The sequence below is a fragment of the Lucilia cuprina genome, chromosome 6, assembly GCF_022045245.1.
Source record: "Lucilia cuprina isolate Lc7/37 chromosome 6, ASM2204524v1, whole genome shotgun sequence".
In the NCBI taxonomy this organism is placed as follows: domain Eukaryota; kingdom Metazoa; phylum Arthropoda; class Insecta; order Diptera; family Calliphoridae; genus Lucilia; species Lucilia cuprina.
In genome coordinates, this window is record NC_060954.1 from 22,194,016 (window position 1) to 22,266,104 (window position 72,089).

Here is a 72,089-nt window from a genome sequence, read left to right on the forward strand (position 1 = left end):
CTGCCTATCTTTTGTCCTCGAATTTCTCTTTGACACGATCTGTTATGATTATGTTTTTGATATGAACATTATTTGAAACTTCCATTATCGTTGAATCTGTTGATATATAAGTGTCAATGAAATTAATTTCTGCTGGGAAAGTACTTTCATCATTTTCGTTGAATAATGGTGCATTATCCATCCAATATATGCCATGAACATGCGGAGATCTCTTTGTTGAAATTCTATTCTCCAATAGAATTTGACGACTTTATGTTCACCAAATATACCTCCAGCACTTTTAAAATATTTAAAAAGATGCCGTATTCTTTGGTTGAAGTATCGTGAATGTGTTATTGGATCAAGTCGTATTAAATTATATTTTTCCTGCGTGGTAAGATTCTTCCATTCTCCAATAGAATTTGACGACTTTATGTTCACCAAATATACCTCCAGCACTTTTAAAATATTTAAAAAGATGCCGTATTCTTTGGTTGAAGTATCGTGAACATGTTATTGGATCAAGTCGTATTAAATTATATTTTTTCCTGCGTGGTAAGGTTCTTCCTCAGTAATTACTCTATTTTGCACTACTTTTGCTAAAATAACTAGCAGTTCAGGCCATGTTGGTTAGGTCCCACTCTATTTCTCAAACATGTAGATATGCTATTTTTTATACGTGATAATTCCAACTTTTTATATGAATATAATATTTTGTCTACACGTGCACCTTCTTCCATAAAAATATTTCCATATCAAAATCTTTTGTTTACTGTTGTATACGTAAAATACAATATTGAACTTTTTAAATCTGAAACTAAAAGAGATTACAAAAAATTAAGTAAGTAAAAAAAATTTACTAAGAATTATTTAGAACTTTTTTATTCAAGAGCTTAAAATTTGAAATAAAAATTTCGAATAAGAAAACAAATTTCATGCTTTAATCTATTTCTTTTTAGAATAGTTTATTTCAAATGTACAGCTCCGAAAAAAGTACTAAATAAACAACGCTTTATAACCACGATCGGCAACTCCTATACACAGTTGTTCAATTCACAATCGATGTTGTAGCGTTGTATGCGTTGCATGTCAGCAGCTGCTACAATAGTCATAACAATGTTGTTGGTATTTTCTATGCAAAAGTTCTATACAACACTTACGACAATTTTTCATATGCTTTCGAATGTTGTAAGAAAATTCAGTGTTGTCAATTGTTTATTTCAGTATATAAATAAAAAATTCAATAGATTTTGGCATAACAAACGATAAAGTGGTAACACAGAAATTACAAACAAACAGCTGTTTACCAAAACAAAAATAAAATTTTATTAAAAACTGTTTATTTATTAGTTTAAAATTTGGAATAATAAAAATAATAGAATTTTAAATAAAAATTAAAAAATTAATTTGGTTTATTTTGCTCGTTTAATTAGTTAATATTATTTTTTTACTTTTGACATTGTTTGTTTAGATTTTTTTTTTTTTATTGTGAACATAAACTTATGACAAAAATCTGTTCACAATCACTGCTGCTACAATATACAACTTGTTGTAAAAATACGAAATACAGAGAAATCAAAACAATTTGTTATGGAAATATTTAATAATATGCAAAATATGCTATAAAAATGTTGGAAATATGCAAATTTAAAGCAAAATATACAATTTATGCATTTATAACAAAATATGCAACAACAAATCTATGCCACTTTGTAGCAAATTCTTTGATTCGAATAGAAAACTAGTTAAAAGTTATTTTGAGTTACTGGTTACAAACATGCATTTGCATAGAAATCCTTGCCCTGATGTCGGAAAAATGGTCGACAGGAATATGTTTGTAAATACACAAATCATTCTAATAATTTGTTGGCATCTGCATGATCTTTCTACAATAAGTCATGGTCCAACCGTAACTCAATATAAATTTTTCTGGACCTAATAAAAATTTGTTCCACACATGAATAAATGTTAGTACAATCATTACGGGAACAAAACTTTTGCCGAGTTATCTAAAAACTAGATAGTTAAATGGGTTTTAATAAAATGAAGTTTGCTGGTGGAGGGTATTTAAGATTCGGCACAGCCGAATATGGTACTCTCAATACCTATTTTTTCATACATAATACACTAAAGCCGGCTTCACACATGCACACAAGTAATATGACCTGTCAAAATTTTGTTTAGAAGAGTATAGATGAGATAGTCTAAACGCAATATGTAATTAAACCATCTCACATTGAAAGAAAATACGGATGGAACAGTCGTATTTCTCAATTCATTTTTTGAATGATTTAAAAAAGCAAGCAAGTCTCATTAGATCAGGGATGTATTTTTATGTAAACAGATACAAAAAAGCTTTTTCCATCTTACTTCGTATAAACACAAAAAATATAAATCATACGACTTTAATTCTGTTTTTGTTATACGGATGGAATTTCATTTTATTTTTTCGTTAGACTTTACGTACGTAAAGTTTGATCGTGTGAAGTGCCCTTAAAACGCATCGTTTGAAAGGTATTCATGCAAAAAATGGTCCAAGGGGAACCCTAATGTACCTTAATAACATATTGTAGAACCTAACGAAAAAAATTCATATTTTTTAGTAGGTTTATTAATTTATGTGAACCTATAAAAAACATTAAAAATAATGAAATTTCGCTTTACCATAATTTCTGTAATACTATCGGCTAACATTGAAGAACCAGCAGCTACTTGTTGATAAATTGATCCAAATCGTGAAGAAGAAGCTCTACTTATATTATCATGACATTCATGTCTTCTTGTTAGTGATTCGGAAAAGGCTCCGTAAATGCTAGCATCTCTATCATCTACAATATTATGATTGCCGAGAGAAATAGTTTTGTGTACGTTTCGTCGTTTTTCAATACTATTATCTCGAGAAATATTTCTTAACTCCTTTGAATTTGTTTGCGAATTATTGAGAGAATCCTCTTGGTTTTCCCCAGCAGTACCTCTGTATAACAAAGGGAGATCTTGACGTTCGAGAACGTTTATTTGACCATCCCAATCTGTAAGAATAGCATTACTGCTCAACATTTTTTATTTCACTATTATTTCTTTATTTAATACTTTTTTATTTTATAACTAAATATTTTTAGATATATTTGATTTTTTCAACTGAACGAGTGGATATTGTGTGTTGGTTCAAGCAAATTAAAAGCTGTATTGTGATTGTTTTGATTTCTCTCTCATTTTAAAATTATACACTCATTTAATGTAAAATTGTCATAACTCATAATTCGGTACCACAAAATACTCGCTTTTTAAATGTCTCTTTAGTTTAAATTTAGATAAGAAACATATTAACTTCTACTATTCGGGTGTTACTTTCAAATACCACGATTTGTTTAAAATTTTTTTAAGAAATAGTAAAATGTCATTAAACATTCAAAGACGTTTTTCTAGAAGAGATGTTTTTTAAATTATGCCAGTCTTGCAGTAAATAAGCGATATGTACGTGATAACCCTACAGTCTCTTATCAGTAAACGTCCGCAATTATAAACACAAATACAACTTCAATAAAATTTAATGAAGGGCTTGCTGAGACGACTTTATTGAAGACGACATCGTAAGTACAACTTGACTTGTCAGAAGTACTGTATTCTTCAGTACACGTACCAAGACGAATTCAGATAAGGTGGTAGCAGTTCTGCAACAACATGTATACAACATGTACATGTATTTTGTTTTTGCATTTAATTTACATAGACGTCAAAAACCACAAGTACAACGAATTCACATCATGAAATTTTTTTGTAAAATTTTTATATTTTAATAAAAAACTAGCCAATACCAGGTGTGCTTCGCTACCCCATTTGAAATGAAATACATAATATTTATTTAGTTACTAAATTTTTAATTAGATGACAATATAAATTCTAAAGTAATACATTAATGATATATTTATTTATTACTTGCTAAAATTTAATATATACTTTTATTTTTAAAAAATAATTCTTATTCTAATGCTTTTGGATACACAATATTTTTTTTACACTCTAGTATAAATACAAAACCCACATAAAATACTAACCACAATAGCTTTCCAGATTAACAATATGAAAGATGCCAAGCAAATTATTGTAAGTTCGCCAATTTCTATTTATCTACGAAAAATTTGAATTATCTTACAGTTTTCAAGATATACGAAATTTTATATTTAATTCATGATACCCGTTGAAAGTCCGCCCGTTATTTTCTAAATGTTCACATGAATGTCAAAGTTATTTATGTAAAATTTGCAGATTGTAGCTATAATAGTTTCTTGGATATACGATTTTTTCTATTTAATTCATGTGGGCTCTTCAAGCTCCACAGATGGAAGTTCCTCCGAAATGTTCACATGAATATTAAAGTTATTTGTACAAAATTTGAAGAATCTAGTTGTATTAGTTTTCGAGTTAAACGAAATTTTGTTTTTAATTCATATGGGAGGTACCAAGTACCCCATTGAAAGTCCGCCCGTTATACTCTAAATGTTCAGAAGAATTTCAAAGTTCTTCAAGAAGATTTTAAGATTCTAGCTCTAAAAGTTTCTTAGATGTTCGAATTTTTCTAAAATGTTCAGATCAATGTTAAAGTTCTTCGTGCAAAATTTTAAGAATTTAGTGGTATTAGTTTCCCAGATAAACGAATTTTTGTATTTAATTAATATGGATGTGCCGCTCTCATAGGTAGTCCACCAATTTATTACCCAAAATTTTAACATGGACGTTAAAATGTTACAGTCATTCGTGCAAAATTTTAAGATTCTAACTGTAATGTTTTCCATGATAAACGAATTTTTGTATATAATTTATATGGGAGATGACACGGCTCCTATTTATCCTAAATAATCATATTGACACTAAAGTGGCTCCGACAAAATTTGAGGACTCTAACTGTTATATTATCTTAAATATACGGATTTTATATTTTCATAATATGTGGCTCCTCGCTTGAAATTTCAAAATAAAAAGTAGCCTATTACCTATTTCAGACATACAGGAATACGCTTTAGTAGTCTATAACGTTCAAACATACAAACAAACACACATTCATTTTCATATATCTACATATGGGCATTTCCACCGAAAAGTCCACCGTGGCTCAAAAACTAAAAGTCATCAAAAATAAAAAATGTAGAAAAAGATTCAAATTTTATTATATTAAAGATCCCAAAGCTTTTCTTAACCACTATGATGAGAAATCGGAATTAAAAGTTACAATAATATTTCAGGCATTTGCTTTTAATAGTTTTTATTATTTTAAAGGCTAATATTTAAATGGTATTTTATCGGAAAACATTTGTTGAAATAATAGTTATCTTAAAACATACAAATATAAAAAGATAAAGATCCTTAAAAGGCAAATTTTCGGTTTTCTCTTATACACTTTGAAATGTCACGTTCGTCACGAAACAACCTTCGAATTGTGAAATATTGTTATGTAAAAAGATGTTATATGATATGTGATATGATAAGTGGGAGAAAAAGTTCAGAAATTCAACAAATGATATTTTTAAGAAATGTATGGAAAAAGTGATTTTCGGATATCGGCTTTATATGGGCGTTATGACCGATTATTGTATTATCATCAGAAGGGTCAGTAGTTGTACGTTTGGAAGTTTTTATGTGTGTTTGTATTATGAAGATGGCGAAATTTTAGTTATATATCCATGTTTATGGGTATATCCAATGTGGGTTTTGTATGGACCAATTTTTAAAAAAATTAGATTTTTGTGTATGTCAAAATTATTTGTGTTGAATTTTATGGTGATATAAGCATTTTTAAAAGTTTTATCTTAATTAATGTTAATTCTTATATTATTCTTATACGGGAGCTTTTTTCAACTAAAATGTTATTAAACAGTCGAAATATTTCTCCGATTCCAAAAACTTTCAACAATGTTCGTCCAAAATAAATATATGGATTAATTTATATTCAATAATATTGCAAATTTCATCATTGAAAATTTTTGTCACATCACGTCACACATAACGGCTTGTACAAAAAAATCTGAAAATAATTTTTTAGCTCTAAAAGCTGAAAAATAATCAATAAATATTCCAAATTAATAAAAAGGTTTTAACCAAATAGCCAGGTGAAACTCGCAGATTTTTACATTTTTGTCAAAAAGGAAATAAGCAACTTCTATTTCTGTCACATCACATCACGCACTTTAACTACTTATATCTTAGGGCCGTTTAGATCTTTCAATTTCTTCTTACGACAAGTTATAGAGCTATTGATGCTCTATATAAAGATACAAAAATTTTTAAAAAATATATATGTATAAATATACTTTTCATCTCTTTAAAACGTACGGCCGTCACGTTCGTCACGATGAAAATGCCCATATATAGATAAAGATAAGTAAGCCTTCTATTAAAGGGCTGATAGAAGGCTTACTTAAAAATGCCTATTAAACGGTCTTCCGTTATAGGCCAATTATAAAATCTTTCGATGAATGCTTATAAAAAGACCTATAACGTAGAACTAGAAGATCTTCATAAGAAGTCCTTGCAGAAACTCTGTATAGGAAATTATTAAAAAAGTTTTAGGGACATAGTCATAAGAATTTATCAATGTTTTATAAAACAAATTGCATAAAAAAATAAATTCTAATCAATAAGCCCCTAAGACTTTTGATATTAGACAGTCTGCAAAGCATACGAAAGAATGGGTTATTAGGGAAGATATTATTAATAAATTCCACATTAAACTTAAGCAATTGACTTTAAGGAGCCACATGTGCATTTTTTATTATAAAAAAGTGGGAGTATATGATCTGTTCTACACCATTTACACATACACATAGATTTCGAGCCAAATCTATTTGAGTTTAACTAGATTTCCCATACAGAACAAAATCTACTTCGTAACTAGTAAACATCTGCATGAGTATACTCGTTCTTAAATTCACAGTACTGCATAGAGTCAAAATACACTATTGTGAAAATATTAAACAAGCATGTGCAGGATGTGTAGGTTCGAACAAATTAGTTATAATCACACACAACTTGCTTAATTTAGAAATGGAATGTACTCACCTCGCTCGTTGAGAGTTGTGTAGTGTTTGATATAATTAGGCAAAAACATCTTAATAATAGCAAAAACATCTCGAAATGTACGAGTGATCAGTTCGAACTTTTACGTACAAACAGCCTTTATGCTTTGTAACTATACAACACGATTGTAAACGAACGATTTGTTTTTCACTCTTTGTTTCTTTTATATTTGTTTGCTTTTACACATGTATTTTTGTGTGTTGATGGTCAACTGCTTTTTAAACTTCGGCCGCACTACAGACAGTATTCATAAAATAAACAAGTGACTTGTAAGTAATTTTTTACGCACTAGTGCAGATGCCTAGTAACTAGATTTCGTTAAAATCTACTCAAAATCTAATAGTTTTTAGTGATTCAACTCTGTTTTTTCCTGAATAATACTAAAAAATACGACCCTGTACAAGAAAAAAGAGAAAAAAAGAGGAACCAAAAAATTAAAATGTCGACAACATTTTAACAAATTGAAAAACATGAATGAAAACTTAATTTAAAATAAAAGGTAATGTTATATTTCAATATATAATTTTTTATTATAAATAAAATCTACCTATATATATATATATATATATATATATATATATATATATATATATTATTATATATATATATATATATATATTATATATATATATATATATATATATATATATATATATATATATATTATATATATATATATATATATATATTAATATATATATATATATATATATATATTATATATATATATATATATATATATATATATATATATATATATATATATATATATATATTATATATATATATATTATATAATATCGGTTCAGAATTTTGGGAGCTATAAGCATTTGAAGTTGTTACTAACACATAGAAACAAAAGTCACACGTACGTATGTTTCAACTAAAAACCAAACCAAGCAAGAAACAAAACATAAAAAGTAAACAACACAGTTATGCAGTGATGCCACATATAATCTTTAAAAATATTTAAATTTTTATATGTACTCATATTTTTACAATCTGAATTTTTAATTTAATTTCGATTAGGGAGGCGGAGCTCCCATTATGTACTCTATTATTAATAAATATTAAATTTTTTCTTCTTATTTTTTATATCAAACACAATTTCAAAAAATACTACAAAAAATGAAATCTTCCTAAACACCAAAACTAGTAAGTGTAAATGGTCTAGATTTTAAAAAAGATTTTAAATGAAATCTACTAGATTTCGTATATGTGTAAATGGGGTGTACGAAATGTTTTGAGATAAATTATGAGTGATTTTATAGAATTTCTTTTTAAACTGAACGCATTGTTACAAGAATAAAATACAATTAGTACAATCAAGAGTTTACTTTTAATCGACAAAAATGCAAATTTTTTGGTCACAATTTGACCATAACTTTACAGCTCAAAGTTTAAAAAAAAACCTAATTTGATATATTTTTTTATAACGTAAAGTGCTTAAAAGTAATAAATTTCCAGTTTTGCCATAATTATAGAGAAACTGGAAATTATTATAATTTTACACATATATTTTTGTATTTTGTTTTACACTCACTAATCACTCATTTATGCTTATTATAACCTCCACCACCATCAGTGGTGATAGAGGGTATATATAAGTTTGTCGTTCCGTGTGTAACACCAAGAAATATTCATCTGAGAACCAACAAAGTATATATATTCTAGGTCCTTGTGAAATTCTGAGTCGATTAAGCTATGTCCGTCTGTCTGTCTGTGTAAAACAAGCTCTCGTTAAAACTAAGCCAAGGAGATCAACCAAATTCACCGAACATATTTACTGTTATCATAAGCAGTTTGGTATTGAAAATGAGCAAAATCGATTAACATCGGGAAAAGTTATGAATCAAAATTTGAAACAACCTCGAAAAAAATAAGCATTTTTACACATTCTGATGGAATTTTCTCGAAAACTATGCAAGATAATTGGATAAAAATCACCATACATTCGTTTCTACGCAAGGGATTCTCTGCGGAAATATACCTCCCATACAAAAGTACATATTCCCGGAAAATTAGTTTTTTGTTAATAACTTTCGTCGCAATGTCGATATCTTTACAAAATTTCATAGATTAAAATCTTATATCAATAGAATTCATTCAGAGCAAAAAATTTCTGGATCGGTCCATAAGTGGATATAGCTCCCATACAAGGTCCCTTCCCGAAAATTACTTAAACGCGCATAATTCATTACTAAATTATGATATCGATATAAAATTTGTTACAAGTATTGCTCTTATGTAAGAAAATATTACTGTGAAATTTTTTCCGATCGGTCCACAATTGGTCATAGTTCTCATATAAGGACCCCTCTCGAAAATCACTTAAACGCACATAATTCATTACTAAATTAAGATATCGATATAAAATTTGGTACAAGTATTGCTCTTATATAAGAAAATATTACTATGAAATTTTTTTTCCGATCGGTCCAGAATTGGTCATAGCTCCCATACAAGGCCCCCTTCCCGGAAATCACTTAAACGCACATAACTCATTACTAAATTAAGATATCGATATAAAATTTGGTATAAGTATTACTCATATGCATTTAAAATTCACAATTGTCATAGCGCCCATACAAGGTCCCTTCCCGAAAATCACTTAGATTCACAATATTAATTACCAAATAATGATATATATACAGAATTTTGAATTTTGTCTTTATATAAATAATGCATATATACATATACATTATAAACATAGTGCATTTCTGAAAAATATTTAAACGCAAATTGACAATCAAAGTTTTCGGGATAAAATTGCGTATTTCTGAAAATTGCTGATTACTACATAGTTCCTTGTTTAATGATAATATTTCGATAAAATTCGAAATGAGTATGTTCTGTGTATAAATAGATCATTCTGATAAAATGTTTTCAAACTGACCTAATATTGATCATACTTCTGATTTACAGTCATTAAAATCGTTTCAAAAATCACTCAAACATATTTACTTCATTATAAATACTGATGTCGGAAGGAATAGTCGACAGGAATATGTTTGTAAATGCACAAATCGTTCTCCTAATTTTTGGCATCTGCATGATCTTTTCATAATAAGTCATGGCATCCGTACAAGGTCCACAACCGAAACTTAATATAAATTTTTCTGGGCCTAATCATAATTAGTTCCACACATGAATAAATGTTAGCACACGAATAAATGTAGTAAATAAAAAATTCAATCGATTTTGGCATAAAAAACGATAAAGTGGTAACACAGAAATTACAAACAAACAGCTGTTTGCCAAAACAAAAATAAAGTTTTATTAAAAACTGTTTATTTATTAGTTTAAAATGTGGAATAATGAAAATAATAGAATTTTAAATAAAAAGAAATTAATTTGGTTTATTTTGCTCGCTTATTTAGTTTAATATTATTTGATTTTTTCATCTTTTGACATTGTTTGTTTTTTTCATTGTGAATATAAACTTATGACTTGCTGCAAAGATCTGTTCACAATCACTGTTACTAAACTTTAGTAGGTACAATATACAACTTGATTGTGAATTGAACAAATATTTTATGTTTGTTTAGAGTATGGGTTTTGTTAAAATGAAATTTCTAAAATTGAAAAATAATTATTGGAAACAAAATTTACAAAATCTAAATTTCACAATGTATCACTCAACTGATCACAATGAAAAACAACAATTTTTGTAGAAGCTTTAATTTGAGCTTGAGCTGAGTTGAAAGTTGATGAAAGAAATATTTGAAATGTAGAAATAGTTCCTGTTGAAGGACTTATACTTGATGTTAATAATATGACTAACTATTATATATATATATCAGTTCAAATAGAATTATAATATTTTTTATCATCTTGCTATCTGTAAAATAATAGATCGATACATTTATGGATTTTAATTTCGAATTACAATATCAATGAATGCATTATAGTACTTAGATACTAAAATTTTGCTCTAATTTTAATGATTAATGATGATTAACAACGACTTAATCATTAATCTAGTAAGAGAGCTATATTCGGCTGTACCGAATCTTATATACCCTTCACCATAGTATATTTTCAACCTATTAGTTTTATAAATTTTAAATTTTTTCCCGACTACATTATTATTATACCAAAACCACTATCGGCAACTCCTATATACAGTTAGGGAATTCCCGATTTGAAAGTACCAACAACCGGGTTTTTTAAAAATGAAATCCCGGGGATTTTAAAATACCGAAGTTTAAGTGTTTTTTCCCCTAAATTTATACATTATAAAATATTAAATAAGAGAAATTTAAAATACCGAATCCCGGGACTTTTAAAAATCAGTCCCGATTGGCATCCCTATACACAGTGTATTTTGACCATTACTAAATTTACAGTGTTGCCATTACAGCATTAAAAGTGCAATTCTAGCACTTTTTTCTCGTCGGCTGCACTTATTTTTTAGGAAAAAAGTGCTAGAGGCTTTTTAGCACTTTTTCGTCTTTTGCTAGAAATTTTTAGCATTAAAAGTGCATTTTTGGCATTGTTTCTTCTATTTTGCACTTTTTATAATTAAAGAACTTTAAAGTTTAATTTTTCTAGAAAAATGCAAAAGTTTAGTTTTGAGGTGTTTTGTGAAATTTTAAGAAATTCTCACAAAAATTTGTCTGCATATGTTTATTTTACACTGTAAATTAAATTAAGAAGTGAATTATTTTAAATATTATTGTGAAATAATTGTGAAAAATGTTTGAAAAAATAAGCTTTTTGTTTTGTTAAAAAATTTGGTGTCACTACAATGAAGTGACTACATTAAAATTAAAAATATACAATAAAATAAAAATGTATAAACATGTAAAAACAGGTAAAAGTTCGGGAATGCCGAATCTTACATACGCACCAACACATCACGTTTTACCAAGATTTGCTCATTTATTAGATTTATGCTTAAGTTTGTTTATCGTGTATAGGTGTAAATATTAAATTTTTTCTTCCGAACACTTTTTTAGCATGTTTTTCTTAATGAATAATTAAAAGATTTGATATCTTAGATTATTTAAATACTTTTTTGATCTTAGACGTCCTAAACAAAGAAAACCATATAGGTTTTATATGCTAAACAAAATCGTTGTTACCTAGTGTTATTAGTTGTTTTATATATATGTATATACATATGTATATGCTTATTCTTAGGGACATTAAAAAATTTTAGAACAGGTTTTGTACCTTAAGGCTCAGTTAGTTTGAAGGTTCCGTAACGTTTCCGTTCTGTGACGTTCCATTGACTGTTTATGTGTAGTTAGTTTATACGTAAGAACGTAGCAGTTATTTTTAAGAATAAGCAAAAAAAGCAACTATGATTTTTTGTGTCAAAAACCAGAGTTGATTTTCTTTCTTTGTGTCTAAAGCTAGAGTTGTTTTTTCCATATGTTTACAAATGTATATAGATTTGGCGCTTATATTGAAATAAATAAATAAAAATGAATTTTGAAAAAACGATATACAAACTTCTTGGCCAATGATTATCAGTGGGCATATTTATAACGAATTTTAATAATTAAATTACCATAATTATAAAAAGTAAAAACACTAAACACGATTTTTTTTAATTTCTTTCTTGGTCTTTTCTTTTTTTTCTATGGCATTTATGTTGAAAGTAATGTCAACTTTGATATTTTCTTTGACATATTTCAGAGTTTTATCTCTCTTACTTTATAGTTTTCGCGTTTTTTTTTTTAATTTTAAACTTCATAGCACTTAGTACAATTTTTTTTAATAAATATTTACTAATATAAGAAGTACACTAATTTTAATGTTTAATTTTAAATTATTTTAATTAATAATAATAATTAAAATTTTTTGGATGTACATTATTTTTAAAACATTAACATCACTGTTTTTTCTTGTTTACATCTTTTTTGTATTTTATGTCAGCTGTTTATAGCTGTCACTTAACGTTGCGGTTTGAATTCTATTTTCTACAGGTTCATCCGCAACGCAACTTCAACGTTACGGCCAAACTAACGACTTACACAGGTTTTCGTAAGCCAAATACGAATCAGCTGATTCATCACGGAACGGAACGTATTTCCGAATTTAATAAAACTTGGTACAAATATTCTTTGTATCAATACGAATTTTAAAGTTCACCAAAATTTCCAAATTCATTATAGTTTAGATTTTATTAAGGTTCAAAGTTAAAATTTTTTAAGATTTTTTCAACAATATTAAATTTGACATCATATATTTTCCAAAATATTTCTGTTTTAAGGTATGAATCAAGACATCAAACAACGTTTTAGTCAAGGATATCTCAAAAAAGCACCTTATATTTTCTTTAGTTTAGATTTAATTAATGTTCAAAATTAAAACTTTTTAAGATTTTTTTCAACAAATATTAAATTTGACATCGTATATTTTCTAAAATATTTATCGTTTTAGTTCCGAATTAAAACCTATGTCATGCAGTTTGAAAATATTTTATTTAAAATATTTCTGTTTTAAGGTATGAATCATGACATCAAACAACGTCTTAGTCAAGGATATCTCAAAAAACACACCTTATTTTTTCTTTATTCCTTCACATAAGATTGCTTATAGTGTTTTCAATAAAATATACAAATAAAATAATCCAATTTTTAAATATCTTGAATATTATGAAACTACAAGACATAGGCTTTAATTGGGAACTAAAACGATTAAAATCGGATAAACAGTTTAGTAAATACACGATGTTACATTTAATGCTTCACAGTGGGGCATAATCGAAATTTTTTGAAATAAATCTGGCATTTCTAAACGGCTGATCCGATCGGGTTAAAATTTGGCGTGAGCGTAGCCAAGGAGTATTCGAGTTTATGTTTTGAAGATCAACCCTGCAGATGCCCCAGGGACGGCGCTGTGGCGGCTCAAAGTAGGGTACCTACGACATATAAAATTTTTAAACTAGTGCCATTTTTTTGATTTTTGCTCAAATACAAAGATTTATATTTTCTGAAAGCGCTCGACGAGATCTTGAAAAAACATGCTCGGACATATCCGAGTTATAGGCCTTTTGAATACCGGGCGTAATTTTGAAATGGACTCAATTTTTCTTGTTAGTTAGACAACAAAATGTCAAATAATATACAAAAAATTTCAGATCAATATCATTTACAGATCCAAAAACATACGTTTTTTAACTTAAAATTCAAAAAGTTTTAGATTTTTGTCGTTTTTTGCCAAAAATGTGTCTTTAACTCTTTTATTAATAAAATAAAATTTTATTTAAGAACATATAACAATTTTATAATTTTCTAAAAGGTATCTTTACGCAGAACACTTAGGGCGACATATTCTAAAATCCCAAAGCTGGGATCAGAAAACTGAAAGCAGTTTTGGAAACCTCAATATGTTTTATATTTACTCCAAAAGTATTTTCCCAGCCCTAAAAGAAATGTGGACCCTATGGGCAAAAAAGTAAAAAATCCCATTTTTGGTATTTTCATTCCTATTTTTGGGAATGGCGGTATGCCCTTTGACCTTTTCAATTTTTTGCATTTTCTTATTTAAAATGACAAATTTAACAAGCGTTGAAAATTTCATTGAGTTTTGTTCATAAATAAAGATTTTGTCATATATTACATATTTGTTAAATTTCTAAAACTATGATTTATATCAAAATTTTAATAGGGTCGCAGATAGCTACAACAATTTAGTCCATATTTATCCCTTAATATCATTTTTTAGTTAGATATGGAAATTCTCGACCCTTTACAAAAAATTTCAACCCAATATCTCAATTACATTCAAAAATATGTTCATTTAAACCTGTATCCTTTAATTTCATATTTTAGTATTAAATATGACAGAACATATTTAAATCTTATAATTGAAAGGTCATATGCTTAAATTTTTTACCTAATTTTTTTCGACAGATCATTTCGCTCTGTTTCGTTGTGATAATTTCAAATTATATAAAAACTACATATAGTAGAAAAGTAGACCAAAAAGGCATATCAAAAATTGAAAACTTTTAAAAACTTTTTGATGTAAAAAGTAAGTCTGTGGATGGAAATCAAAAGAAATTTCGATTAAAATTTTGTAGTTGAATGGAAACTACTACGGAAATCTCAACTTACAACACATATAAAAGAGGGTCACACAAAAACTTTTTTCAAAAGGACACAATATATTACAATCATACAAGGCGATCCAGGAAAAAACAAACTATCCTACCATCACCTATTGCTGTTAATGATGTGGAGGCTTGTATTGATATATCATCTTTGCTCGAAAACACAGCATCAAGAATTGTGTCAGACTTTTCAGAAGACCAACTAAGGAAAATTCATAACTGTGATGTTGTCTTAATGTGTAAGTGGGGATGTGACGGTTTATCAGCACTTCCAGAATACAAACAAGCTTGTGGAAGTCGGACATTAGCAGACTACAAAAGTGTATTTATGTCATCATTAGTGCCATTACGAATTCGTTCATATTCCCTTAATCCATCATCGTCAAGCATCGGAAATTCATTAAAAGATATATGGAATATACAACTGCTGGTACAAAAATTTTTTGTGAATATATAAAGGAGTCAAAGAAAACAACAAAAGATTTAGTGGAATATTTAAAAGATGAAATAAATGCATAAAAATAAAGGAATTCTCTATTAACGTATCATATCAGCTAAGCTTAACAATGATTGATGGAAAGGTCAGCAATGCCATAACAGAAACTTCTTCCTTCTGGAGATGCTCAATATGTAATGAGAAAAAGTCGCAATTTTCAAATATAAACAAAAGCAGAAGTATTAATGAAGAAGTCCTGTCTTTCGGAATTTCACCACTTCATGCCAGAATACGATTTTTGGATTACTTTTTACACATAGCATACGACCTAAAATATAGAAGTGTGCCAGAGAATCTTACAAAAAATAATGAAGAATTGAAAGAACTGAGAGCTGCGGAAAAAAAGCAGAATCCAAGAAGAATTTAAAGTTCAGATGGGATTAAACATCGACAAACCACTTCCAAGTTGCGGTACTACAAATGACGGTAATACGGCGAGAAGGTTTTTTCGTGATTTTGAAATTACTTCAAAAATAATCGACAAGGAGTTGCTTTGAAGAGTTAACACTATTTTAATAAAACTGAATAGTAAACATAAAATTAATGGAAATCGATTTGGGAGTATACATCAGAAATTTCTAAATTACTTGTATCTCTGTATCCAAAGTATTGTGTCATGGTCAAATAATAATTGAATCGAATATTCTTCCACTTGAAGCGAGGAATCGAGATTTTACGCATGTTCAACTATTCAGCTCAAGAAAATGCTCCAGGCAATCACAGAATGAAGATATTTTTAATCAGTGTTGCCAACATTGGTCAAGCAAAACGCGCGCAAAAAAATTAAAAAAGGGTAAAAAAGCGTAATTTTCTAACTGAAAATGGGTAAAAAAGCACTAACGTTTTTTCAGTCAAATATTGTTTATTTTAATAAAAATTGCACATTATTTCGCTCATTTCCTACAAGACTCCAAAATTCGTTTTTTAGAACATTGGGCTGCAAAACAAAACATGCGTCATACTAAAGTCTTTCACCGGTGTGAAGTAGATTTTTAGTAACGTAAGAACTAAAACTAATGTTTGACGAATATTAGATAAATAAGATGAGAATTTTAAAAATAGTAAAATGTCATTAAACATTCAAACTGACAGGCACACTACCAACTGGCCAACCGATGTACCCACACCCAAATTGTAAAATTTTACAAAACTTATGGAATATATTTTTTTTGCAAAATTTATATATATTATTTTTAAGTTTTTTGAGTTCTGGAAAAATTGTTAATTTCACTGATAGTGAATAACATAACTTATTTTAAAGTATTTTGAATATTTTTTTTTTTTTTTGTTTTTGAAGAATATTTGCTTTTGTACATTTTGTACATAGATTTTGTTTTGTTGGTCAGTTATAGACCAATCGTCATAAAATTCGGCATAAAGAATTATAATAAAAATCTTTTTATTGCGAGTACAACGATGAAGTAATCATGGAGGCTTTATATGTGAGGGGTAGATTCAATTGTGTAAAAAAATTATATAAAACTTATTTTTTGTCAATTTTCATCGCTGTACTCATATTTTTAAGGGGACCTTAATAGGGGGTAGGGTACGTTACCGATAAATCCGAATTAAATTCGGTAGGAAGATTACATTTGTATAAAAGTAGTTTATTTCGAATTTCTCCGCTAAACACGTATTTTTAAGTCAGTAATGAGCGTTAAAATCAATTTTTGAAGGTGACCATATGTGGGGGTAGGGTCAATTATGGACCGATTGCCGTAAAATTTGCTAGAGAGATTTTGGCTTATATAAAACATATTTATGTCGAATATTTTTAAGTCGGTAATGAGTATTAATGTCATTTGATAGAGAAATTTTGATGCATATAAAAATTTGTGGAAAAATTTAACTCGTTTGCTCTTTACGTTCTAACCCTATCGTGCTTTCAACAGACAGACGGACGGACAGATGAACAGACGGATGGACATGGTTAGATCGCCTTAGAATTTAATAAGGACCCAAAATATATACGACCAATGTGTTACAAACGGAGTGACAAAATCAATATACCCCACTCATCTTGGGTATATGTTGGGTATAAAAAGCACTAAATGCACTGTCATAAAATTAGAAAGCACCACTTTAGTGCCTTTTTGAAGAAAGGCACCATGAGCAAAATTTTCCGCGTTTGGCACACCAAAAAGCACCGCAAATAGTGCTAAAAGCACTAAGTTGGCAACACTGTTTTTAATAGTTTACTTCTATCTTCTGATCCTGTTCTTTCAACTATGCGAAAAAGATGGATTTGTTATGAAACTCTATCATCTCAAAACAAGGAAGATTTAAAGGACTTATATTACCTTCTGGATATGTATACCGATATGAAAGATTATTTTATAGAAAATAAGTAGTGTTAGGAATTTACTATATAAGTAGGTTGTAAGAATTAATTGTATTATGTTTAAGATAAACAGTTCATATAAAAAAGCTATTATACTAACTGATGATATTTAATGATATTAAATTGTGTTTTATATTTCGGTGGGCGGGAAAGGTGGTTTGTGTGGGGTGATTCAGGTGTTGTTGTGCGTGGCTCATAATAGAATTAAAATTTTTTATTGTATGTACAATGTTATAGTCTTTAATAAACTAATTAACTAAATAATTTTTAAAAATTGTCCAAATATTTTGTTCAACACCAAATGTATGTTCTGTCATACTTAATACTAAATATGAAAAAGATGAAATTAAAGGACACAGATTTAAATGAACATATTTTTGAATGTAATTGAGATATTAGCTTGAAGTTTTTTGTAAAGGGTCGAGAATTTCCATATCTAACTAAAAAATTATATTAAGGGACTAAATTGTTGCAGCTATCTGCGACCCTATTAAAATTTTGATATAAATCATAGTTTTAGAAATTTAACAAGATCGGATCAGCTGTTTAAAAATGCCAGATTTTTTCCAAAAAATTTCGATTCTGTCCCACTGTGCGTCGCTCGTTTCTTGCTTTTGCAATGAATATGAGCGAAAGTATATTAATAAAGGATATGATAATACTAATTATTGTTGTTCACTACATATTTAGTAGTTTTTAGAATTATAACCTTTTTAAAATGTTTTTTATATTATTCTTTAGACATAAAGGAGAATAGTCTGCACATTTTCTGAAGTAAAATATAAAATGGCTTTCTAATAATATCCTATAAATCAGCACATAATCTGAAGAGATTTGTTTTTGTAATTTCATCAGACAATTAAGCGAATAACATAAATTCCCTTTAGATATTTGACAAATTAGTCTGCACATTTTCTGATATTTTTTGCTCAGTCCCTTTTTCTCTTTTGTAAGAAAATTTGCGACAATTCTGCACATTATCTGAAGGAAATTTTGTTTTTTTTTATTTTAAATCATGCACAAATCCGTTTATATTTTGAAATTCGTCAACTGTACTTTAAAAGGGAATTTAGTTTTTATTTTCTCAGTTGGTCTTTGGAAATCAATTAAAAAATATCTGCAAATGTGATGATTATTGTTTAAATTTCTTTAAACTTTGTTAATACACAAAAATTACATCAATTTTTATGGTTTAATCTTATAATTTTGAATATATGTATGTATACAATGTATCTATTTTCGTATATAATACTTAAGTATTATTGTTTATTTTTACTATTATTTATGCATCCTTAACATGTCATGAATAATGGAAGCTAATAAATTATTATTAAAATTAATAAAATTAAATTATATATATGAAAATAGTTTTCATTAGACGTTGATCGAAAAAGTCTGGCTATTTTTTTATGCTTGTTCACACTCTTGTACGAACTGTCGAACATTTTATCAGACATTTATCCGAAATTTCTTATATTTAATTAGACTTTTGTATGAACTGTCTGTTATTTTATGAGACATTTATCCGACATTTATCAGACTTTCTTATATTTGTTGAGAATTTCGTACGAAATGTCGAAAGAATGTCAGACATATTTCCGACTTGAATCAAATTTATCGAAAATTCCTTCAGAATATCCCCAGGAATTTGCATCAAATATGGTAACGATTTCTGACCGACAACTCTGCACACTTTTCCGAATTTCCTCAGACAAAGAGTTTCGAATTCCAAGCAACCTTTCATACGATTTTCGCAACGAATTCTAATGGAATTCGGATACGAAATCGGCAACTTGTGCAGACTGTCGATACGAAATCGGCAAAAATTGTTTAGTGTGATGATTTTTCATTTTTTGTTTTTTCGCTCATTCACTTATCAAATGCAAAATGTAACAGCCCACTATTAGGAATTCGGAACTTTTTGCCTGAGGAAATTCGAAAAAATGTGCAGAGCAGTCGGTACGAAATCTGATGTAAATTCCTGGGGAAATTCTGAAGGAATTTTCGACAAATCTGATTGACGTCGGACAAATGTCTGATACCATGTCTGACATTCTTTCGACATTTCGTACGAAAGTCTGATCAAATATAAGAATGATAGATGTCGGATAAGTGTCTGATAAAATGTCCGACAGTTCGTACAAAAGTCTAATTAAATATAACAAAATTCGGATAAATCCAGTTTTGTAGTGCTTCCCTAGGCCATCAAACACCATATATCAGATAATCAGCTCAAGACGGTTGGCACATGAGTGGTGTATCTAGAAAGCACTGTATTTAAACAGCTATTTTTTATTTTTAGTACTTTGAATCAGAGTAGGAAGAGCGTTCAAATTGATTTCTCTTTCGAGTGATATTAATTCGAGCGAAATAAATTGTTTACTTTCTTGTAAATTTATCTTTTTTTCTCGTAACTTTTAAAATAAATATCACGAGTGATATTTAAATTTAAAGAGCGGAAAATAAATTTCTCTTATGAAACGAGTACAAATGAGTATTTCATGAGTTTTTATAATATTGTAAATCTTAAGAAAATGAAAATGTAGATGTTCGTAAATTTTTAAAATGTGGTATTTGCACGTGTGCAAATAGAAATATCAATTGTTATTGTAATTGAAGTAAGAAATAGGACATACGATGTGTCAATTAGGTTTTGTATTAAAAACATTTGGTGATGCAATTTATTTTGTTTTTTTTTTCATAAAAATTTACAGGTCAATAATATTTTGATTTTTTTTAATTTTTGTATTTTGTAAAATAATAATATTGTATGTGAATCAAATTGCATTAACAAATTTTTAATATTAGTATTTTTTCTAATGTAACATCATAATTGCATCATATATGCAAGTTTTTGTTTTGCAAATAAACATTTTTTATTTTTTAAAACATTTGTTTTTCCTTTTTCTCCGCACACACATCCATCTTTCACATACATATGTACGTACATCCTTCTTACTAAATTTATTTTTTACCACCGCCATTAAACCGGTTTTCGTGCACACATTTTCTGTATGTGAGTTTTATTCAAATTCTATTCATTTTGTTATCTCTTGTGAGAGAAATTAAAAAAACAATATATATAAATATCGCGTGAAGTGAACATAAAAAATGAAGAGTTTAAAAGAAATAGATCTCGCGAGATTAAAAATAAATCTCGTGAAACTGAGTTGTAAAACGAGAGAAATAAATAAAATTGTATTCACGAGTGCAAAAAATGCCTACTCTGCTTTGAATCCATTTTTTTCCGAAAATTTCACAAAATACTTATAGTATTCATATTGTAATATGCAATAGAAGATGTTATTTTTGTCGGTAAGTTATTAAGATTTTTTTAAAATGTATTTATATTTTTCGGGATTTAGAATCCCGGGACCCCGATATCGGGATTCCGGGATTCATTTAAAAATACCGAATCCCGGGACTTTTAAAAATCAGTCCCGATTGGCATCCCTAATAAGGAATCACTGCCGCAAAATTTGGTGATAGACTACATCAATAATACACTTTCATATAACTCTTTTAAACTAACTATAAGCTAACTACAATGTAATACAGAATTACTGAATTTGTGAATTTGTTTACCTTCTGTAGAAGTGGTGTTTGGAATCCAATTTTGTTTAAAATTAAAGGAATATTTTTTGTACTGAAATTTTCTTAATTAAACCCATTTTATTTTAAAAATTGATTTCGGGATTTTTATTATTTTTTCAAATAAGTTAAGGAGTTTCTTATCGTGCTTTCAACCCCAATTTTTAAATAAATTCACTGTAATGTATTGATGGTGGGGAAGCTAGTTCCTATGCGCATTTCGCCGGTTGCTTAAGCCAGCTCATCAGGAAACCTTTCCCAATATTTTAGGAAACTAGAAATGTCTTATGAAAGAATTATTTTAAACTCAATAAGAATTCAAAACGCATCTTTCACAAAACATTAAAGTTTTGACAAAACACCAACAATAACAGTGAGTTTATTTTTTCTTACATTCCTTTCTACACTTGGTTGTTGGCTGGTTGTTTTATTTTGGAGTTTTTAGTATTATTTAAGTCAAATTAGTTGCATTATATAATGCAATAATTTTCACTTCCTATAAACTAAGAGTGAATATACATATGTATTGAATTAAGAATAAAAAAAGAATATCCCTCCTCACAGAAAAAAATAATACATAACTGGAATGAATTTTGTAATAATTTAATAGAATAGAATGAATCGAACATGACTTTATTTCCCAAACCATTTTCATTCAAAATATTAAAAGTTCGTAGAATTTATCAATTTTTACATGAAAAAAATCGCTAACAAAGTCTATTATCTACTAATCTGTTTCCATATTTAATAGATAATAATTCTTTATTAACGAATTTTGTATAATAAAAAAATTTTAATTGAAATGCTGAAAAATAATGTCATTAACGAGAAAACATCAGCAAACATAGAAAAATATCGATTCTTCATAAAATGCCACCAATTACGCGCAGATTTCATCGATTTCAATTTAAAAATCGTAAAGAAATACAAAATTTTCCTCAGAAAATTTCAAACATTTTTTAACAAATAAAAAATAAAATATATTTGAAATATTTTATGTCAAGGCTTCTAGATTATGTTTAAAAAATAAAAATTAAATTATTTATACAATTCAGGAACTTATTCTTAAATATTATTAACTTTTATCAATGAAAACAGTTCAATACATTTATGCTGTTACTCTTTTCTGTGCTATGTTAAGCCTGTGTTCTTTTTAGTACTTCCATGGAGTAAATTCTACTTCTTTTTCGCTTTTTCGGAAGTTCTTTTTTTTCTGGGAATGAAATGCAGAATGTCCCCAAACTTTTAAACGTTTTTGATTTTTTTTTGAAAAAATTGTTTTTACAATTGCAAATCTTTGTGAACTAGTTTTAAGAATTTATTTGTTTTTTATTATTTAAAATGAGAGGTATTGTAAACAATTTAACAAAGAAAATAATAATATTGAGTTGAGTTGCGGCGAGCGACCTAGCAAGCGGGTTGGGATGGAAGCGTAATTGTGTCAAATATACTTCACGCACTTTATTAAATTCTTCCTTGACCAGTGGTACATCTACTTCCTACTCTATCTAGTTTTCATTCAATCATAGTCCTATCCCTCTACAGATTGGGGCAATATGAATGAATCGCTTAATCACGCCTTGACAAAAATCTCTGAATGAGGTCTTGTTCACAGAGTCGATTTTAACGCCCGTAAGACTCAATGTTGTTTTTTAACACATAAACGCTTGGCAGATACTATTGCTCCATCTACATATATGGGTGGTGTAAATATCAAGGAATCAGAAACTCTTAATGTTCTGGCCATGAAAATTCAGTGCGATGTCCGCTGGACTAAACACATTTTTCAAGTTTCGAAAGAAGCATTCAAGTGTTTCGATTTTTTGAAAAGGTGTAAGTCATACTTGACTCCATCTGATCTTCTTACTATTTACACCACTTATATCCGACTGAAAATGGAATACAACTCTCATGTATGGGCCGGAGCTACTCGACCGCGTACAGGAGAGGGTGAAGGTACTTATCGGTGACAGTAGGGTATCCAACTCTATTGATTCACTGGAGCACCGTCGCAACGTGGGGTGTATTTCACTATTCGATACTACAATGGAATGTGTTCCTTTGAAATTAGGGAACTTGTTGCCGATGCCCGTATATTCTTGCGTAACTCACGTCTTTCTTCGAGAGCACACCCACTTGTGGTAGATTAGCCAGTGGGCCGCACAACACATTACATTCTTTGTTCAGCCGCACTGTTCGTATGTGTAATAAACTTCCTGCCACTTTCGATATAAGAAGATTTAAGTCAAATGTCCTCAAATACTACACTTTATCCTCCTTACCACAACTTATTTTCCTAGTTCCAACACAATGCTTTGCATAAAAAAGAAAATATATTTACTGAAATGTGCAAACACTTTTCCTTCTGAATTTTGAGAGCAAGAAATATTCTGATTGAAGTTTCAGATCTCGCCGATATCTGGGGTCCTCTAAAAACTAATTTCAACAGACAGACGGATATGGCTTAATCGACTCCGCTATCTAGAAGGATCCAGAATATATATACCTTATAGGATCGGAAAATTATATTATAGAAATTACAAACGGAATGACAAACTTATATATACCCTTCTCACGCCCCCTGCGGGCATATTTCCATGATGAAATGTCCATCATGGTGTATTGCAATCCCGGGGTAAAAAGGTACCTACCAATACCTCTAGTCTGCCGGGACTATAAACTGGTGATGTCAAATGTATCCTTGGCTTCGCCTCGGAATGATTTAGTATGAGGTCTAACCAGAGCATCATATAATCTGGCACTACGGGTGGCCAGTTGCCCGCAGGACTATGTCCTGGCTGGTCATTTGGTTGAGGTTCCTTCGAGATCCACGTAGTGGCTGTGGTTTAATACCTAAAATTGTGGGGAGAGAATGTTGGTTTAAGGACTGATATATCCTATACCAAATGGGTTGGATAATTCTCTCTTCGAACAGGTCTGTGTACAAAGTAGCATATGCTGGATTCCTAAACCCGATCGGTATCTCTTACCGGTAGTGTAGTGGGACGCCGGTATATGCTGGGGAATTGTCAGGTCGGTATTCAATGGTTGCCTGTCATCCCGTAGAGCGATATTTATGATCTGGGAATGGAACTGATGCTAAAATTGGTGAAAGATCGGGAAAGTGTCCATATATTGGAGTTTAGTATGCCTTTTTACGCTTCGGGGAAGTTTTTCGGTGCTGTTGCCATCTTAACAGGATGTATTGATTTTAAAATTCCTATTTCCTTTGTTACATTGATCGGTTTATAAAAGAGGGATCCTGATCCATTTTGTTGGATATTTCGGACTACCAAATATGTCTCTAGGTGCTGTTGCCAAAACAACAGGGCCAACTCAGTAGTGTAGTTGCGTTGGCTTAAAGAGGTTAAGGAATGCACTGGAATGGGTCATTAGATGATAGAGATTGCATTTTGAATAATGGAATCTTTCATGACATCATAAGGGTGGTCACCTCCCGCTTTGCCGGAAGATTGATTTCACCTTCTGTTTGGGCTTGTCACTCCCTTCTATTGACTATAGACCAGTGATTGCTTTTTCCTCGTCAAGTTTCGCATTGGGATTTGATCCTATGCTGCCTGTCATTCCGCAACGGGCTGCTATGACAAAAGATTATATAGCTCGAGTACTTCAACAAAGTGCTTGCACATGGACCAGACCAGCCATGTACAAAAATTGCTACCTGAGTTCTTCATTGAGCGTATTATTCCGTATATCGTGCTTTCGTTTTACTTACCTCGTTTAAGGTTATGTTTGATTAATTTGGTGGAGACCAAATAATACTTTTTTCTAAATAAAAAATAATACCTTTAAGTTGAAAATATTAAGGATTCATTCCCTGCAGGAAATGAAACTAGTAAAAAACTAGTATTATACTAGTACCAAAATCAGCCGTACAAGTTCCCGACTTTAAACTTTCCTATACCATCTTAATGCTTAAATTAACATTGAGTGTGTTTGAAAAATTACTAGTACCATAAGTTCTAGACTTATACTAGTACACTTAGACACAAGGTCCTTTAGAACCAGTTTGTTACTAGAACTATTATTCACAAAAAGTCCCCTTATTTAGTGTTTTGCTTCTTTGTAATCCTACTATGTTATTTCAGTTAGAAATTAGTTTTTGTAATTAGTAACCGTTTATTAATTTGTTTAAGGTAGGTACATACTATCACCCAAGAGTAATTAGATTCTACGTGATGCCTATATAACTTTATAGTTTACTATGTAATTAAAGTTTTTGCTGGGTCATTATTATAGCAATAGCAACGCCAACAAAATAAAATCAGAAAAAGACATAAACTGTAACGGCTACGTGTGGCATCCGAATTTATATTTACTAGCTTACACAAAGGGAACTTCGCTTTCCTAATAGAAATTAAATTTATAATTCAGATTGTAACAAGTATGAATGTGTAGTCAGGCGTAGCCGACCATATGATACCCTACACCAGTCAGTATGTTAAAAATGGGGATTATTAAAAAAATAAAGTATTTGATTTGTTATACCCTACACCACTATAGAGCGCAAGGTACAGGCCGCAACTTTCAAGATAATTTGATGAAATTTGGACCAAGCATGTTTTTTGGCCTATTGAAAATGGTTGAAATCGGTCCAATTTTTTACCTAGCCCCTATTCAACCGTACCTCCCGATTAGGACTTTTTATGTCATAATCACGTCAAATATTCTATTATCTCCCTAAAAATTGGCACAAATAAGTTTTATGTAAATATAAATGACACTGCAGATTTTCCTAATGATCGGCCCTTATTTGACACTAGCCCCCATACAAACCCGCCTTCAAAAAATGTCTCAAACGTCTAAAATTGACTTATAACCATTTGTATCGCAATGAAACTCAAAACTACTTGTTATTTAAAAATATATCCTTTTCCCAAATTTAAAGAGGATCGGCCCATATTTGACTTATATACAGCTTTATTTAGAAACTTTCTATCAATAAATAGCTTAAATACTTTGGAATTAGGGTAAAATTCAACATATAACATTCTTTATGAAAAATAAAAATTTTTAAAACATACTCATGGTGTAGGGTATTATATGGTCGGCCATGCCCGACTATACTTTCCTACTTGTTTACTTTATATCGGAATATTTTTACTTTTTTTGCAAAAAAAAGAGATTTTTTGCAAGCGGGCTCAAAGGGGAAGTAGGGGAAAAGATGGCCCAATTCTTATAAATATTGGTAGGGGAAGTAAAATCTACTTCAAAGTTATTTATGTAGAATTTAAAAGTGTTATTAGTGTTTGTAAGTGAATTTTGACTTTTAAATAACTTTTTGAAGGGCAGTTTGTATGGGGGCAAGGGTCAAATGAAACCCGATCATTACAAAAATCGGTAGTGTCATATATAGTTCTATAAAACTACGTTTTGTTGACTTTTGTTGACATAATAGATCATTTCAATTATAAGCCCAAAGGCCCTATTTGGGGTACGGTTGTATGGGGGCTTGTCGAAATAATGGATTTAAACTATTTTCAATAGTCCTTAGGCTAAAAGAAGCGTGTGTGCCAAATTTCATCCATTGAAATTTGCGGCCTGTACCTTGGGCACAAGGTTTACTTTATTACCAAATTCATTCCATATATGAGTAATTTTTCTGTGTACATAAATAAAATTGCACTATAACTTAGCTATAAATTGACTAAATAATAATTGATTATTTTTGAATATCACAATAATTTGAATTTCATATTTTATTTTAAATTTATTTATTTTGATTTAATTTAAAAATGCATTTATTATTATTATATCAAAGTCTTATACATATTTACTTTTTTAAAATATTAGTGTTTTATATATAAAAGTTATATTATCATTGTGGTATCAATTATTAATATGTTTTCTATTAAAGGTTTTATTTTATTTATAACCAAAGTATAACAAGTAGCAAGTGTTAGTGAAAAAGTACCTAACTCTAAATATGTGTTAGTAACAAAAATGTATTTGTATTGGTGCATTCTAAACACACAGAGTTTTATAAAAAATTACAATTTTAAATTTGTTTGAATTTTCAATACCAAAAATTGAAACTCTGTTTGTAAAAAAAGATTCAACAACAACAAAAATGAAATGTCAATAAATTAATAAAAAAAAATTTTTCCAGATCATAAAAATTAAACAAAATTTTAAATGAAAAGTGCATTAAAACTATTTAAAAAAATTGCAGTTTCTTGTGGATAACTGCAATTTCGCGTTCGATCCTTAAAAATGGCCAAAAAAGTAAGTTAAACATTTGAGTTTTAATTTCTCACAAGAGAGTCGATTTTACACGACACTCGTAGGTGTGAGAGAGTAATTTCCTATATGTGAGAGTTGGACTACTTGTTATACTTTGTTTATAACGATCTTGTTTCATTCAAATTATTTATATTAATCTTATAATTTTTCAAAAATTATGAATATAAAAAACAAAACTAATTAGATCGAAATTAAATATAATTTCATAAAAGTATTTCATATTAAATTCACTACATCTATCCCCCCCTTTAGTTGATTAATTATGGCTTTGTATTAAATTGTTTATGTTAAATGTAACTTTTTATCGATGTCTGTTTACTACTTTCATTATGATCTTCTCCAATATCAATAAATGTAGGCTTTAATTTATCAATGGATGTAGAAATCACTGTGTTACCTTTCTGAATCTTAAAACATTTATCATTCCTTTCTAACACCTTATAAGGTCCTTCAAACGTAGGATATAACCCAATTTTTCTCTTAACTTTAAGAAAAGCATATTTGCTATTCATTAAATTAGGAGGAATATAACTTTTGTTGTTGCTGTGATGTGAAATGTAATTTCGTGTTTTTGAAAAATGTTCTTTCAACTTCTGAAGAATGAAATTGGAATTATTGTTTCCTATTTCTGTAGATGGTATAACAAGTTCACCAGGAATTCTAAGGGTTTGACGGTAAACCATTTCTGCTGGTGAACAGTTCAAATCTTCTTTAACCGAATTTCGCAAACCAAGAAGAATTATTGGAAGTTGGTCTGCCCAATTTAATGGATCATTCGATGCTGTTATTGAAGCTTTTAGTTGTCGGTGTAATCTTTCAATCATACCATTGGATTGTGGATGATAATCTGATGTATTTATTTTCTGTATTCCAAGCATTGTAGATAATTGTGAGAATAAATTGGAAGTAAATTGAGAACCTTGGTCTACAGTAATTTTGAGTGGTATACCAAAACGGGGAATATAGTTTTGAATAAATGACAATGTTTTCAGATGATATATTTCTTAGTGGAAAAACTTCAGGCCATCTCGTCGTCCTATCTATAATAGTCAATAAATATCTATATCCTTTTGAAACAGGTAATGGACCCACAATATCGATATGTATGTGTTCAAATCTGCATTTTGGTATTTCGATTTCGATTATAGGGGATTTGGTATGAATAGTTACTTTTGATTTCTGACATATAATACACTCTTTTACCCAATTTTGTATGTCCTTATTCATTAAAGGCCAAAAATATCTTTTTTGTATCTAGAAGCTTTAAATCCAGGATGAGAAAGGGTATGAATTTTATCAAAAACAATACTTCTTAAACTTTTCGGAATATAAGGTCTTGGACTTTTTCCTGTAATCTCGACTAAAATTTTAAAATTCTTCTCCGGTAATTCTATTTCCTAAATATTGTATTTATTTTTGAATTTAGTATCTATTATATTTTCCGCAATTTCCTGTTCCTGTTTTTCCTTTAAAATTTCAAAATTTATCATATTTGAGGATACTAAATCTATTTCCGGTAATCTCGATAACATATGCAACTATATTGTCCTTGCCACTTACATGTTGAATATCATTAGTGAATTGAGCAATATATTCCATTTGTCTAATTTGTCGTGGAGACCTATCTGTTTTCGAATCAAGTATATGTGTCAAGGGCTTATGGTCCGTAAATATTGTAAAATCATTCCCTTTTAAGAAGTACTTAAAATGTTTAACAGAAAGATATATAGCCAGTAACTCTCGATCAAAAGTAGAATAACGTTTTTCTGCTGTGCTTAACTTCCTAGAAAAGTATGCCAACGGTTCCCAACTATTATCTTTTTGTTGTTGTAATACTGATCCAACAACTACACCTGAAGCGTCTACAGCTAAAGATATTTTAGCGTCTTTATTATAATGATTTAATAAAGTCTTTTCTTTAAATTTGTGTTTAACAATATCAAAAGCTTTTTCTCTTTCATTAGTCCACATAATCTTATTCGCCTTGTTTTTAAACCAATATCAAAAGCTTTTTCTCTTTCATTAGTCCACATAATCTTATTCGCCTTGTTTTTAAACCTTCCGTCACTATATTGTGTAAAGGAATAAGATCTTTTGCTAGATTTGGTATGCATCTATGATAATAATTAAACATACCTAGAAATTTCTGAAGTTTTTTTTATAGTCAACGGTTTTTCAAACGAGCTAATTGCTGTAATACGATCTTTGGAAGGTTGAATACCATGTTTTGAAATTTAGTAACTTAGAAAATCTAATACTTGGCCAACACACTTCGTTGGTTTAATATTTAAACCAAATTTTTTTAGCTGTTCAAATACTATTTTAAGATGATATAAATGTTCTTCCTCATTGGCACTTGCAATTAATATATCATCTATATATGTAAAAACAAAATCTATTTCAAAAAATACTTCGTTTATAAACCTTTGAAAAGTTTGAGCACTATTTCTTAAGCCGAAAGGCATTCTAACAAACTCAAACATACTGAATAGAGTAGTTATAGCGGTTTTACTAATATCGTCGGGAGCGACTGGGATTTGATGATATGCTCTCACCAAATCAATCTTCGAAAAAATATTTTTTCCGTACATATTAAAATTGAAATCTTGTATATTCGTCAAGGGATACCGGTCGGGAACTGTAACACAGTTCAATCGACGATAATCGCCACACGGTCTCCAATCATTCACGTCTTTCTTTGGTACTAAATGGAGAGGAGAAGCTACATGAGACATTGAAGGTCGACATACACCAATTTTAACGAGATATTCGAATTCCTTTTTAGCTATGGTTAATTTAACTGGGTCTAAACGTCTCGGTCTTGAAAAAAGTAGTGTACCGTTGGTTGTAATTCTATGTACAGTATTGTGAACTACAGTTTTCGTATAGTCTGGATCTGAAGTGATTTCTGGATAATTATGTAAAAGTGTTGTAAATTTGGTTTCGGAACCTAAAATTATTAGAGAAAATATTTCACTATAACCTGATAAACCACATGTTATTAATTAAGTTAATGAGTCTTGTAGTTCTTTTTTTCTCATATCGACTAATATATTAAATTGTTCAAGAAAATCTGCTCCAATAATCGGTGTACTTATATCGGCTAAAATAAACGGAAAACTGAAATTTCTCCTTAACCCGATATCAACATTTAAAATTTTGTCAACTAGAGTTAATTTATCTTCTATATTACAAAGGTTAGAAGAGGTTAAATGAATTTGAAGTTCTTGTGGAAGCTTACGCATCCATAGTTTGTATAATAATTCATTACCTATTATTGATACTGAACCAGCTATGTTTAACATATCCCTGAAAAATTCTGATGGTTTACGGTCACCCATCTGTTTGTCAGAGAACAATTGTCCCAACCTTTTTTCTTCACTAAGAGAAAATCTTTCACATAATTTTTTTTTAAGAAATTCATATTTATCATTAATAGGAGGTTTTTGTAAAATATCTAAAACCTTCGTTATGACCTCTTGTGGCAAAGCGACAACATGTTGATATTTCTCAGTGTCATCGTTTATTCGTTTAATGTTAAATTGTATCTCCGTTTGAATAAACCAAGCTTCTGGACAAGAAGTCCAAAAGGAAGGTAGTTTAAGGGAGATGTTATTAGAATTATTTGGAAAATTAAAAGCCTGACTATTCATATTAACAGAAATGTGATTTTGATTTGTAGGTATTTGTTGTTCTATATTTTCTTGTACAAGATTGGGTGAACTTTGTGATAGCGGACTAGTTATTGAAGTATTTAATTCGGTTGTTAATTCTGGTTGTGGGGTATCTAAAAGAACATTGTTTCTAGTAAATGATCTAGTAAGAACCATAATTAATATCACTAAAGGGGTCGTAGTTACAAAAAATATTTATAATGAACACAAACATGAATAAATTATTTTGACGGTGTAAGAGTATTAACAGTCAAATAACAATGGTGTATAACAGCTTGATAAATTAATAAATTCGTGTTTTTTTCTAAAATCCACACAAAAATGTCAAAGGTACTTATCTAAATATTTGTTCTGTTATCCAACTTGTAAAAAGGCTTTCAAAATTATCTGACCAAAATTCCATTAGTTGTTTGCTTTTCGTTTATTTCTATATACATATGTATCTTGAATTTTCTCCTTGGTTTGGCAGATTTGTGTTTTCTGGGTTTATTTAGATTCCTTATAATCTGGATTTTCTTGTTCAAAATTCAATGGTAGGTTCAATAGCAGGATCGCCAATTATGTGGTTTCAATTATTAATATATTTTCTATTAAAGGTTTTATTTTATTTATAACGATCTTGTTTCATTCAAATTATTTATATTAATCTTATAATATTTCAAAAATTAAGAATATAAAAAACAAAACTAATTAGATCGAAATTAAATTTAATTTTATAAAAGTATTTCATATTAAATTCACTACAATCATCCCATTGGAAGCATTACGTGCAAATGATTTTTATATCTCCAAGCCTCCTTCTTTTTGCTTTCGCATTTCATCCCTTTCTCAGGATTTTCTTCTCCGTTGGCACGAATTGAATCTATCAAATAAAACCATAAAATATAAGTGATGAATGTAAACAAATAATAACTAAAATATATATTTTAATTACCCATTAAAACGTTTTGTAATCAATCATACATTACTCACTGTCTTTTCATCCCGACTTAGGTTTCTTTTTTATTAATCTTCTTCAATTTCTTTTGCTTCTTATATTTCAAAATCTTGAAGAAATAGATATTTACATATATTTTATACATAACTTACGTTGCAGTTTTTATTATTTACAATTTGTAATGTTGGTTATTGTTCAATTCAATATAAAATTATAGATGATATGTAAATTACACGACTTTATAAAGAAAATATTAAAAATTAACTGTTGTATACACCAATCATGAGTGAGCAAATAGTAAACTCATTTTTAAACTAGTTTATAAAAGGGATTTTTAACCTTTAGAAAAATAAAAATAATTTTTTTTAATATTATAAGTCAAGGCTTCTAGACTAATAAAACTGAAAAAAATGCATACAATTTAGCATGATACAATAACCAGGTATATTCAATCGAACAGCTGATAATTTTTCCGTCAAAGCTTTCAGGGACCTCGAGTTTGTGGCGCCAAGCAATATCTACAGTAATATAGAGGAGATAGTCACAAGTGAAAATACCCTTTCAAGTCCGTAAATCCATTGACAATGTCAATGAGCGGCATGTAATACCAAGTAATATACAGTTTTATAATCACTATGGAAAAGCTAGTATGATCGGTTAATTAATTCGACCCTTTCAAGTCTCCTCTACTAATAAACTTACGCCAGTACGCTTTATCTCTTCTATTGAAAATTTTTAGGAGATGCCTTAGCAGTAGGTATATACCAAAGAGGTGGAGGAAGGTTAGGAACTGGTACTATTTGCCTGAAGGTATACAATTTTAGGCTGCCAAAGTTGGATGGCGTCGAACTTAGTTTATCTAGAGGAGCTAAATATTTGGGGACTTTCCTTGATAGCATGAAAAGAAAGTACTCAGGTAAGAATAAATTCTATATCTGCAACCAGATATGTTTAATTGGATTTACACTTTGGTTGTCAGGTCTATTCTAATTTATGGTTGCATTGTCTGGTGGGAGGCCTTGAAAAAGGCCTAGTCTGGTAGACCGGAGGTGGTGGGTTCGATTCCCACCCGTGGTACTGGTTAAGAAGCGCACAACAGGCCCGATAGAGGCCTAGGTGTTTGATGTGTATACATCCTCCTTTCAAACTAACTAACTATTATCAATGAAGCTCAAAGGTGTGCCTCTATTAGCATTACTAGTGCAATTAGAAGCACTCCACAGGCGGCCTGGGACATCTTTATACTCCTGCCATAGAGCATGTCATAGAGCGTGACGGCTACAAATACTTTAACACTATCCCCCTTATTTTGTAAAACACTTCACCCTGCACTGAAAATATTTTCATGAAAATTTTTGAAAATACAAAAACAATTTATACGAAAATTTAAGTGATGCGAGGGGATTTACAAAATAACCCCCTATGAGTCTCGTTAGTCAAACAAATACTCAGGAATGAATATAAAATGGACTCAATGCATACCATATATGTAAGAAGTGTATCTGCAGCCAGATATGGTAATTACATATAACTTATGGTTGCATTCTCTGATGAGAGGTCTTGAGAAAAGACAGTTATAGAAATATGATCAATAAAGCTTAAATGTGTGCCTCTATTGTCATTACTGGTGCCATTACAAGTTCCCCACAAGAGGCCTTGAACATCGATATGTATCTGTCACTATACTTAGTCTTTTTTAGTCAAACCTACTTCTGTACGAAACCTTGGGATAGACGTGTTTCCTTCCATTCATATATATTCTTTACCTATCTTCTTCATTCTGGTTTTCGTGTTGTTTTTGTTTTTCTGTCTTTGAATCTTTAATGTTTGAAGACAATCACAATGGACCGTATGGTCTCCGTGCGGATATTAGGGTGATTGACTTGATTTCAACCAAATTCTAAGCCACTTTTTTCTGTTTTACTACTGTCGGTTTTTATTATAAGGTTTATTATTCGAATAAATGTTGATTTTTCGAACCGATTTCTTCTGAATTTTTAATATTTCAATTTTTTCAGACAGACAGTTCAATTTTAATAATGCTTTAAAAATTAAAGGGTTAATTTAATTTTTTGTTATTTTAAATAACGGTCCATATATTATAAATTCCTGTAATTCTAAAAAATATAGCGAACAAATAAATAATATTTCGAAATGTTTTAATGAGTATTTTCAAATATTGCAGAATTTGACATTTGACCGCCATAGCATATATATCACTACAGGTACATATTTTATATTAACTGAGAGAAAATAATCCGTAAATATTTTATTTAAAATGTACAACAGTAAAGAATTTGGACATATTTTACCAACAAAATAGTTTTCGCGAAATTCGCAGAACTCAAAGAGGTATTGACCTAATTTTCCTCTACTTTATTCCCGAATCTATTGACCATCAATACCCTGGTGATATTTAAAAAAATTAAATTTGTTTAACAAAGATTAAAAAAACTGACACTGTCGTGTAAATAATTATTTATTTTTTTATAATAGCTAAGAACAGGCTCACGATATCTTTAAGGACAAAATCTTATATACGAGTAAGTATTCATTCACATTCAAATTTTCAACCAATTTTTTTCTGTTTTACATCTTTTTGGAATTCTAAATATATGTACATTATGATATGAAAATATTTACCTAATATCAACATTTATCACATATCAAAATATATGAAGTATGCTCCTACCGCGACTAGGTCACGTTATTGGAGACAAATTCTGTTGTAACTCTATTTGACTTAAAGTATGAAGTATATATTCGGTAATTTCGGATTTTTCAAACTTTGAGGGACGAGCGGCAAGTGTTAACGTCTTTAAATTGAACTCAAATTTCGGCTATCTCAATATCCGGGACTAATACGAACATGATTCCGACATTTTCTTTTCCCTCCATATAAGACCCACTAATATACTTTTGTGGGTCTGTGATCAATATTTCGATGTGTTACAAACGGAATAACAAAATCAATATATCAATATATATGTAGGTACCCATCTTTTTTGATGGTGCGTAATAACGGAGCAATACTTAGCAACTTGAAATGTCGCCTTTCTTTGATCCATATTAAAACTATGTGCCACTTTTTATTATATTTTCAAAATTGTAAATCACGAAAAGGCAGATGGAAATGACAAAGAAATATGAATTTTTTAACATTAAAATAAACAATCAAATACGACTATGTTAATAACATATTAATATTACCCTATTACCCTTAATAAAGAGCTATTTTCGATCCCATTTACCAATCCAATGTTTCCAATGTGCGTCGTTGCCTTTATCTTTCTTTAAAAATCTTAATAATAAATTAAATAATATTGCTACTAGTTTTTGTTAGTTTTTTTACCATAATTTTTAATTATGATTTACTATAATATATATTTTTGGTTTGTACTTATTTTATAGACAGTTACACATTTAAATAGATTAATTTTTATTTTAAACAAATATTTTCTTACGTAGAAAACATGAAGTCACTTTGGTTACAAGCTTTAGTTTACAAACTTTTTGTCAATTCAATTTTTTACCAACCTAACCAAGGAGGATGATTTATTCTTGATGGTGGAACAAACGTCAAATTAACGGGCAAGTTAATGCGAGCATAAGTCCTTTTTAATCGGCGCAAAGTATTTCTTATAGCTACACCGTTGCTGCCAAGTAAGTATCCTGCGGGAATATGAGCATCACGGTTTGTTTCGTCATGTATCATTTCTATATAATAATCAAATTCATTTGATTCGCTGTTAAACTCTGTGATGATAGCAGCTCTGGCTCCAGCATCTTCAGCATTTATAGTTTTAGTCAAAAACGAACACTGCCTGCAAAATGTTAAAAAATGTATTATAAGAATTAAGAACGATTCTATTTACATATCGTCACTTGAAATTCAAAAAGGCGTAACAACCGAAACATTTAAAATCTACTTTTTTAATAAAAATGTTCCTCTGCAATATTATGTTTATTAATATTAAAATATAAATTTGGTAAAAAATACGTATTAATAGCAACAATAGTTTTTTACACCCTTTTGCATTACAGATGACACTAGGAAAAAAATTAATTCTAGAATCACCTAACGCGTGTATATATATATATATATATATATATAATATATATATATAATATATATATAAATATATATATATATATATATAATATATATATATATATATATATTTATATATATATATATATAAATATATATAATTATATATATATATTATATAGATATAATATATTATAAATATATATATATATATATATAAATATATATATATAATATATATATATATATATATAAATATATATATATATATATATATATATATATATAATATATATATATATATATATATATATATATATATACATGTATATATATACATGTATACCTCACTTGTTTTTTTATTAGAAATGTTACGTTAAGTGTTTACGATATTACAAACAAGTTAGGTGAAACATTTTTGTGTCGAATTTTATCACAATAAATTAATTTATCAATGAAATATAGGCGTTAAAGTGATTTTCGGAGCTATTACCAATATTTGACCAACACCGAAAAAAATTTGGTAGAATGGTTTATATGTACACAAAACATAGTCGAGTTGAATTTTATCCCGATAACTTTATAATTCAATGAATTATATGCGTTTAACTGATTTTCGGAAAAAGGACTTTATATGACCTATAGTAGAGGGATTATTACACATACAGAACATATTCGTGTAGATTTTTTTCTTGATAGCTTTATTTGTCAATGAAATACATGACCGTTTAAGTGATTTTCACAAGTGGAACTTATATAAGAGCTATGACCAATTGTGGACCGATTCGAAAAAAATTAGGAGTGATTGATACATATACAGAACATATTCGTGTTGAATTTTATCTCGATAGCTTCAGTTATCTATGAAATATGTCAGTTTATGTGATTTTCATAAGTGGACCTTATATGGGAGCTATGAACAATTCTGGACCGAATCGAAAACAATTTAGTAGAGTAACTGATACATATGCAGAACATATTCGTGTTGAATTTTATCATGATAGCTTTATTTATCAATGAAACATGACCGTTTAAATAGTTTTCGAAAGTGGGGCTTATATGGGAGCTATGACCAATTGTGGATCGATAAAAATCTACGTTGGTATTACAACAGAAAAAAAAGTGAGACAAAATTCATCGAATTATCTTTTGTTTCTAATCTATCTAAGAATTACAAAAAAAGTTTTTTTGAGGTAGTCTGAAATTTTTACTCATAACTTCTTATGGTTGAAACCTATTTTGCTAATTTTCATTACCAAACTGTACCAAATAGTAATATTTATTAATATTATTAATTATTTTGTTAATTTATTTCAATTGCTGCGTTTTAACGTAAGAGTGTTTTACATAGACAGAAAGACGGACGGACATACACTGCCGGACAATAATATTAGTATCTATTATGATCAATTTTGTATATTTTTTAAATAAAAGTGAGTAGCCGAAAATTGTTTTAAAAATATTATTTATTTACTTAAAAAGCTAAGAAAAGAGAAACATTTAATTTGAATTATCTAGTTTCGATTATAAATCTTTGATCTCATTTGTAATATAAAAATGTTCTAGAATCTAGATCCTTATTCTCAAACGATCTAGACATGTCTGTCAGTCAGTCAGAACGGTAGGACATAAACTATTATTGCAGTTTGATTGGTATTTAAAATTGACAAAATCTGTTTACATTTGAACATGGCTTTAGAAAATCAATAACGTTCATAACATGATTAAAAATAAATACAAGTATTTTTATGAAATTATACTTATATTTTTTTATGGACCAAAATCTCATATAAATCGGCAAATTTAAATTTGCGAATTGCGTTAAGTATTGTTATCTTTATATTATACATATTTTTTATTTTTTTGGAAACTTTAACTTTACTGATTCGATAAAATTCATTTTGATTTCGATGCATATTTAAAACGAAATTTTGATCACCTTGGATCATTATATGATCGTGTATACCAATATTAAGATAAATACAAAAATATCATGATGAAATATTTTGACGGTATTTATCGTAATATATTTTAAAATTGTTACAATAACGATAATATGTTTAGACTACAATCATAATTTTAATCACAACTATGTTTTTTCTCTGCGTGCTCTTACAGAGAATTATATCATTGTTATTAAATCGTTTAAAAAACAAAAATAAAGGTATTAAAATATATGCATTTCACAAAAATTGTTGTTATTAGAAATTTATCACTCTGGAATTCGGAATTTGTTGATAATTGCTAATTAAAGACCCTCTTCAAAAAATCTTCCAGATGTTCATATTTTGGTTGTAAATGTAATAAATTTATTACTTTTTAATCATAAATGCGTTTTTCATTGAAGAAAAAAGTTCGTGTTCACCGAACTTTGAAACCCGAAAAAAGAACTTTCAAATTTACCGAAGTTCGGGTTCGGTGTTCGGTACCGAACGAAATTTTGAGTTCGGTCGGACTCTACTTATAACTTATACAAATATATAAAAAATAATATTAATTATGCTAGATAATAAAAAAACAAGGAATATAAAGAAATTGGGGATTGTCAGTTCATACCTAAAGGAGTTGTTATTCGGTATCTAACTCTAAGAACGCATTGATACTATTTTTGTATAAGTATTGTAGCTCCAACCACTTTCACCACTGATTCCAAACCTACATAGTTGCATAAAAACGTACTTAAAAATTTAATATAAAACAATTAAATGTATACTTTCACAGATTTTTTATCTTTTTATTTCACATTTGATCTGTAAACATTAAATAAATAGATATACCTAAAGGAGTTGTTATTCGGTATCTAACTCTAAGAATGCATTGGTACTATTTTTGTATAAGTATTGTAGCTCCAACCACTTTCACCACTAATTCCAAACCTACATAGTTGCATAAAATCGTACTTAAAAATTTAATATAAAACAATTAAATGTATACTTTCACAGATTTTTGTATCTTTTTATTCCACATTTGATCTGTAAACATTTAATAAATACATATTTTAATTTTTTTATTCCATTATCATTAATTAGCCCAAAATAGTTTTATTTTTTGTAAACGAGGAATATATTTTTTTAATTTTTTGACAAAAAAAATTAAAAAAATATATTCCTCGTTTACAAAAAATAAAACTATGTGCTGTGCGGGTAAGAAAATGTATAAGAAGGAATTTCTTCATATTTTCGCGAAAAAGTTTTAACGTATTGTGAGAGAGTCGGACTTTTACTAGCGTGTTGAATTTACACAAAACTTGTCTGTGTGACCATTTTCTTCGATTTATTAGATATATCTCGATTAACTGATATGGTCAATATGGGGGTAATGGAAAAGTTCTTTGAAAGCTTCAAATTAACATATGAGCGATTTTTTGAATTTAGAGTTAAAAAATCCAAAAAATTATTCAAAATATTTTGTGTTAATATCAGTGATGGGGGTAGTGCACTATTTTTTAGTTAAATCAATATTTCACTAGCACTAAATATTATTTCAAAAAATATATTTTTCACTAATTTTCATTACTAATATTTTTTAGTGATAATTTTATTTTTTTAACTATAACTCAATTGAGTGGTAGTGTAGAAAAAAGCACTACACTCAAATAGTTAAATATTTGAACAGTCACTAACAAAAGGCTTCAATAATTTTCTTTGCACTATTTTTTTAATTTATTAATATCTTTAATATTCGGGCCTTTAACCTTTGTGCAAAAAGAAGGCATACAAAATGAAATACGTGCTTTCCTTTTAAGCTCGGAGACCGATATTTTTAGCCTCAACAAATATCCACAAATAAGGCAAATGTTTTTAAAATTTAACACGCCTTTACCTTCTTCTGCTCCAGTAGAACGTTAATTTTCTTTTATCGGAATGGTGGACTCTCTTCGGAGAAATAAATTAAGTGATTCCAATTTCGAGAAACTTGTTTTACTTAAAGCCAATAATAGCTAATTTTTACTGTATTATGTTTTGCTTATTTCTATTTTTATTGTAATTGTGTAATTTTTGTATTTAAATACCTTTTTTAAAACTTTTTTCCTTAAATATAATAACCTATTAACTTAAACTTTCAATTGAGTGAAACATTTCTCTGTTGAAAACAAAAATAGTGCAGGAATATTTTTTGAACTAATAATTTAGTGTAGAAAAATTTATTTCACTAGGCTGTAAAAACAAATATTTTAACTATTTTTAAAATATTTTTAGTTAAAAATTTTAAATATCACTATCACTATTATTGAGTGAGGCTTATATTTTTCAAATTATCACTAAACTTAAATAAAAGTAGTGAATAATTTTGAACTACCACCAATAATTAGTGATAGTTAAAAATTAGTGCACTACCCCCATCTCTGATTAATATAAACATAACCTAAGACGCAATGAATCCGTTCGCGTTATCATTTTGATCAAGGGCCGCAAAAGTTATAACGGTTTTCAACAAAATATTTAAAATTAATTTTTAAAAATAGTTTTGACACATGTTATATCTTAAAAAATTGCACATAATAGTAAAAATAATTCAAATTCAAAGCATTAAATACACACCATAAGGTTTGTATTCAAAATTTTTATAAATAATTCATTTCAGTCTTTTTTAACTTGTTTTTTTTTTAATAGCGAATTAGTAAAATTTTAGACAAAAAACAGTTAATATATGAATTCTACGTTTTATAGTGTAGTTGTAGCAAATATTATTTTTACTTTTATATTAAACTTCTTTTCTTATTTTATGTTAATTATTAATTTTTATTGCATTACATTTTTTTCTTATTGTTTTCTTTTATTTGCATTTCGTTTTGTTACATTGGAATTGAGTGTTTTTATGTATTTGATCTTTCTTATTTTTCTTTTGTTTTCTCATTACACTTGATTTTAATATGCAATAATCCCGTTAATCTGCACTCATGAATAATAAAACCATATATCTTTCCACTGATTTCAATTGAAAGTTGACTGATAAAAGTCATAATAAAATTGTAAACTGTCTCTTTGTTCTTTGGCTGCTGAAGAATAAACATCTCGGAAAAATTTAATAAATAATAAACTCTTTCTTTTATTTTTAATTTAACAAAAAAAAATAAAAAATAAAGTTATAACCAAATTTGATGGCGAATATGACTTTAGTTTGCTTAAGCCACAAATTATAAAAACAAATAGAAGGAATTGAGGTCGGTTATGACGATATCGTATGGCGTCGACCCAATCCCATAAATTAAAAATAATTAAAAAATTATAATTCAAAGGAGTTCCATATTTATAGAGTAATGCTCTTGAAAGCTAGAAACATTTTATTTGTTCTACAAAACCTACAATTATTTTTTTGATGCGCCACAGTTTTACATTGAAGTATTAAGAAAACTTACAAATTATGCTAATTTTGATCAATTTTGTGCGTCTTTTTACCTTTTATGATTGCTATCCATTGTATCATCCATCATCTTCGAGTATATGCACGCTGAGAAAAAACATGGTTGTTCTCATGTTCTAAGAGCAACATATTATGGCTAAAATTATGATTGTAGTCTAAATATATTATGGTTATTGTAACAATTTCAAAATATTTATGATAACATTGTTTGTTACGCATGACTATATTATGATTCAATTTGATAAAAATGTCGTCAAAAATATGTATCGAAATCTAATTTATTTTGGTTTAAGTCAGTTTTAATGACATTTTTCAAATCATGTCAAAAATTTCGCCACTAATAGAGAGTTCGTTTGTAAGTGAAAAGACGTACAAATTTTTTGTCGCCCACGCCTACTTTAGGTGCCGAACCAGAAAAATATACATTTGTTTGGACCGATATACATATATCAAATTAAAGGCTTTTTAGGAAATCTTTATTAAGCGAAGCTGGTGTTGAACATACCATAGCGGAGAAAAACCTTGCGCGCGGCCGTAGGCCGGCTATTTAGAAAATCTATATAAAGCGAAGCCGGTGCTGGACATACTATAGAGGAGAAAATCCTTGCGCCAGGCCGAAGGCCGCCTATTTAGGAAATCTTTACTAAACAAAGAAAGCCGTGTAAACAAAAAATATTTTTTAAATGTCCAAGCATGACTTAAGCTTACTAATCATATATTTAGTTTGACATTTATATAAAAAGTATAGTTTACCGTCACTTTTTACAATAGAAAATACAAAACAAAATTATATAATAAATGGTTTTTGAAATTAAATATCTCTTTCATTTGATTAGATACCTTAAATAAAAGCCTTATTCATTGGCTATTAAAATATAGAAATTTAAAATAGAATTATATAGAGCTTTTTTCTGATTTCTTTTAGATGAAAAAAAGTCTGGTCAAAATATTTATTTTTCGGAAAAAAATGGTCCATATATATCACTGGAAAGGTATTTTTAATACCCACTCGAAAGTAGGCGTGGCAAAAAAAATTATATCTTTTATCGTCTCAAAATGCTCTATATTGTTTTTTTTTTTTTTTTTTTTGAGAAATGTCACTAAGACCGACTTGTTCCTTTATTTTTATTACTGAATCCGTAAAGTTACAATTTTTAAAAAAGTAAAAACCTACATTACACGAGACGATTTACAAATTTCAATTTGATTCACAAAAACATAACTACTTTATTCTATACAAAGTGAAATACTTATACATATAATGTTATAAGCCAAATGGGAATTATTTAAACACACAAAAATAATAAGTGTAAGGTGTGTGGCTAAAGTTTTGTTGTTGTTTGTTTTGTTGTTGTTGCAACAGACATAGAACAACAAAACATATAATCGTTATTTATAACAACATAACATACAATAGCAATTATATAATGGTTATTTGTGAGCTTTAATATTTGTTAGTAACATAACATGTTTTCATTATTTAGTTATTGAAAAAAAGAATTCTTTTCAGTAAATCACACTCAAATTTATAATCGCTATTGTTTAAATAGAATTAAAATGTTAAAATGTATGTTTTTGATAACAATATATTTTTAGAGTGAACATAGTTTAGTTATAGTAACCATATCGAACTATGGGTTTTCTCTGCGTGTGCATTATTTTAAGAGTGCTATATTCGGCTGTGCCGAATCATATATACCCTGCACCATGGTGCATTTTATACATAGTAGTTTTAAAAATTTTTTCCAAATATACGAAGAGAATTTACAAAACAAAAATCACAACTCAATGACGCCAACAGCATCCAAACATACAAAACAAAATACACAGCTGAATAAAACCATATACATACATCTACACACACGTGTACATCGTTTTCTAATATACAGTGTTGTTGTTGCTTATTTTTTGATGAAATTTTCAGAGGTTGTCGCGGATTTTTGCACATATTTCCGTTATTTACCGACCGATTTTGCTGATTTTAAATAGCGATCTTCTCGAAAGCATGTCTAACAGAATTATTGAAGATTTGAATCTCGCCGATATCTGGGGTCCTCTAAAAACTGATTTCGACAGACAGACGGGCATGGCTTAATCGACTCTGCTATCTATAAGGATCCAGAATATATATACTTTATAGGGTCGGAAATTATATTATAGAAATTACAAACGGAATGACAAACGAAAGTGAGGAGGGTATATTAAGATAAGATTTTAGCATTTGTATATTTTTGCATTTATATTTTTATATTTTTATATTTTTAAATAACAAAAAACTGAATTTACGCAATAATTCAAATTATTTCCTATATAAGTGCGAATGTGCCGTGCCGGAAACTGATATTTTTAAAAATTAACGTTCAAGTTAATATTTTTTGTAGCTGTCGTACCCATCTCGTATTCAGGACACATTAACGAGATATATACCATACTGTGTATAATAACATCAATTACATAATTTTTGTATTTTATTAAGGGGCGTCAGCGCCCAATCAATAAAACTGTAAAAAATTAAAAATTGGAAAAAACCTGGTGACAAATTTCAACAACCAAGTTATAATACGTTAAGTCTTGTCACACGGATAAGCTTGTAAAGAATTTATCTCCTAAATGTTTAGTTAGTACAATAACAAATTTTGTCCAAAAGTTAAAAACCATGGACCGAAAATGGGGAAAGAGTTAGTTAGTGACACACGTTTTTTTTTTTTTTTTTTTTTTGATTTTGTAAACTTCCAAAACCAATATCGTTGAGAAATTAGAAATTAAATCATTCTTACTGAGTTCAATTTCAAAGGAATTAAAACTCTTTGATAATTGCTCATAAATCAATATCGACTACTTTAAAAAACTATAAAAACTTCTGAGGCCCATAAAAACCGGATAACTTGTTTACATTTCTGTAGTCAAAAGAAAAAGGCTAGTGAAAAACTCTTAAATCTGCTAAATTAGAGTACTTGATGAGTTCCCAAAACATAGTTTCAATCATTTGAAAAACATTTGATTTAAAGTCATATATTTAGCAAAATTTAAATATGTACAACTTCTGACTGTATTTCGAAATAAGGTAATTTGCAAATTTATTAGCCGTTTTTTTTTCAATATCATATAGTTGATGTATAATTGAGAACAATGTAAATATGTTCCAAAAATTATTAAAATTTTAAATTTGAATACAGTGATTTTAAGATATTTTGAGAGTATCAAATACAGTCGTTCTCCGATTTAACGACCATTCAATTCTACGAACATCGCATTTAACGAGCAAGCTCATTTTTCCTATTGACTACCTTAAATAACGAACAAAACTTGTTTTTTTGTACTCTGTTTAACGAACTAATAAAAATATTATTATTTAATCAAAATAACAAATAACCTAAGTTGTAGCAAGCGGTGCTTTTATACCCAAAACTGTAACTCATTCTGGGTTCTTATTAAATTTTAGTTCGATGTAGCTATGTCCGTCCGTCCTTCAGATAATGACTTTAACGCTCAATAATCGCTTAACAATACGAGTACGCCGAGTACTAACCGATATCTCTAACAAATTTTATGGGAATCGGTCCATAATTGACCTTACCCTCCATATCAGGCCCCCTTAAGAAAATTACTTCAACGCTCATTACTCGCTTAAAAATACGAGTATGGCGATGAACTTAGAGAAATAACTTTAAAGCTCATGACAGAATTAAATATACAGCGATTAAATTCGACACAAATATGGTTTGAAGGTGGGTATATAAGATTCGGAATTTTGTGTTTTGTGCTATTTTTATAAAAATGGAATTAATTTTTATAAAATACATTTAAAAAATATTGTATGTACAGTGTCTCTCATAAGTATTCGAATTTAGGTATAATATAAAAAGAAACGAAATTTAATAACATATTTGGTATGCAAAATTAATAAATTAATTTGTTAAATTCACTAGATAGTCCTTAGCTTTGATATCACGCTTTTTAAAACTTTAAAAATTCACATTTACTTAAATTAATTTAGCTTTATTTAAAAAAATTCCATAAAATTACCTCACAAAAGTATACGAATTTTTTCCGTATTTTATATTTGACTATATTATACGAAACATAAAAATTAGAATCGTATGTTTTTTTGCTAAAAATTGGTTTAAGGGGTAACTATCAACCGAATGGATATATTTTTGGAGCATTTGGTCCACAATTTTGGAGCATTTGTACCATCTTTTCATATAATATCATTAAAATTACGATTTTTGACCATATTTGCCTTTTTTTCTATTTTTTTAAGTGATAAAACTAAAATTTAATATTGGGATTTAATAGATTCCTTGAGGTATCTAAAAATAATAATTTTTGTTATAAGGATCTGTTTTTAAACATTCCAAGATATATTTTTGGTATAGTTCTTCTGTTTCTAATTGAATTATCTGGATCTTAAGTCCCTTTTCAAAATTTTGGGTTTATTTTAATCATAGTAGATAATATTTAAATAGATATCAATATTTTTGAGTTAGACCATAATTACATGGTGACATTCAGCCTTGAGGCCATTGGTTATAAAAAGAAATATTCCACTATATTGAATGGCGTTTCTTCGAGGCATGCTTTGGAGTTGTACACTTCCACAATATATTAAAAACTTAAAACGTATAACAGCTGATATCTAAAACAATATATAGAAGACAAGTTTCCCCGAAAATTTTTGACCCTAGTATTATAAAAATGGACTTGAGTTCCAATAAATTGAATTAGCGATAGAAGAATGATTCCAATAATATATCTTGAAACGTTTAAATACAGATTCTTGTAATAAAAAATATTATTTTCAGATACTCCAAGGGGTATATTAAATCCCAATAACAAATTTTTAGTTTTATCTCTGGGAAAAAGGAGAAAAAAATACAAATATTGCCAAAAAAAAAACGCCATTTTAATGATATTACATAAAAAGATGGTATAAATGCCCCAAAATTGTGGACCAAATCGCCCAAAAATATATCCATTCGGTTGATAGTTACCCCTTAAAGCAATTTTTAGCAAAATAAACATTCGATTCTAATTTTTGTGTTTCGCATAATATAGTCAAATATGAAATACAGAAAAAATTCGTATACTTTTGTGAGGTAATTTTATGGACTATTTTTAAATAAAGCTAAATTAATTCAAATAAATGTGAATTTTTAAAGTTTTAAAAAGCGTGATATCAAAGCTAAGGACTGTCTAGAGAATTTAACAAATTAATTTATTAATTTTGCATACAAAATATGTTATTAAATTTGGTTTATTTTCATATTATACCTAAATTCGAATAATTATGAGAGACACTGTATGTATATCATCAGATTCGTATCTAATTTTAAGTGTCGGACGGTGATATCAATAGCATCACATGTGAAATCTGTAGAATTTTGATCTACAGAACATTTAGACTCTTCAAAAAAAAAAAAAAAAAAAAAAAAACAAAACACATCGATGTTGTTTCTTCAAAATCTTCTTTTAAAAATTACTTTGTAGTAGGATGTCATATAGTGGGGCATGACTGTGTGCATTTTCTTCCTTTTTTATTTCTATAAGTAATATAATCTTGTGAAATGAGTATATGACTATAACTTACCCACGATCAATTAGAGCCACATTACCGCGTAAAGCATGATTATTTTCAAGTTTTATACATCCATGAGATGGAATTGCAGGAACTAATGCGACTCCCTCTAATGGTTTCGAAAATGAAGTTCCGAAATTCTTAGCTGGTCGTAATCTATAAGTGTATTCCAATGAAAAAGGTTCGGTTATTTCAAAGAAAACGTCTCCGGCAATAATATCTTGAGTGGTTACAATATTATTTAAAGGTGGATGATGTGCTTCTCCTAATAATTTATGTATGCACATATTAAAGAACACAAGTTATACATAGGTACATCTACATACATACGTATATGGAAATATTATAGTTACCTAAAAAGCCAAACACGAGATGACACAATGTTGTGAATATTATAAAACAAATAATTTTCTGGACGTTTGTTTTTCCCATTGTTTTGACATCAGAATGAAAATATTAAAAATTAAGCATTATCACAGATAAAGTAAATTATAAATATCTAATCGCAGCAAAAACAGCATATTCAATATGGGAAATATAATTATCTCAGCTGATTTGTTGTTCCCCGTATTTTGATAAGATGTGTTTATAATATATTATTTTATAACCGTTCACCGTGAATAACAGTGTTGCCGTTAAAAGCCGTTTTACATTATATTACATATAATATAATCTGTTAAAATATTATGCGAAAAAACGGAATCATTGTATAGTTAAATTTGTAGAGAATTTTTGAATTTTATTATTATACCTACCACTAAAAAAGATTGGGGGTATATTGATTTTGTCATTAAGTTTGTAACGCATCGAAATATTGGTCATAGACCCACAAAAGTATATATATTCTTCATTAAATTCTAAGACGATCTAGCCCTGTCTGTCTGTTGAAAGCACGATAGAGTCCGAATGGAAAGAGCTAGAGGATTGAAATTTTACATAAATATTTCTTTTTTATGATCCAAAATTTTATGAGGATCGCTCCATAATTGTCCCTACCCCCATATAAGGTCCCTTAAGAAAATGACTTTAACGCTTAGTAATGGCTTAAAAATTCGAGTGTAGCCATGAAATTCAACACAAATAAATTTAATACGAACCAAATTCTGTCTACCAAACTTTATGAGGATCGACCCATAATTGACCCTACCCCCCTTTATAAGGTTCCCTTCAAAAAATTACTTAAACGCTTATAACTGGACTAAAAATTCGAGTATGTAGATGAAATTCGACATAATTAAATTTCATTCGAGTCAAACGAGGTTTGATGGTGGGTACATAAGATTTGGCAACACTCTTTCTTGTTTTATTTTATATTTCTTTGATATTGATTTGTTTGCATTTTATCAAGGTTGGCAACCGTTATCACTAAGCGATCATTACCGCTAAAATACCTTTTCAGCACAACTACCGTTACCGCTAAAATACCGATACCTAAATAAGCCAAAATACCGATAACGCTAAAATATCAATACCGAAATAAGTTAAAATTTAACAAAACTAAAATTTGCAAAAAGTACTCTTCACAATGTTTTTCTGTTCACTTTTTTCTTTACCAAAATTTTCATTGTATTAAGACAATAATACCCCATTTACATCCAGGAAATCTAGTACTTATGAGATTTCGAGCCAAATCTAGTTGATTTTTACTAGATTTCCCATACTAAACAAAATCTACTTCGTAACTAAATTTCGTTAAAATCTACTCAAAATCTAATAGTTTTTAGCGATGCAACTCTGTTTTTTTCTTAAATAATACTAAAAAATACGACACTACAAGAAAAACGGGAAGAACAAAAGAAGCAAAAAAACTTTATTTGTCATAACATAAATGAAAAGTTTATTTAAAATAGAAGGTAATATTGTATTTAAATATCTAATTTGTTATTAGAAATAAAATGTTAACAAACATCCAATTTTTCCTTCTTATTTTTCACATCAAGCTCAATTTGAAGAAATGTTCAAAAAAATTAAATCTTCCTAAATGCCAAAAATAATAGATGTAAACGGTCTAGATTTTTGAAAAGATTATAAACGAAATCTACTAGATTCCGTGTATGTGTAAATGGAGTATAACGCTTATGTAAAACAAGTAAGTTATAGTAGGGTTCTATAGTTGAAACGAAAAGTCGACTTTTCGACTTTTCATTTAGTTAAATGTCGACTTTTCCACTCTGCATTTTATGAAAAGTCGATTTTTCGACTTTTTGACTATTTTCTACTTTTTCCGACTATTTTTTGACTTTTTCGAGTTTTTCCGAGTATTTTAGAGTTTTTGACTTTTTTATTCCACTTATTTTAAATTTTCGACTATTTTTGACGTGTTTCTACAATTTTTGAGTTTTCGACTTTTTCCGATTTTTTTTAAATTTTCTTCTTTTACGACTTTAAAAGTATAATTAAATAATATTATGTTGTTATTACTTATTTATCACAATTACATTTGTAGTTCAAAATATATTGAGGATAGAAAACCATATCTTAAAAGAAGAAGAAAAGAAAGAAAAATTACTACAACTCGAAAACTGATAATAAGAAAAAAGTATCTGAAACAAAAATGCCGTAAATTTGATTATCTACAAAATTTGTAATGACTCCTAAATCCATAGGATGTATGAAAAAGGAGATATTTTAAAACATTTATTAAATAATATATTTACTATTATGTATATGTGTTAAAATGTAGAAAAAGCACTCATTTCCAATGGAAATTGTAAATGTAGCTAAATAAAAACTCCTATAATTTCTAACCCATTGAGATCCCATTCTAATATTTTTTTATAGTAATAATAATAAGTTTGTCTATTTGTCATACAAAAATTAAGAAAAATAAAATATCCTTTTTTAGGATATTCAAGGATAAAGTACACTATATGGTCCTTGCACCAGGACTTCATGCAATTTTATAGAAATGCCAAAAACGGGCAAACGAAACATCATTTGTTAAAATCAGATAGCTGGTTCCAAAGTGATTTAGTTATCAACAATGCTAATTTTGAACAAAAGTACCCGTGGTGCCCTACTTTAGAGACCCATAAAATTTGAACCGAATGTGTTAAGGAACATTCACAATCCTAGCAACAATTTGGTTTTTTGTCTATCCCTTTCTTGATCATAATGCTATACGCACAATTGGGACGAACGACGAATTTTTCGGAACAAATTTTCGTCGCCAGACATAGAACACACTAAAGTATATGAAAAAACGCACAATGACGAAATTCGTCATATGTAACGAACTGTGCGGTAGGTTTATTTCTTGGGGAAAATTGTTTTAAGACAAATTCCGGTAGCCCGAATTTTCTGAAATTTGGCGGTTGTGAGTAAAGCTAATGACAATACAATATTATGTTCGAATATTCGAAATTATATTCGAAAATTCGATGTAATGTTCGAATTTTTGTGCTTTTAAAATAATCTCTGGGTCATAAAAACTAAAATTAAAATTTTCGAAAATTCGAACTTAAGTTTGAAAATTTTTTAAAGCCATTAAAACCAGTTCTGGTGGCCCAAATTGTCTAAAATTTGTCAGTTTGGAGTACATTCGATGACACTACAATAATACAATAATGGAATATTTAAAATTAAGTTCGAAAATTCGAAAAAATGTTGAAGCTGTTAAAATAATATCAAAATTGGGGATATTCACAAAAATATAATTTTAGTTCTTTTCGACGCCAATTTCTTACATTTTCTAATTTCGAAATAATATTCGAATAAATTTTAAAGCTTTTAAAATTGTCTTAAAATCGTGGATATTCACAAAAATATATTTTTTGTTCTTTTTTCTTACTTTTTCCGATTTTGAACAGACAAATTTTGAAATGAATTCGCAGTACGAATAATTTGATTGTGTTCCATTTGACTAATTTACGCAACGATTTGTTGTCGACTAGTTCGTCGGTTAAGGAGCGCACAACAGGCCCAATAGAGGCCTAGGTGTATTGCTTTGGATTTGATGTATATATGTGTATCCTCCTTTCAAACTAACTAAAATCTGTATTCATAAATAAATACAAATTCGATAATTTAGTATTTGTTTTTAAAATTATATTTTTGTTCTTTACTTTTCTATTTTCTCGAAAAAATTTTCAAAAACAGATTTGTGCTCTCATCTGAGATTATCGCATATTGTAATAATTGTTAAAAATTAAATCAATACAATTTTGAATTTAATTATTTCTGAACATTATTTTTTACTTTTAATTTATTAATGAATGAATTAAAGTTGTAATTTAATGTTTCTATATAAAAATCTTATTATCGTTAAACTGTTAAAATAATGAGCGCATTTATGAATGCAGTTACAACAGTATTGTGTAATGTTATGAAATGTAAACTTAAATAAAATACGTAAAACAATAATACCAATGTTATTTTTGTGTTATTTAAAAGTTTGCTTATGCTGTTCCACTGCATTTATAAACATATTTTTTAATTATTTAAACTATATCGAAATTGCCGTCAAAATATCAATACCGAAATAAGGCAAAATACAGAAAACGCTAAAATACCAATACCGAAATAAGTCAAAATACCGATAACGCTTCCTCATCACCGTTTCGAAACGGCTGCCAACCTTGCATTTTATCTTATTGATTAAAGAGGTTAGCAATATAAATTCATTTTCTACTTTAACATTTTGTTTTGTGAAAATATGAATAATGAATTAATGTATAATTGTTTTTTTATTTAAACACAAGTTTAAGTGAAAATACAGATAAAGATTAGGGTTCTATATAAAGAATATAAAGAAATTGGGGCTTGTCAGTTGGTACCAAAAGTAGTTGTCATTCGGTACCTAACTCTAGGAATGTATTGGTAGAATTTTTGTATAAGTATTGGAGCTGCAACCATTTTCACCACACTTTCCAAACATACATAGTTGCATAAAATCGTACATAACAAATTTAGGAAAAATAAATTACATTTAAATTTCTTCTTTCGCATATTTTTCAATTTATATTTCCAACATCTGATCAGTACACATTTAATTAATATATTTTTTGGCCTTTAAATATATTTTAAAATTAAAAATAAAATTTTAAATAAAATTTTCAGTTTCAATACCAAAATTTACAACGTTGTTTCTTCAGTTTTAATTAAAAAAAAATTATTGTCAAAAAAATTAAAATTTTGTTAGAGGCAATAAAATTGTGTAGAAAAATAAATAAATGTTATGTGTTTGTGAAAAAAATTCCCTGCGAGACTTTAACCAAGTATTTACGCGAAAAAGTTTTGAAACATTACGAGAGAATTGAGTTCTCACAAGTGTGTTGAATATACACAGAACACGTCTGTGAACAGAGGTAAATGTTATTGTTGTAAAATAATGTCGTAGTCCAATTCTTTGGTTCTATAGTTTTTATTTAGTTAAAAGTCGACTTTTCGACTTTATGAAAAGTCGATTTTTTACTTTTTCCGACTTTTTGACTATTTTCGACTTTTTTTAGTTTTTTTCGAGTTTTTCCGACTATTTTAGACTTTTTGACTTTTTTTCCACTTTTTTAAAATTTTCGACTATTTTTGACTTGTTTCTACAATTTTCGAGCTTACGACTTTTTCCGACTCTTTTTATAACTTTTTTCGACTTTCTTCGTTTTTTCGACTTATCGACTTATCGAATTATAGGAGCTAAATAAAAACTCCTATAATTTCTAACCCATTGAGATCCCATTCTAATATTTTTTTATAGTAATAATAATAAGTTTGTCTATTTGTCATACAAAAATTAAGAAAAATAAAATATCCTTTTTTAGGATATTCAAGGATAAAGTACACTATATGGTCCTTGCACCAGGACTTCATGCAATTTTATAGAAATGCCAAAAACGGGCAAACGAAACATCATTTGTTAAAATCAGATAGCTGGTTCCAAAGTGATTTAGTTATCAACAATGCTAATTTTCTTTTTCGACTTTTATTAAAAAAGTCGACTTTTTCACAGACGATAGTCGAGTTATCGTCTTTTTTGGAAAAAATAGTCGACTTCGACTTTTTTCGACAAAAAGTCGATTATTCGGAAGTCTATTTATAGAACCCTAATAAAGATGTGTTCATAATTGTCCAATTCACAATCGATGTTGTAGCGTTGTATGTCAGCAGCTGCTACAATAGTCATAACATTTGTTTAATTCTGAATCGATGTTGTAGCGTTATATGTCAGCAGCTGCTACAATAGTTATAACAATGTTGTTGGTATTTTCTATGCAAAAGTTCTATACAACTCTTACGACAATTTTTCATATGTTTTTCGAATGTCGTAAGAAAATTCAGTGTTGTCAATTGTTTATTTCAGCAAATAAATAAAAAATTCAATCGATTTGGCATAAAAAACGATAAACACAGAAATTACAAACAAACAAACAGCTGTTTATCAAAACAAAAAATAAAATTTTATTAAAAACTGTTTGTTTATTAGTTTAAAATGTGGAATAATGAAAATAATAAAATTTTAAATAAAAGGAAATTATTTTGGTTTATTTTGTTCGTTTAATTAGTTTAATATTATTTGTTTTTTTTTACTTTTGACATTGTTTTGATTGTTTATTTTATTGTAAACATAAACTAATGACTTGCTACAAAAATCTGTTCACAATCACTGTTACTACACTTTAGTAGATATAATATAGAACTTGATTGTGAATTGAACAAATATATATTATATTCGTCCACAGTGAATAACAGTGTTGCCGTTAAAGGCCAATTTACATTATATCACACGTAAGCCCGGGACGTTTATTGTTATTATGATGAAAAAAAGCAAATAAAGACGTCATTTATTAACGTCATAAGGTCGTTATAACAATGTTGTCTAAACAATTGTTTAGACAACTTTGTCTTGATAACAAACGTCATTTTATTGTAAAATTTGTGTAGAATTTTGTTTTTGTGCAATTAAAATTGATTTTTAACATAAGTCTTAGTGAAATTAGTGTTTATTTCAATTTAAATTTGCATTTAATTTTAATCGTTTTTATTTAATATAGCATTATTTCAATAAAATTATCTGTGGGTTGTCGTGACAAAATCAGCATTTTGTTACCCTATGCATGACAATAAACTGACTATTTTTCTGCCGACGTTTTGTCAAGTATGATACTTTATACTTGAAAAATATTTGTGTAACATAGACATGGGGTTATAACGATCTCGGTTATTAACCCTGTCTATATTCAACAAATATTTATCACGGCACTTGACAACGTCGGCAGAAATATTGTTAGTTTTTTGTAATAATGTAATGTTACGGCTGTAACTCAGGATTATAAAAAAACAGGGAGGTTTGCGTTTAACAAAAAATACGTTTATTTCTAAAATAATAAAATTAGATCCACTTCAATACTGTTTTTGAGTCACTCCATATGATTGTAGATTGTGGAACTATTTTGTGTTCATTTACCACATTTTGTTTTATTCTCGTTCCTAGGACAGCTGGTTAATATAAAATCACTTCCACAGAAGGTAAAATAATCACTTATGGTGACTTTTGAAGTGGTGATAAATGTTTTTCTTTTGGAAGTACTTCGTTTTATTTTTCCTAGGTACACTGAAAAAAATCCATGCCTAATATATACGAACAATGTCGTACATTGTACGAATCGTTCGTTGTTTCGCACCACGAAATTCTTTCGTAATATATTCGAAATTGTACGAAATATTTTAGTATAATGCAAAATATTCTTAAACAAATTAATTTACATAAATTGAAAAAAGGGAATTTTGAATAAATATGGCAAAATTTACGAAATATTAACTTATTCAAACATTTTTGTTCATTTTAAAATAAATTTTCTAATTTTAGTTCAAAATTATTCTCCACACAAATTTTAAATTTTTTTTATGAAAATTATTCGAGAATAATATTATACTTTTTCTTAAATTTTATAAAAATGTTGTAGTTTTATTTAATAATATAATTAATATCATTATGTTTAATTTAGCTAAAATTTAAGAAAAAATAATACGAAAGGTTTTCGTACTTTCGTGAAAATAGAAAAGGGTTTTATTAAATAATATTTCGTATTATACACGAAATTTTTGAAAATATTACGAAAATAGAAGTTACGAAATTTTTTTTCGTAAAGTTGAGCATGGATTATTTTCAGTGTACTTAATATCATGAACCATTTTTTATTATATTTGCTGTTTGAAAAGTAGGCTGAAAAATTGAGTTTTTAAATTTGGTTATAAATTAAGTATTTTGATTACATTGAAGAAGTTTTATTTTAGTAAAAAAAGATCCAAGAAATGTAATTGGCTAGATATAATAGAAAAATTTCAAATAATCAACGAGTGACAAAATGCTATGAATTTCTAAATGTTTAGATATTTGCACTATGAAAGCAATCGACTTCTTGGATTTGTGAATGACTGAGTAATACTTTTGAAATGATAAAAATTTAAATAAAACTGCAGTGTACATCATTTGATTTTTATTTTGCACAATGCACGAATCACTCCACATTCAGTGTTTCGCATAAGTATTCGAATTTAGGTGTTCTTTTAAAAAACAACATAATTTAATAACATTTATTTTGTGTAAAATTAATAATTTAATTTGATATATTTGTCTAGAGAGTTCTAACGTTTAATATCACACTCCTTAAAATTTGAATAAATTACATTTATTTAAATAAATTTAACTTTTTAAAAAAAAGTACATAAAATTACTTCACAAAAGAATTCGAATTTTTCCTGTATTTCATATTTGACAATATTTTTCGAAACACAAAAATTAGAATCGAATGGTCTTTTTGCTTAAAATTGTTTTAGGGGGTTACTATCAACCGAAAGGATATATTTTTGGCGCATAATTTTGGGGCATTTGTATCATCTTTTCATAATGATATTATAATTAAAATTACGATTTTTGACCATATTTGCAATTTTTTTTTCTCTTTTACAGAGATAAAAAAACAAAATTTAATATTGGGATTTAATAGATTGCTTGAGGTATTTAAAAATAATAATTTTTGTATAAGGATCTGTTTTTAAACATTCCAAGATATATTTATGGTATCGTTTTTGTGTTTCTAATTGAATTATCTGGATCTTAAGTTCATTTTCGTACCACTAGGATCGATATTTTCCGACAAAGTTCTTCCACTCGGCCAGTGTTGAATTTTTAAGATTCTCATCCCAATTTATCAGATCCTGCCAAATTACCTGCATTATCCTTTTTGCTATTACTATAACAGGACCTAACCAACCTACTGGGTTAAATAATTTAGCTATTGTAGATAAAACTTCCATCATACCATGCTATGGAATCCACGTTAAAATAGAACGCGTCCAAGTGAGCATTCCATAGCAGTCCCAGCGTTCTGGGAAAACCGGCTAAAATTATCCTATTATTCGAAGTCAATTTTCTTTACACATCCGATCAAGGAGGGACATAATTGTTCTTTTTGGCGCTTCCCAAAAAAGAAGTAAACTACTATTCAAATTGTCCTCTTCCGAAAACTCAACTCTGGTGATAAATATCTGAACAGAAGACGATGGCACTGAACCTATGTTAATCCATCCGAATATTGTGTTGCGAGCTAAAAGCGATCCTAAAACATTCGTACGAATTTAACCCAGTATAATTTCGGCACCTAAGAGCAGATCAACCGGTCTGAATTTGAAAAACTGAGAATCAGCTAGTTGGAGATTCGGTAAATTCATACAAAGTTCATCTGATAATACAAAAGATGGTAAGATGCCTAAAATATTCGGTATAACAAGAGTATTAGTCTGTAGAATAATCGAAGGGTCCAAGAGAGAGGCTATTTCGATCGAGCAAAGTTTAGTAGAAGTTGCAGTAATAACCTGGTTAACACCAGAAACTTTTCAAATACGCCGAAATTTTAAAATCGTTATTAAAATTTTCGGTTAGCTCTAGTTTTTAGATATTGCGATTTTTGTACAGACATTGTTTACACCACTTTTTGGAAGTTTTTACTTAATTTCACAGAACTGAAACTAAATTTCAAAGTTTTTTTTTACAGCATGGTAATATACACAAAATTATCTTTCTAAAGAGTATAATCATGATGAAAGTTACTGCAGTGTAACTATATTGACCTTGCAAGGCAAGTTGAAAATTGAGTTTTTTTTGTTTTATCTTTATAACAATACTTTGGGCTATGAGCACTTCTACAGTTCCTAACCTCATGTGTTTGTGACAAGCAATTAAGACAACAATGATGCTTCCTAATCGTAGAATATATTTCCGAAACTAAAAAATTTTTTGAATCGCTTGCAATCGCGCAGAAAATGATTCTGGTGCTAACATAGAAAGCAAATATGAGAATTTGATGCCACTTGAGCATGATGAAGTTTGGTTAAGTTCGTCAAGCGTGTCTTTACGAGCTCAAAACTAATAACCGAATATGAAGCTCTAATAAAACGCAAGTTTATACACACATAATATATTATTATTGACTTAGTTTAAACTTTTATAAAAAATAAAAATGTTTATTAATTATTTAAAAAAATATTTAATAAATTAAATTTGAATTACTTCTCTAATATGTTCAATATTAAAAGAAAATTAATTTTGTCAAATTTGACAGTCAAACTGACCGACCGTAGGAAGAAACAAGTAAATCCAATCTCATGTATTTACTTAAAACACAACAAAAACACACTTCTATAATACCAATTGTTTTTTATTAATTAATCGACTATTAATTCTATTACAGTGCACTCGCGGTAACGTGAACTAATTAAAACCAAGGGAGTTCATGTTAGCGAAATTGTTCACGTTAGCGATTGTCAAATTTCATAAAAAAATGTGAAATTTTAATTTATAAATATGTATTTTACACACTTGAGCGTGATATTCTTTTATTATTATTTATATTATTAAAATATAAAACTAAAATTTTATTAAAATCAAATTTCTTTTAACATTAGACCACTTACAGCCAATTCCTATCACGCATTCGAAGGAACCAACGGTAAAGAGTTTTTTCATTAACTGGAAGTTCTGATGATTTTAAAGTTTGTCTTTTTCCCGGTCCTTGGTATGTGTTGTTTACACAACTCAAAATTGATTCTTTTTATACCCTACACCACTTTGGTGGGGAGGATATATTGGGTTTGTGCTGATGTTTGTAACGCACAATAATATTGGTCCTTTACCCACCTTAAAGTATACCAATCGGCTTAGAATCATTTTCTGAGTCGATATAGCTATGTCCGTCTGTCCATGTAAACCTTGTAATCAAACTACAGGCCGCAATTTTAAAGATAATTGAATGAAATTTGGAACATGATCTTCTATTGTCCCAGGGATGAACGCTATTGAAAATGGTTAAGATCGGTCCATTATTTCACCTAGCCCCCATACAACTGTACCACCCAAAAAGAGTTGTAAACATTGTAATCAAACTACAGGTCGCAATTTTGGAGATAATTCAATGAAATTTGGCACATGATCTTTGATGGTACTGTAGACAAAGCCTATTGAAAATGGTTAACATCGGTCCATTATTTCACCTAGGCCCCGTAGAATTGAACCCGCCAAATAGGGCTTTTAAGTTCATAAAGCTGCAAAACCAAATTATATACTAGTCTTGATGACCCTGATAAACTTTTTAATTATAGGGCCTCATTTGACCCTAGCCCCTCTAAAAAGCCCCCATCAAAATTTTACTTAAATATACACAGTTTTATTAAACTGTATATGGCTTTAGTATATCTGAGTCAAGGTAAAATTCAACTTAAATGCTTTATTATGAAAACTACATCACATTTTATTCGTATACAAGTGTAGGGTATTATATGATCGGCGTCCTATAGTCAGGGGACGCCGATCTTGTTTCTTTTTAATACTGCATACTTTTTTGATAAACTAGTCACACTTGTTCCCTTTTGCAAACTATCTTAAATGTCAGCCTTTACTTTTAACTACAAATATTTAGAATTTTTTACACTCATTCCGACTGATTCACTTCACATAAGAAACTAACTTCAAATTTCTTTGCCATACAAACAAAATAATTTAGGGGATATACACTTATTTATATAAGGAGATTACCAAAATTTTAAAATTCGAATTTAATGAATGTATTTCAATGTTGTCTACATGCTTAGAAAAAATATACTGTGAAAAAAATTGTTCACGTTAAGAGCTTTCTGAGTTTGTTCACGTTACAGAGTAGTCAATGTAAAAAACATCTTGTTCACGTTAGACAATGTTCACGTTACCGCGAGTGCACTGTATTTGCAATTTACTCTTCCTGTTCACGACGCGAGAAATTTTATGCAAATAAGAAATGAACAAATTTTCACAAATAATTTATCTTTTCTATAAATTTTCCGTTCACATAAAGAAACGCGCAGTTGATAATTTACGTAATAACAAACAAGATAAAAACAAGTATCAAATTAAATTGTGGCTTTTTTGTATATGCGTATATGTTTTTTCACTGCTTTTTTATACAATTCAAGTACGTACCTTATTAATTGTAGTTATATTCAAAAAACATAAAATAAAACAAATGTGTTTTAATATTTTCTTTAAATAAAAATTAAATCTTTATTAAATATTACCTTGTGATTGGGTGAATTATACGAAACGTATATGTTAGCGATTAGGTTGCTAATAATCATATTTTTAATGACAGAAAGTGGCGAACAATATTTATGGCGATACCGTTAGCGGTTGTACTCGTTAGAATTTAAAAAAATATCCCCACTCAAGGATCCTAACAAGTCTCAAATAATTAAAAAACGTAAATACACGCACAAAAAAATTAACTTAAACAGTATTGATTTAAATATTCTATAAAACAATTAATGTTTTTATTTTTTTAAATATTAATTTTCATTTCATTAATTTTTTGAAATAGATATTTTATAACACTCTTTATAAAAAACTTTATTAAAATACTTTAAATTACATATTTCTTTGACTATTACCTGTAAAGATAATTTTGTAGTAATTTATTTTTTTATAAAAGAAATAATTAAATTAATTAAGAAAATAATGAGAGGATCGCCAGAGATCGCAATAAAAGTAAAATAGAATCTATCTCAAGCACAAGACGATAGTTTGCTTTCCATCAGGGTACAGATAGCGATCGAATTCAATTCGCTCGCGAGCGAGTTTAATTCGAGCGATTTAAATAATTCATTTTTGGCGAATAAATCTATTCGACTCGCGAGTTTAATTTTTAAACTCGCGATAAGAGTTGAAAATTTAAAGAGCGTAAAATAGAAATCGCTCGCGATTCGAGTCAAAACGAGTTAATCACGAGTTTTATAATTTTGTAAATGGAATAAATTAATATTTTTAAGGAATAATCAATTTATATATAAATATAACATAACCAAATAAGTTTCCCATTAAAATTATGTACGCGAATACATATGTACGTACATTATTTGCTGCAAAGTAGTAGACACTTCGTACATACATACATACATACATACATACATACATACATACATACATACATACATACATACATACATACATACATACATACATACATACATACACACATACATACATACATACATACATACATACATACATACATACATACATACATACATACATACATCATTAAACACGTGTTTTATTATCATCATAATAAAATTTTCCAAACCATTTGATTCACAATCAATAATCTAACAGCCCATTTCACAATACCGAAACAACATTTTCTTTCTTATAAAATGTTCTTTCGCATTTAAAGAAAAATAATAAATAAAAAAAATGTTAAAGATCACTTGCATGTCCATCAATATATATATATGTACATACATAACTACAGTTAAAAAACATACACATTTAAATAAAAAGGTAGACAATATATTTCTTATACTTTCCCTCTTTTGCTTTGTCAGACCGTCATACACAATCACACATACATAATTATTTCCCATATTATTGGTTCTTTTTTACTACCACAACAGAACCTGTTCCTTGCACACACATTTTGCTGATTTTTCGGCTCGAATTTAACACGAATTCAATTCGTTTTCCACTCGCTCGTAAGCGAGTTGAAAAAACAAAAACATGTAAATATCGCTTACGAAGCGAATACAAAACACATAAAACTCTAATTAAAATTGTGCTCGCGTGTTCAAAAATAAAACTCGCGATTTTGAATTTTAAAACGAGCGATATAAATAAAATAGCGTTCGCGAGCGATATTTTTACCTACCCTGCTTTCCATACAAAGTTTATGCGTTTAACTGTTATGTCAATACCCACATACCAAGGTATGTTTTTCATTTTTGAAGTGATATATCTCGAGTAGGGTTGCCAGATTCCGATTCGCAAAAAGCTGGACATTGGGCTTTAAAAAGCTGGACATAAAAAATACTGAGAAAATGCTAATTTTTGTTTTGTGTAAATAGTTTCACAGTGATACACCAAAAAATGCAGGGGTTCTCATATACCAATTCCGTTTTGCTACAGTTCACAGAGTATAAATATATTTTTAGTTTTCCCCGATCACTTCGTTAACTTACTTTTTAGAGCAAAAGATGTGAAAAAAGCTCCAATTAAATTTTAAACATCATAAGTACGTAAGCTGTACGTAAAGAAATTGACTATCGCTCGCAATAATAGGTCTTTTCGCGTACTTTACTGTAAGAAATATACAGTAACTTTATGATAGAGAGTAATTTTTAATTTACTCTCAATCAAAAAAATATCCAAAAAATACGCGAAATCCAATTTTTTGTTTATAAACAAAGATTGGTAATGCCCTTTTGCTGAAATCTCAATCGCTAACAAAACACTAAAAATCAAATAATTGTAACTTTGATTTTTCCTATAAATAAATGGATATTTAAAGTTAACAAAACATGTTGTATCATTAAAAATATATTATTGTTTTAAAACTTCATGATACACACATATTATTAAAATAAAAATTTTCATGACAAATAAACTCTTTTAAAAACTAATTTATGATAAATAAATAAAAATTTTCATGACAAATAAACTCTTTTAAAAACTAATTTATGATAAATAAATTTAAAATAAATTTAATTACAAATAATTTTTTAATATTCGTGTGTTATTAATTTATATATTTCTTTGAAAAAATTTAAAATTTACCAAAGTTTGAATTTTATGATGTTCAGCTGTTCAAGTGTTGAGACATGATGATAGAAGAGGGAAATCATAACATAGTTGTATAACAAATGTACAATCAGAGTTGGCTAACATGATTTGACAAAGATAACATAAAAACAAGTAATAAAGTATATATAGTATTTATTTTTTTTTCTACTGTCAGTCGGTACCTAACTCTAAGAATGTGTTAGTAAAATAATTTGTAGTTAGGGTGGCGTATAATAAAGTCAACACCCTTTACATCAGTGTTGCCCAAATCCCGAGTGATAGTGAATCGAGAATTTGGCAACAATGCTTTACATACATATTTGCATTAAAAATTACTAAAAAATACGTTCTTTTATTTTTATGTTTTTCTATAATTGGTCATAGTTCCCAAAGTCCCCTCCCGAAAATCATTTAAACGCGCATAACTCTTTACTAAATTAAGATATCGATAAAATTTGGTATAAGTATTGCTAATATGAATATAAATATTACAATGAAAGGTTTTTTCGATCGGTCCATAATTGGTCATAGCTCCCATACAAGATTCCTTCCCGAAAATCACTTAAACGCGTATAACTCATTATTAAAGTAGGTTAGGTTGATAGGAGGATGTATATTACATCAAATCCGAGGAAATACACCTAGGCCGCAATCGGGCCTGTTGTGCGCTCCTTATCATGAAAGAAAAAAGAGGGAACTGAATGAATTATTTTAAAGTGTTCAGAAACTCAGTATCCTGAACGTAATTCCTAAGAATCTGAATCTGCACGTCCAATTTTGCATAAATGTGCTCATAATCCTGTGTGTCCACTCAGAATACGTACTATCATACTAACATCAGAATTGCTCATTTTGAGATTTTTCGTCTTGCTCTCTCACCCTATAGGATTTTCGTGATTCTACCCACTGTTTCATTATTACAAGAAGTCTTATGGTATTCTCTCACCAATATTTTTAGTTCAGCTTTTGTTGCGTTGAATGGTTTTGTGTTTGTCAGGTTAACTGCCTCGAGCTCCCTTCCCTTTAAAGCGTTTACATTCGCTCTTTCGTTATCGACTACTCCCGAGTGGGCTGGTACCCATATGATGTGAACCTTACCTCTGGAAGAGTATTCAGTTAAAGCTTTCCTACAATCCAATACGGTCTTAGATTTAGTTCTATCTCCTGATATAGCCCTAATTGCCTTCTGGCTGTCTGTCTTCTTCTGAATCTTCAATATAGAATCCCAGCCCCACTTTATCCCCCAATTTAGAGCCATCCGTGTAACATTTCTACTGGTATTTGCTCTAATGTTCCGCTTGACCAAGGTATTCTATTTGGGATCATCGTTTCAAAGTTTCCGACATATTCTGTGTCTGGTATTCGTTCAGGCACATCCGATGACTGTGTATAACCTTCCAACGTGCCCAGTATATATTGATGACGTGTCCTATAACCACTTTTGGCCAGTTCACCTAAAGTAAAGAGCCGTTCGGCTGTAAACGCCGCCTCATGTTTTAAATATGTTTCAATGGGTGGAATATCTAGCAACGTTTCGGTCGAGGATTACACCTAAGTATTTAACTTTGTCACTGGTATCTTCTTGCTCAGAAAGCAAGCGGTATACGTAGAAATTTTTCCATTTTTGCCGGGTTAACATTGAGGCCTCTCGGTTGAGCCCATCTTAAGGCCGTATTCAGAGCCTATTCAGCACTTCTAGACAAGTAATTTGGATCATCTGCATAGCAGACTGGTCTAAGTCCTTTCTCGGTTAGGGTCCTTATTTATCGTAGTAACCCAGAGTAAAGGTGACAAAATGCCACCTTTTTTCTGATAGTTATATCGTACATCTCGCAGCTTATCCATCTATTCCTTAGCATGTGGTTGATCCAGTTACGGAGCACCCGGTCAACTGGTCTAGGGAATGGATAAGAGTATCCGTGTGTACGTTATTGATGGAGCCTTTGATGTCAATACATACCGCCAGTGTATATAGTTTGCTATCAAAGGATGCACCTATGTAGTGGATAACTTCTTTTAAGGCGGTTTCCACCGATCGTCCTTTTACATAAGCATGATGCTTGAATTTTAGATTCTTGTTAGGTATACTGCTTTTAACTATACTATCTACTATCCGTTCCAAGTTTGTAAGTAGGAAGGACGTAAGACTCATAGGTCGATAAGACTTAGGTGTCGCATAGCTAGGTTTCCCTGGCTTAGGTATAAATGTTACCCTTGCATCCTGCCATTTAATGGGGGTGTATGTGAATTTCAAGCATGCAGTACATATCTGAGACAGATGTACGAAACCAGACCCGCTTACATCTGCAAGAGTGCCGGGGAAATGCCATCCGGCCCTGCAGCTTTATATGGAGCAAAGCTTTATAACCATGTCAGATGTAATAACAATTTCCGTGTTACCCTCCTCTCCAATATCGGTTCATCTATGTAATTCGATATACCGGGTGGAAAATGCGAGTTCATTAGGAGTTTCATGGTCTGCTCTATATCCTCTAGCCTCCTGCCCGTGTTATTGACCATAGATTCCTCTTGGACATGAGTTTTGGATAGGAACATTTTTATCTTTGATACGTCATTTACGCTGTCTACCTGTTCACAGAAAAGTTTCCAGGAGTCTAGTTTGGCTTTACGAACAACTTTCTTGTATTCACCAAGTTTACTATGATACTCATCCCAGTATACTGCGGTCTTTTTACGCCGTGTCCGGTTAAATAGTTTGCGAAGAGTCTTACCAAGGTTTCGGATCTCCCCGGTTACCCAACTTTATCGGTTTTGGCCACCAAGTATTTTGGCCGTAGTATTTTGAATCCTATGTAGCAAAAAAAATAAATAAAAAATTGAAGAAAATGATTAAAGAACATGAAAAAGTAAGTATTTTTTAAGTTTTAATAAACAAATTTATAATTTTAACAATTTTTACACATTAAAAAGACAGCTCTGATTACATTTATAGGTTATGTCATATGGAACAGACAGGTGTGATAGCAAAAATTATGAATCGTATGTAAAATAACAATTTTGACATACATTTGGAAATACATATGGATAAAAAAGTGATAAAAGTGAAGAAAACAACATGTGACATAAGATACATGTTCTCGACCGAGACCCTGTATCAGCGTAGAAAAGTTGGACATTTACGTGATTAATTCCAGAAACCTTGTTGCAAATCGTCCATGGTTCCTGGATTAAAGCTATATGTATCTTGCCTGTGTAAATTTTAGAGTGTTTCTGGCCGTCTCACTCCGATGGAGATTTATTTAAATAACCTTAGTTATTGTCATCCGTTGAAATTTTCTTCTAGCGAGTGATCACCTCCCCGCTTGTTGGATTTGACTCCTCCGTGTAACCTAAAGTGGCTACTGATGCAGTGGGTATCATTGATGACACTGCAGAATCCTCATCAGACATATGAAGAGTAGCTGTTTTCACCGACACTTTCCTTATTTTGGACAGCATTGCTGTTCTGTCTTTTGGCGAGTGAGTGATTTCTTCCTCGCTTTTAGTATTTGACTCCTCCAAATTACCAGAACTTGCTAATGATGTTTTGGGTATCGCCTAAGATTTTTTAGAGTCCTTATCGGGGCCGGTTTTGACAGCCCATTCAATCGGCGCTTCGCCAATTTTGGAAAGGGCAGCAGCACCTTCTTTTTTTCAGTGGTACCTTCCTCGCTTTTAGAATTTGACTCCTTATCGTTTCAGTACTACCTACTGATGATGTGGTCTTAGGTCAGCATTTTGACCACCAAGAATTTCCAGTATACGTTCATTACCCAGTTTGCTGCCCCATCCTTTTATGTAGACAGTGGACTTTAAGAGCACCGGAAGCTCACTCTTTTTTGCCAGTCCCAGCATAGCGTCGTCCCAGGGACGAGGGATACTTTCTACCAAGATACCAACCTCACCAACATCACGCTCTCAATTGGTTATTTGCCCTTTGAAGCGATTGCGTGGTCTACTATCTTATTGTTCACCAGATCTTCTACCTTACTCTGTTGGTCTATTGGAATTTTGCCTGTCGGATTACCGGCATCGTAAACTGCATAGCAGATATCGTCCGGAGTCTTCATCTGGCAAACTTTGACGTATGATGGCGGCTCATTTCCTTTTGCACTGTCTAGCCTATTTTTCCTCGTTTTTCAGGGCTTCTTTGATTTCGCCGATGTAGTCATCTTCGGGATATCTATCTTGGCGTTGTCACCCTTACTCTCAGGATTCCGACTTGAGATTCCTTTGAGTAAAGTATGGCTTGGCTTCGACTGTGTATTAGAAGACGGGGAGCTCTTTTTCTTTTTAGGTTTATTTTCAGTTGTCAACACTTCGGGAGACCTGATCCTCTTTGCCTCAGATCTTGTGATAAAGTCCGATTTTTCCTTTGGAGTGCTTCATTGATTTCCTGAAGCATCTTTTTCAACTTCCTCCTCTGTGCTCGAGATAGTCTTTTCTTAGTAATAGGTAGTTTACCTATGCTATCACTCACCTGTTTCTCCATTTGCTCTCCTTCATCCTTTTTGGGATTTGCTATAATGGTGTTGTTATTATCATCTGAGGATTCAGAGTCGGAACCCTCACCTATATTTAAAGGCTGAGGTAGCTTAGAGCTTTCTCCGAGAACATCCTTCTCTTTTGCCCCTATGTTTTTGCCAATGCTATTCACTTGACGCAAAAAAAAATTCAAACAAAAAAGTTTTGTTTTAATTATTGTTATTTTATGTTCATTGTTCTCGACAAAACGATTTGGATATACTAATATTCTCTTCTGAACAACCCCAATATTTTTAAGAGCAATAATAAATTTATATGAACATGCCGCCAGTGTGTTATTGGCTGTGCAAGATTTAATCATCTCTTCAAAGCGCCTTCACAAGATGAGAGGTAACGTATTTAAAATTTTTTAATAATATGTTGAGCCGGAACCATCCTCTGGTGGTGTTAATATACGTACATCGTTATCGTCCCGATATTGTAGCTTTGAGTCGAGGGGGAAATGGGGACCAGTGGGTAGACCCTCAAAGTGTGTCACCTCGTTCATCACATTAAAAAAAATCCAAAAAAAAAAAAATAATAAAATAATTAAAATCCACACATGTAAGAGTCATTTTTGTAGATCCTATTAAGGAATAGTTGTATATTATATTTTCAGCTCATTCTGATAATAAATAGATTTTTCGAATTTTTTTTTTAAAATATGATATCCGAAGTGAAACACTTCATTCTGCCCACGATAACTTAAACTGTCAATGAACTCGAAAACACTTCAGCTGGTCCAGAGATGCAGAATTATTTCCAAACACAAAAGTTACTAAGTGAATTTATGATCATGACTATTTGCCATATGAATATGTATTCATGAACAAGGCAAGCAAGTTTACTTCGAAAATCAAAGTCATCGAATCACGTAAGTTACCAACAACTATGTCCAGCAATTAGACTCATATTTGGCTTAATACACGAGTTATGGCTTCAACAGGATGAAAGAAAAATGGATCTGTGAATTAACCTCCAAGTATGTGCTTTGTCAAGATCAGCAGTGGTGGCAATATTCTCAAAATAAAGTTTAAGTAATCTTGCTTTGTATTGATATTTCAAATACACAAATTTACTTTATTAAAATAAACTTTTTGTGTTACTTTTTACAATTGTGTGGCTCAAAAATGAAAACATTAATACCATACTTTTTGTTTCCCTATACAGTGGTAGCCCAGCAATATATAGAAAAGTTTGTATGTATGTGAAACTAGAGTCCATTTATAACAATTTTGATTCGTTTTTATACCCTTCACATTCGTAAGAAGGGTATATATAAGTTTGTCATTCCGTTTGTAATTTCTATAATATAATTTTCCGACCCTATAAATTATATATATTCTTGATCCTTGTATCAGCAAAATCGGTCGGTAAATAACGGAGATTGGATTAAGATGTACACGCGTGTGTAGATGTTTTGGATTTATTCAGCTGTGTATTTCGTTTTGTATGTTTAGATGCTGTTGGCGTCATTGAGTTGTGTATTTTGTTTTAGTGAATTCTGTTCGTATATTTGGATGTAGGTTCTTTTTATTGCGTTGTTTATTTTGTTTTTGTTTTTCTGTGTTTTTCGTTATGTACGTTTAGATGTCTGTTGGTTTAAATGTCTTGTGTATTTTGTTTTTTATTTCGTTTACCGTTGTTGTTGTTCATTTTGTTTAGCTTTTGCTGTAATAATAATGTAGTCGGGAAAAAATTTATAAAACTGAAGGGTATATAAGATTCGGCACAGCCGAATATAGCACTTTTACTTGTTTATAATCAGCTCGTATGCCCTTAAAATGGAATTATAATTTCAGAAAAATATTTTAAATATTTGTATGTAATGTATTATGCTTATAACGGTATCAATTAAAAGCTGGGAATATGTATTTATATTATTTATTTGACCCACTTAAAGAAAAAAATTTACACATTAATTAAGTTTAAATAAGTTCTCATTTTCGAAAAAAAATGTTAAACTTGTTTTATTGAGACAAATTTTTTAAGCTTCCATTTCTTTTTTTTTAATCCTGATTAATTGAAATAATATTATTATTAATATTATTTTGAAGCTGATATTCTAAGCTTCATTTGATATTAATACCCAATTTTTAATATAAATTTTGAATTCCATCTTTTGAAATTGTATGTCCTTTAAACTTTAAGGACCTTTTACAGGGCCCACAGTTTCCTCTACATCTAGAATTTTTCATGTGTGGAAATGACTGTTGCACCGTATAATAAAACAAAATTGTAATATTGTATGTTCTAGGAATAGTTCCAGAGAAAAGAACAAAATTTTCTATTAATTTGTCTAAAAATCTGAGAAAACTTGTTGTCAACAAAAATATCGTTAATTCCTATTATTATTTAAGCATGTAATATGTAGTTAATTGAAACACATTTTAATAACTTTTAGACGCAAAGAATGTTTTAAAAATTTGAATATAATGGATTCAAAAAGCAATTTTTATGTTTGTTCAAAGCAGTTTTCTAATGTAATGTTCGCTAACAAACACCTAACAAAATTTGCTGCGCCTGATCTAAATTTATTTGAACAATCAGACAGCCCTCTTCCTAAAAAACAATGTTGGTTTATTAAATAATGATAATGAAAATAATAATGACAATAATAATAATAATAATAATAATAATAATAATAATAATAATAATAATAATAACAATATTAATAATGAAAATAATAATTACGATAATAATAATTGCATATGCAACAATTACATAAAAACGCTAGAAACTAGAATAGATCAATTATTAATAGAAAATAATAGTTTAAAAGAAAATATGAAAGAATAAAGACGGGAACAAGATAAGTAAGAAAGAAATCTAGTAGGATATAAAATGATACATGGTGGAATAATAATTTTAGAAAAGCAAATAAATATACTAGAAGCTTTTAATAGCAAATATTTGCAGAAAATAGAAGAATTAAAGAAATAATTGGAAGAAAAAGAAAGTATTTTAGAACAAAAGCTTCAAAATATAAATCTAAATTTAAAAGCAATTATTAATAGTGCTATAGAAAACGCTAGTAAAAACCCATATACTTAAAGATATGATTCGACAATCAAAACGATTGCTTTAGGGATATTCTTTCTCTCACCAATGTGATATAGGTACTGAGAACAGATTTGAACTTGCCAGAACACTGTACGACTTTTCCTCGGAGTGGCCAAAAACTCCGGGATTAAATAAGTCGCACTTATTGCAGATGAAGGCAAACGACTTAACTGACGAACAGAAATACGTTTCAATATCTTGCGATAAAATGTCTCTAAAGGTTATATGTATTACGATAAGAAATTGGACAAAATAATTGGGTTAAAAGATTATGGTGATGAAAACAGAACGTCGAGAATAGCCACCAGTGTAATGGTTTTTTTTTTCCAAGAATAGGTTGACAATCTTGGAAACAACCAATCTGTTACTACTTTGTTAACAATACCTGTAATGCTCAAATTATAAAAAATATATTTTTGAAGTTATTGAAGGCTTACAAAGTATTGGTCGTAAACCTGTTCATTTTGTAAGCGACCAGGGAAGAAGATATAATGTATTTTTTGAAAACTATGTAGTAAGTTGGAAGGATATTGAATATTTTTATGATATTGATTCCAATTTAGAAATAAGGTGTGCTCCTAAAATAACTGATGTACACATAAAGCTCAATAGGCTTCAAAGTATGAAAGTTCGTCTTGCTACTAAAGTCTTTAGTAAGACAGTAGTTTCTGCAATGAATACATTATATTCATCCAGTCTGGTAGATTTTTTAAAAATTTATTTGATATCCACAAAGGCTCAGATTCTAAAATTCCGTATGGAAAAAATTGTTTTGTGGAAATGAAGATCAAATAGAATTTAAAAAAACGCAACTGACAAAATTAAAACTATTAAAGTAATCGACCATAAGAATAACGACATTAAAAACAGATTTTAACATCTTGACGGTTGGATTCTCAACAATAAATCTCTAGTGGAATAATTTGAGTACATGAAAGACTGTGGCTTTGAATATATATCAACTAGACGTTTATGTCAGGACCATTAAGAACATTTTTTTGGACAAATTAGAAGGGATTGTGGAAACGCTAACAGTGTAACGTCGCACAGTGGTATAGGAAAAAAAAAGAGGGAAATAATTCGGTAACTTCTAAACGGTTAATCCGATTTTAATGAAATTTGGTTTGCACAAAGAGGAGGTGTTGTCGAGTTTAGGTATTGAATTTGGACCTTATAGGCCAACCAGGGGCCCGGCGGGGGGTCCTCAAATTAGGACACCTCGGCTATGTTAAATTTTTAAAACGATCTTATTTCTTCATTTGAGTTCCGATTTAAAAAAAATTTCGTATATAGAATCTCCTCATCGAGCACTATAAAAAATGTCGCAGCAGTAAATTATCTCTTATAGTTTAGGAGATATTCGCATTTGAAAATTAAAATTTTAAAATTTTTACCGTCCTTACTTTAGTTTTTTGATAATAGCGGGTCCAAATATTCCCGATTTTCGCCATTTTTTTTATTCGCTTAACAACAAGTCTATATATCAAGCAGTGAAAGAATTATGTAAAAATCATGACTGAGTCCAAAGTTATAGGCATTTTAATTTAAAAAATTAAAAAAAGGCGATTTTTTGCCATTTTTTGGGGAAAAAAGTATCTTTTTCTTTTTAAGTTATCTAAAAAGTTTCTAAGAAGATGTATATAGAATTTATACTTTTTGAAAAGCTGACTTTACATAAAATACGATAAATGAAACAAAACCTAAAAATTTTTGATACCGAGGGGACCAGATCCATCCAAAAAAAAACCCTATTTTTTATATAAAATTCAATTTTGAGCAAAAATTCTCAAATCGCATAGTCGATATCAAATTATAGTGACCTGTTTTATATGACCCAATATGTTCTTAATCATTTGTAACGGGTTTCGATAACCCCGCCCCTGGTATGGATATAATAGGCAAAAAACCAAAAAATCCCATTTTTGGGATTTTTTAAAACTTTTTTGGGAATTCCGGGATTTCTAATAAGAAAATTCGAAATTTTTATTTAATTTTGGATTTTGAGTAAAAAAATC

General features: G+C 29.2%; 2 protein-coding genes across 5 annotated transcripts in view; both read right to left on the bottom strand.

Annotated features, from left to right (window-relative positions):
- The window catches only part of LOC111679980, a 65,074-nt gene extending 61,969 nt beyond the window's left edge, over positions 1 to 3,105 (bottom strand). For all 4 annotated transcript variants that reach the window (XM_046954931.1, XM_046954929.1, XM_046954928.1 and 1 more), the window contains exon 1: positions 2,644 to 3,105. In XM_046954931.1, the coding sequence (XP_046810887.1) occupies positions 2,644 to 3,036 (393 nt within the window). In that variant the 5' untranslated portion in view covers positions 3,037 to 3,105. The remainder of the gene's footprint in view (positions 1 to 2,643) is intronic.
- Positions 3,106 to 35,479: 32,374 nt separating this feature from the next.
- LOC111684056 (PRADC1-like protein) lies at positions 35,480 to 48,003 on the bottom strand. Its single transcript, XM_023446175.2, has 3 exons — positions 47,768 to 48,003; positions 47,427 to 47,679; positions 35,480 to 36,245 (listed from the first exon to the last, which is right to left on the bottom strand). Exons 1-3 carry the CDS (start codon positions 47,844 to 47,846, stop codon positions 35,951 to 35,953), a joined length of 627 nt encoding a protein of 208 aa, XP_023301943.2. The 5' UTR covers positions 47,847 to 48,003; the 3' UTR covers positions 35,480 to 35,950.
- Positions 48,004 to 72,089: the final 24,086 nt, after the last annotated feature.

What these genes read in the sequence shown, in the direction of transcription:
- LOC111684056 (XM_023446175.2), bottom strand. Translation starts at nt 47,846, where the DNA reads ATGGGAAAAACAAACGTCCAGAAAATTATTTGTTTTATAATATTCACA. An exon ending in TCTCGTGTTTGGCTTTTTAG is followed by an intron (nt 47,680 to 47,767) that starts GTAACTATAATA and finishes ATAAATTATTAG; the next exon opens with GAGAAGCACATCATCCACCT. An exon ending in GTGGCTCTAATTGATCGTGG is followed by an intron (nt 36,246 to 47,426) that starts GTAAGTTATAGT and finishes AACATTTTGCAG; the next exon opens with GCAGTGTTCGTTTTTGACTA.